Raw genomic sequence first — 72089 nt, 5'->3', positions numbered from 1 at the left:
GCATTTACCTCTGGTAGAATTTGCTTACAACAACAGTTATCACGCCAGTATTGTGATGCCACCTTATGAAGCTCTTTACGGACGCAAATGCAGATCTCCAGTGTATTGGGATGAGGTAGGAGAACGCAAAATACTTGGACCTGAATTAGTGCAGCAGACAAATGAAGTTGTTGAAGTTATCCAGAAGAGATTGATAGCAGCGCAAGATCGTCAAATGAAATATGCAGATCAATCAAGGAAAGACATGGAATTCGAAGAAGGAAACTTAGTATTACTGAAAGTATCACCGTGGAAGGGATTAACGAGGTTTGGAAAGAAAGGAAAGCTGAGCCCAAGATATGTCGGACCTTTTGAGATTCTAAAGCGCGTTGGCAAAGTAGCTGACGAGTTGGCGTTACCTCCGCACATGGAGCACATTCACAATGTTTTTCACGGGTCGATGCTTAAGAAGTATAATCCAGACTCCAGGCATGTAATAGAATATGAGCCAATAGAGCTTCAGGCAGACTTATCATATGTAGAGAGTCCGACAGAAATTCTAGAAGAAAGAGAGAAAGTACTGAGAAATAAAGTAGTAAAGTTAGTAAGAGTAATGTGGAGAAACCCAAAGGTTGAAGAGTCAACCTGGGAGTTAGAAAGTGATATGAAAGAAAAGTACCCTCATTTATTTTCTTAGGAGATTCTGAGGACAGAAACCTTGTAAGGGGGGAAGGATGTAATATCAGGGATATATCGTGTAATTATTTTTGCTAATAGCCAATTATTATATGTGTTCAGTATCTATTCTGTAAATTATTTGTTAAGTGTTAAATGTGTTTGGATGTTTAAAAATAATATTAATTGAGTATTTTAATTTTTATGTCTAAAATAAAATATAGATAATTGTCATATCTTCCTAATTATTTTTATGTTGATTTATGATTTTATAGGAAATATATGGATTTTATAAAATCTTTTTCCGAGTATTTAAAAACTATTTTATACAATCGGGAACCAACCGACGTCATCCGTTGTTACGTTTTTTATAACTCGAAACTTTTCCCAAAACTCCTTCATAACCTAATTGCAATATTTCGAGCATTTTCCATGTTTCGACTTTTTCGATCTGGCGTACGGTTTGTCCTGCACGGGTCTCGGCGCAACATTTTCGATACATTATTTGTTTCGGTAAATCAATAAAACTCGTATTTTTGATAAACGAGATCTTTTTATTAAACTATCACAATTATCACCTCGTAATACGTGTAACCAGGCGCTGAGACCAAGACCGCAGTACAAATTGTACTGGTTTGGATAATTATCCCAAAAACTGATACCGTTTGGATCAGTTTTTATAACTAAACGTACCATTTTGTATCTCGAATGATCTAACGGAATACTAATTTTCCGTAATTATAAATAGCCTTTATCGTATTTTATTCCATATCGAAAATCATTTGCAGACAGTAATTATATAATTTTCCAAAGAAAATGAATATATTCATAAACCTTTCTGAAAATCAAACTACTATTTGGAGGTGTTATTGGAATCTGCTCGGGAAGCTCTAGTAACCAAAACGGAGGTTTTGAAGAATACTATCAGATTATACAAGTTCCAGAACTGCAGAATAAAAGATTTATTTTCTGGAAATTTATTTATTTTCGAATTGTTTTTATTAAAAATATGAATTTTTGTTCGGATGATTATTTGTATGATTTGATGATTGCATGTTGTAGAGCTTGTTTTCCTGATGATTTTCATATATCATATGACTGATTTGGAGTTCAATAACATGTTCAAAATTGAGTTTAATCTTCGAATTTTAAAATTAGGGTTTATAACCCGTATGAATGTTTTGAATTGAATTTGGGCCTTTTTGATTTAAGGGTTATTAGATGTTGTATTATAGTGGGTTGTGTTCCTTATGAAATTTGCAGTCGATTGGTATATAGCTCGTTAACAGAGGATTAGTGAATCGAAGGGAGTTGTGTTTTGAAGTTTTCGTCGGTTCACAGGAAACCGGTGATGATCTTGGCCATTTTCCGGCCAGGTCAGGGGTTATTGATGTGATTTGATTGCATGGTTGTGTAACTGATGTTGTGTAGATCATATCTGGAGTAGATGGTGGGGTGAGGATGCCGGAATCATGTTCTCCGGCCATCCCCGAAATTTTCCGGCGACTAAACTGCAAAATTGCAGTTTAGTCCCTGTACTTTTGAAGATGGTGAAGTTCAATCCCTGAACTTTCCAGAATTTGCATATTTGGATTCCTGTTTTAAAAGTATTTAAAAATCACATTTTCTATTTATTTTAATTATAAAATCCGTTTTTAATTTCTGAAGATTCTAGAAATTATTATTTTAATTCCAAAAATTATTTTGAATTCAAAAATAAATCTGAATTAATTAGTTAATTAATTTCAGTTAATATTTAATTGATTAATTGGTCAGTTAATTCGAAAATTAATTGATTTAATTAATTATTAAATGATTTTTTTAATTATTTAATTAGATTTAATTATTTAAAAATGATTTAAAAATTCTGAAAAATAGTTTCGAGCTTTAAAATATTATTTTAACTTATTTTCAAGGCTCGATAATTATCATAAAATTATTTTGAAGCCAGATTTGGCCAACCGAACCTTGTTTATTACTCTGAAATTGATCCAATGACCCGTTTTAATTCCGAAAAATGTTTTAAAAATCATTTTAAATACCCGAAAGCCTGTTTATGACCCGAGACTTCTTTATAAATGATATATCATTGATGGTTTAACGTGTAATGTGCTATATGTAACTTGTTGGTTAACTCTCGGTCTATATGTTCGGTGTTTACTTGGTTATAGCGTAACTTTCAATCCGTTAATCGGATTTGGGTGAAACGAAGGGTAGATAGAAGTGTGTTTCGAATAAAATCGTATGAGTTAAATATTGATAGATGCTTATAATATATGAGCAGAAGTGATAAGGCATAGGAAAGGGAAACAGATAGTCGAGGAGTAGACGGTTGTGATTGGAAGTTAGTGCAGTATAGCAAGCTAGTACCAGGCAAGTGTTCTGAACTTCCTCGAGATATACTATAGTTGATTGATAATCCTGTTTTATATTGCAAGTGCCCTGAAGCACTGAGCCCTAAACCCTGATTCCAGATATTGATCTTGAGCCATAAACCTAATTCTTTCTAAACCATTGATTGTTGTATACCAAAATACGAACCTCAAATATACGATACTACTCCACAAATACATACAAACTAAATACAAAACACTGAACCAGATTACTTACATATTCAAACCATTGTATCTTATGCTTTGAAAGACCAAATCCTTGAAACCTTGAAACGTTGATTCCTTTGTTATCCAATTCTTTTATTACCTAACAACCAAGCTTTGAAAATGCCATATTGATCCTTATGAAGATTGAAACCATTTTATTATCGAACATCCACTGTTGTTTATGATTTTGTTTATTGCTTTACATTGTTTATTCTGTTATTATGTTGGAATTGGATTGTTTTTATAAAATTGTGGACCAGATTCGTGGTCAGACCATATAAATGGTCAAGTTAGGCCAATATGTGCCTTGGATCCAGTAGTTAAGAGCAATGATGTGTGCTTTGCTCGGGGTTAGTGCGTGACTGATTAGCAGCCTAACCTTGGTTTTTAAAATGAAAATATAATATCCAATTCTAAATCATAATTTATTGTTCACTTGATATCATAACCCTTTTCACTTGATGATCATTATTTTCTGTTTTGTCATTGTGACTTGCTGAGCTAGTTAGCTCATTTGTGCGATGTTGTTTATGTTCTTTTCCAGTTAAGAAGGAAGCTGTTGGTAATGCGGATCCCCAGTCCAGCGCGAGAGCTAGGGGTTCAGGTTGATCGAGTTAAGCTAGTAGGCACCTTTTGGAGTAATTAAGTTTGTAAAAGTTTGTAATAATGTTTAATACTCAGTTCTGAGTTTGGATAGTTGGGATTTGAACGGTTTGTAATATAAGTGTGTGTTTGGCTTGTGTGCATACTTTAACCTGTTGCGGTCCGTGGTAGTTGGTAAGTAGGGTCACTGAATATTATTATTATCTTTTTTATGGTTAAGCAGGATATAAATAAGGGGTGTGTGTATATGGACCCCAAACTTCTGACCCGGGTTTGGAGGGCGCCACACATCCGCTTCCCTGAAGGTGATATCCATGGATTCTCCCTGGAATACTTTGGATGGCCGAGTCTCCACCCTGTGGACATTAGTCAATGGCCTAAACCGAGCTTCCCTTGCATAGCTTTCCAAGGCTCTATTACTGCATTCCATCCTAGGATCTACTCCGTATAATGCTCGAATACTGTCAACCCTGACAAACTTATTTTCTTCCATAGTTTCGTTGTTAGATCCCCGAGGGGTACGACCTCCTTCTGCCTTTGCTTTATCAGTACCATTTTTATGCCTCTTTACTTCCTTCACCACCCATTCACCAAGATAACCTTCCTTGATTCGAGTCTCAATTTATTCTTTTAGCTGCCGACACTTATGGGTCTTATGTCCAGATGATTCATGAAATTCACAGTACTTATTCTTATCTTTGCTCTACCAAGACGACAGAGCCTCTGGATTTCTAAAAAGTTCTATGCTCTTGTTTACCATAAATATGTGCCCAATCCATATAGCCAAAGGAGTGTACCCGCTAGTTCTGTTGTCATAGCTTGAGGGAGGGCTCCAATTCCTCCTTACAGTTACAACATTTACACGATTCGGGCTTCGACTACTTTTTCGATATCATGGGCTCGGAGATCTGTCCCTCTTTCTTGCTCTACCCCTCTGGCTCATTTGCAAAGCCGGTTCGACCTCTGCTAAAGATGGTTCCATGGCCTGGAATGATTTCGCCAAAGTAAAGACATCTGCCAGAGTAGCTGGATCTTTCCTTGCAGATGTTTCCAGAAATCTGAGCCGATCCTTAATCCTGCAATCAAAAAACTTTTTAGAGCCTCATCTTAAGCACCTCTTATGCTGGTGTGAGTCTCTAAACACGCGCTAATATTACACGTAAGTATACGTGTTCGCAAGTAGTATAAGATATAAATCAGATTTGATCCCATAGAGACTGTATTGGTTAACTAATCAACTCATGCACTTAAGCAACAATGTATGATTATTATTCAATACTAAGACGATAACAAAGTGAGGTTGTTTATAACTAAGAATTAAACTAATTATTATAATCACTAGAATAAGATAGACTGAGTTAATATATATGACAAACATGGGATTCTAACTTCATTAAGTACTTCATTCAATAGCCTTACTATTCTTAACCTTAGCATGCAATGGTGATGACACCAATCAGATAACACGAAACTGATAAACGCCAACTTTCATTGCACGAGTACCATTCTACCAGACATCCACAAAAGAGATAGAAGCTGAATAGGCACCAATTATATTGAGACCCTATATGTCTATAGAATTTGACAACATAACGGTTTAAGCATAAGTTATCTATCTTGATTATACAGGGCAAGTAAGATGGTTAAAATAATGTACAAATCATGCATAACAATACATGAACCTATGCTAGCATGGCAAGTTCTAAATCCTTAAATTCACTTTCATTTTATTAAGAATTAACACACTCTCTTATAAGTTTGCGACGCTCACAAGATGAATATGCACAACCATAACTACGATATCATACAATCACCACATACTAAGGAAACAATTTAACTAAAGAAATTCATAAATAAATCCGCTAGAACCCCACGATAACGATTAGCTCATAATCGAAGTCATCGCCAACATTAGTTCCAATGAAAACATGATATAGCAAACGTAATATTTATACGAATAAATAAACCAAAGTACGGACAAGAGTAAAGGTTCGGCAAAATAAGAAACAAGCATCCAAATTACAACTTACAAGAAAGATTAAAAAGAATAAACTAGATCGTCTTCGTCTTTGTTGAATTGTGCCCAAAAGGTCTCTTGTTGTCTTCTTCTTGCTTAATGTCTCTGAAAAACGACCTAAGTTATGTTTATATAGCATTCCATGCATCCCAGGAGTCCAGCAAATTGAATTGTAGTTGAATCAGGATTTTAATATCCCGACCCAGCGCGGCTGCACGCTTCACAAGCAGGGGCGCGCGCAACACCAGCACGGGCGCGCATGCTGTAACACCCTCCAGATACAGGATATAAGTCTGGGGGTTACTATCTAATCACCAAACCTGTACAATCTGATTCACAATAATAAAGAAATAAAACTAAACCCCTTTAACATTAACCAAGATCTTTTTAGGTTGAAGTATGAAAACAAGAACTGCTAACTACTTTTATTACAAACCGAATTGAAAATTTCACAAACTCTCTTTATTACAAACAATTGTCTACTCAATTTTCAACTAAGTTCGTCTTTTATTCAAACACACATACTAACTATCTGTTAGGTCACACACACTGTAGAGGGGGGTAAATACAGTGTATAATACAATCAAATCGAACTTTAATATATTAAGTAACAGAAAACAAACTTTATTGAAATAATAAACTCTGTTACAACATGGAACTGTTACCTCTCAGTGGTGAACAAATATCACGAGAGCTGCTAGGGTTACAATAAATAATCTTCTCGAATATGATAACACCTATAGTGTAAACCCTATGTCTTTGTTTATATACTACACAGTTACAAGATAATCGTTAATTGATATAGAATATAATTCTGCTTCCTAAAATATATCAATCAGATATCTTTTCTTCCAAGTATTCCATTCTTCAAGGAACTCCTTCTTCATGCATATCTCTTCTTATGTTTATCTCGATCTTCTTTCCTTTAATCAGCTACTGTCCTTATCTGAACGTCCTTCAGCACTTAAGTTCTGATATCTAACTTCTGATGATTATCTCCTGATAATATAAGTACTGATATCCTTAAGTCCTGACTTCCAGTATAAGTACTGATTAATGGTTAAGTACTGACTTGTCCTGTTAAGTAAGATCTGAAATCTAAACATAAATCATATTAGCCATGACATTATCAAATATATCTAACAATCTCCCCCAACTTGTAAATTAGCATAATATACAAGTTTAACAGATATTTGATGATGTCAAAAATATTAAGTATATATTATGAGAATTAGACTAGATAACTGTAACTTACAGTCCTTAAATCTTTACCAATATTCAACTTCTGATAACAACTTCAGTCTGTACAAATATCAGAATTTAAGCATTTGTAAATCTTTGACTTGGCTTCATTATCTGATCTCTCTGATGTCAGGAGTTGTTCTGAGATAGTTCTTCAACAAACATCTCTCAGCATATCTAAGTTCATCAATCATTCTCCTTTTGGCATCTTTAAGCTCTGCAGTATCTTCACCAATTTGAAAAATTACAGCTCTGAGATCATTGATCTTTGCTTTTCTTATATCCTGATCCAGTCTGATCAAATAAACTTTATCAGACTCAAGATTGAATTCAACAGCCTTGTACCCCAGAAAGGTAGTTATAATCTTAGCAGTGTTGGGCTTCATTTCAACTATATCACCATTGTGATCTCTGTACTTTGGAACGTATGTGATGTCAGACTTAACAGAATAAAGCCTTTTCTGTCTTTGAATCTGTTCTTTCAAATAGTTTGCAGCAGTTCCTGTTATTCTGTCATCCACTTGAAGTAAGAATAGTACATGCTCCAATTCTTTAAAATACTTCAATGGAATGGCATTTTGTCTTATATGATAAACCCTACCATCTGTCATGAAGTACAACAAGATGTATTCTTTCAGGTAGGTATGGTAAACAATTTGTACAGATTCCAGTTGATTCAATCTCTCAGGAGTGGCTCCAATACCTGGTTCACTCAAGGAAGTTGGATCATTGGTAGTGTTATGTATTCTTCTTTCATCAACACTTCCCAATCCAGTTTTATCTCTTGCTTCCTTTCCAGTAACTACTCTAGCTTCAAAACCACTTGCAGTAGTCTTCAAAGGTTGAGTTTGTTTTGCTTTAGTGAATCCTGGTAGGAGTGTCTTTGGTCTATCTTCTGATATCAAGTTAACTTGAGCTATGTCAGAGGTTACTTGCTTTTTTTGAATATAAGAACTTACAATTTCTTGACTCTGAACAACTTGAGCCATGTCAGAGGTTGTTTTAAGAACTTTTCTTGAAGTCAGAGCAAGATCATCTTTTTCATCAGTAATTTTTTCATCCTCAGGAGGCACATAAACCTTGATAGGTTCACCAACCTTTTCTTTACCCTTGGATCTTGGATCTATCTGCGGTTGTGATCTAGCCAATGTTGCTTCAGTATGTGTCCTTTCTTTGATCACAATGCCTTTGAGTTTTGGAAGTGGCTTTTTACCAGAAGCTTCAGATTTAGATGTGACTTTCTCTGATATAAGCCTGGCTTCTTCTTTCATTAAACTCTCCAAGTCCATTCCTAGATTTTCCTGAAGAAATAACTGTCTTGACATTTCCTCATCAAGATCTATAAGTTCATCAGAACTTATCCTTTTACCAGTAGCAGAACTTATTCTTTTCCCAGTATCGGAACTTGTCCTGTGACTAGCTTGTCTTGATGTGAATCCTCTACCTTGACTATGACCTCTACCCATTTCAGAGCTTCCTCGATCATCTTTTCCATCATCCTTACCTTTCAGTGTCTTGTCAGTCTTGCATTTGGACTTAATTACTTTCTCCCCCTTTTTGGCATCAGCAGGTAATAGAAGAGACACAAGAAATTCCACTGAAGATTGGATTTCATTAAGTTGTGATTGCTGAGAAGCTTGATTTGTCAGAATATCATCAATCTGAGCTTGTTGATTATCTTGAGTCTTCTCAATATAAGCAATCCTGTCAATGGTAGGTTGTAAGAACTTTTTCTTATCAATTTTCCAAACTTGTTCCTGTTTGATAAATTCTTCCAGAATCTTGTGTAGCTCTGCATGAGTAGTTGAGTGAAGACCTTGTAGATGTTTAGTACTCAATGTAGTGACTCTAAGCTCGGTTTTAAAATCATCAAAATTTAACATTTCATCAGCTTTAGTCAAGTGCTCAGCAAGATGCTTTTCAGTTGGAACACATGAAACTGAGTTCCATTCCTTAGTCCACTCCTGACCTGCAGGAGTTTCACTCCAAGGTACTGGTGCTTCTCTGGTAACAAACTTCTTAACCAGTTCAGACTTTAGAATAGTCTGTTGAGGAGCATGTCCTAAAGGACCTGCTGTATCAGCATCTGCAATTGGAGCAGCATCACCAGTATCTCCAGCATTTGCAGCATCAGAACTTACAGAATCAGTATCCTCTGATAAAATAATAGTGTGAGTAGCAATGGAGGCTTCAGCATCCTCTAATTTTTGATCTTGTTCTAAGTTCTGATCAACAGCCATATCCTGATGCTCACCTAAAGTCTGATCATCAGCATCTTGATGCAGAGAAGGTGTTGTTGATAACAATGGAGTTTGAACAGCATCAGTAATAGGTGTTGTGGAAGGATTATTTGCTGTTGGAGCTTCTAAGAGAATTACTTCAGGCACAACCAAGTTTTGAACATCAATATCAGCACTTGTGCCTGGATCAACAGGAGACACAGATGGTGTGTTAGCCTTTTCAGAAACAGCTTCCTGAGATGGAGTTGATGGAGAAGAAGTGACTGGAGCAAATTCCTTGTCTTGTGAGATCAGAGATTCCTGATCCCCTTCCTTAGCTGCTTCCTCTTCATCATCTGAAACTGGCCTTTTTGCCCTCTATTTCTTGTATCTCTTTGTTGATTTGGATTCCTTGGGAGTTTCAGGAACTGTCATTCTTCTAAGCCTTTTGAGAAGCCTAGATCCCCCAATTCCAGAATCCTTCTGAGAAATCTCTTTCTCAGCTTCACCTACAACAGGTTCTGAAGAAGGAACCTGTTCCTCAGTATCAGATTCATCTCTCCAGGCAATCCTCCTTCTCTTTTGAGGTGTTTGAGGAACAGTCTTTGTCCTCTTTGGCTTGGAGGATGAAGGCTTCACAGTAGGTGCTGAGGATGAGGGTTGAACAGTCTGTGAAGTGGAGAGATAGGATTTGAGATATGTCCTGAGGGTAGGTTGAGTATAATGAGTGGTAGGTGCTGAGGATGATGGTTTTTGGGTGTTTGTTGTTGGTTGGACATCAGAGTAAACAGATCTATAAGTATCAGGATCAGCATTTACTAGGATCTGTTTTACAGACTGAGGAATCTGTAATAGTCTAACCACTGATTTCTTAGTGTCAGTATTTACCAGGTCATTAAAGTAGCATTTTGTAACTTTAAAAGGTGGGGTTGAGGAACTGACTAATTGAGGTTCATCAGTACAAAAAGTATAAATAAGTTGACAGAATCTAGCAAAATAGACAACATTCCTATCCTCTATCATCATATCCCCAATAAAACCAATTATACCAGTTGCAAAATCAAAATGAGTTTGATTGATAATAGCATACCCGATATGCTGACTCAGAATTGGGATAGCATCAAAATTCGAACATTTGTTCCCAAAAGCTTTGGTGATGCAGTCGAAAAAGAAGCTCCATTCTCTTCTGATATGAGCCCATTTCAACAGCCCAAGTTTTGCCAAACTCTGTTCATACCCCAAATTTGCCATTAACTCCTGAAGAGCTGATTCTTCTAGAATTGAAAAAGTACAACCTTCTGGAGTGCATAAGAAGAATCACCCACTTCGAAAATAATACTAGGAGTGCCATGTTTACCACCATCATCAAAGTGCCCAGTCCGCCAAAACGTCAGAACTTGTTGGCTCGAAAAGACTGAAGGCTGGGTTAATGCATACCCAATCTCACTGTGTGCAAGAAGATCTTGCATAAAATGCAATTCAGATGGAGTTTCAGTATGATCAAGAATTGAAGCATAGTTGTTTGGAACAAACTTAGCTCCATCAATGATTAAATCCTTAGGTGCCATGTGAAAAATTGAGATTCAAAAGTGCCTGTTAGGTGTTTGATAAAATGTCTGTATGAAAAACCAACGTGAGAAGAAAAGAGAAAGAGAGTAAAAGCAAGTAGAGAGAAAAAGTATGAAGGAAATAAAAGATTAAAGAAATCCTCTCTCTGTCGTACTTATACTCTGAAAAAAAAATGTTACCGTTGGACACCTGTCAGACATGCAGTAATAACGGATAGTTACTGGGCGCGAGAAAACAGTAATCATTACTTGCCCACTTGCCTATTTTCAAGGAAAAACCGTTCCATTTACCCAGATATTCCATTAATCAAGGTAAAACAGTTTTAATTCAAAATTGAAACCGTTCCCACTCATTTAATTAATTTTCACTGCAACATTAATATTCTGAAAAGAAATCAAGTGAAAGTGACTAAGATAAATTATATGAGTAAGTACTGATAAAGGAAAATCAGAACTTAAATTTAAACAGAATTTATATGGTCATCAGAATATGAATAATTATCAGGATTTATCAATACATTACAAAATAACTTAGAGACAAAATCTTGAAACAAAAATAAATTTCATTAATATATCAAGAGAATACATTCATGAAATGGAAATTACATCAGTACTTATACATGATTTCCCTAAGCTACTAAACCTAACATCAACAGCCTTAGTCCTAGCTCAAGAAGCAGGGCAAGGCTGATGATGAAGAAAAACAGGAAGAAGACGAGATTAAATCATTTCTTTTTCCTACTCTCGACAAACAGAATGGCGAGTCAAATGATACGCTCTTGCTGGCGGAGAGCTTCCAGCCTTTCCTCCTCCAATCGCTCCAGATGGCGATGGTAGTCCATATTGAAGAACAGGAGGTGGGTCAGTACCTCCTGTGGGACAGAGTCCCATATCTCCTCAGGAATGGCCGTGACGTGTCATTCCTGCTTCCAGTCGGCACAACTTAGCTCCATATTGAAGTTTTGGTAGTTCAAAAACATGTTGTATCTGACCATTGTGTTTTTGAAAGAAAAAGTATGAAGGTAAGTTTGTGAGAAAGAATTTGATGGGAAGGCTGATGTGAAGTGGTTGCTTATATAGGCAAGAGAATGCCAGGAGACGGAAAAGTATTTAATGCTGACAGGTAGAATTAATTCTACCTCGTCTCCCCAGACTTGGAAAAAGAATAACATTCATTGGAAGGAGAAAACATGGTTGAATGCGCACAAGAAACAAGTAAAAGTGGACTGTTCAAGTACGAATATCATTAACCCTAACCATAGTGACTATTAATCTTCCACTTCAACATATTCTAGTTTGAACCGAGACTGTTATCAAATTTTATCCACAGATAAGTCAAGTAAAGAATTAGACTGTAATATCAGAACTTAGACTTATATCAGAACTTAACAATCATCAGAACATAATTTCTTAACTCGAAAAAGGAATGCCTATCTGAGTAAATCATCATACAAGTTCTGAGTTATACTCTTCAGAACATAATCGTCAGAATATGCAACCAGAACTTGTCCTCAGAGTTAGTGCAAAATGACACAATGACTGTTTATCTAAAACAACATAGACCACCACAGTAATTTTCATCATTTAGATGGAGTGATTAGTGTGTGCATCAAGCTAAATAGCAGACAAAGAGTAAAGTCTGATTTACTTCAGTACATCTTAGAAATAAGGCATTACTAAAATTTTGCTAAGGAGCTGTCATTATCCTGAAACCTACTGATGAATGAGTACATGCTTGAGTCCACCTCAACTGATTTGTGCTAATTTTATGCATCTTTTTAAATTCTATTTTACAGTGGCTCCTCGGTGTAAGTGAGTCACGACTGTTTATCAGAATTTATGCTATTATCAGAGTATTTCTCCAGTAATCATAGAGTGTGAAAAGTCACCAAGAAAATATTTTGCTTTTCTAATGCATATTTACTTAATACCAGCAATGCACTTGGGTCGTCCCTTCCACATTTTTACTCTAGATCTCAAAGGAGTACCTGATTTTATTTTTTGATCTTTTTGCTTTTTCTTTTGATAATTGAGGTTTATCAGCACTTAGTACATTCAGCAGATTTACTAGTATCAGAACTTAACAGATGAGTAGCATTATTTTAATTTGTGACTTAGTAATAAGATAAACAAAGTAAACTCAACTAAGCTCAATTATCAGAATTTGCTTGTGTCATAAAATTTCCACAGAAATAATTACTTCTTACATGGGATCATTTGTTTATTGAAGACTACTAGGTCAGTATCTAACACAATTATCCTCATAGGATTGAATGGTTACTTAGACAGACATATCACTTATCAGAGTTTAGAAACATATATCAGACAACAGTCAGTACTTAAAAACATTTATCAATTAATCACAGAATACACAAAGAGAATAAATTCTGTAAATACTGATCATAAAGTCTGATAATACAGAACAAGACTAAGGAGATTTAGAGAAAGAACCTGAAAGCATTCCAAGTTCATTTACCAATCTTGTAAAAGTGGCTTCACACAGTGGTTTTGTGAAGATATCTGCTAGTTGTTGATCTGTTGGAACAAAGTGCAATTCCACTGTACCTTCATCCACATGTTCCCTTATGAAGTGGTACCTGATGCTGATGTGCTTTGTCATAGAGTGTTGAACTGGATTACCTGTCATAGCAATAGCACTTTGATTATCATAGTAAATAGGGATTTTGAAATATGTTAACCCATAATCCAGTAACTGATTCTTCATCCAAAGAATCTGTGCACAACAGCTTCCTGCAGCAATATACTCTGCTTCTGTAGTTGATGTTGAGATTGACTTTTGTTTCTTACTGAACCAAGAAACCAATCTGCCTCCAAGAAATTGGTAGCTTCCACTTGTGCTTTTCCTGTCAATTTTGCAACCTGCAAAATCTGCATCTGAGTAACCTAGTAGTTTAAAATCTGATTCTCTAGGATACCACAATCCCAGATCAGCTTTTCCTTTAAGATTCTTAAAGATTCTTTTCACAGCTGTTAAGTGAGGTTCTCTTGGATCTGCTTGAAATCTTGCACAAAGACAGGTAGCATACATGATATCAGGTCTACTAGTAGTTAGATAGAGTAGAGAGCCAATCATACCTCTGTAATCAGTAATATCTACTAATTTACCAGTATCCTTATCCAGTTTTGTTACAGTGGCCATGGGAGTGGATGCACTTGAACAATCTTGCATTCCGAATTTCTTTAGCAAGTTTCTGGTGTACTTAGTTTGACAAATAAAAGTGCCTTCTTCATTCTGCTTGACTTGAAGGCCCAGAAAATAGCTAAGTTCCCCCATCATACTCATCTGATATCTTGACTGCATTAGTTTGGCAAACTTCTTGCAAAGTTTGTCATTCGTAGACCCAAAAATGATATCATCAACATAAATCTGGACCAGAAGTAAGTCCTTTCCATGGTTGAGGAAGAACAGTATTTTGTCTATTATTCCTCTGTTGAATCCACTTTCCAGAAGAAACTGAGCTAAAGTCTCATACCATGCCCTAGGAGCTTGCTTAAGTCCATAAAGTGCTTTATCAAGCCTGTAGATATAATCTGGATGTTTGGAATCTACAAAGCCTGGAGGTTGTTCAACATATACCTCCTCCTCCAATTCTCCATTGAGAAAAGCACTTTTCACATCCATTTGAAAGACAGTAAACTTTTTATGAGCAGCATAAGCCAAAAATATCCTTATGGCTTCTAACCTAGCAACTGGTGCAAATGTTTCATCATAATCAATTCCCTCGTGTTGAGAATATCCTTTTGCAACCAGCCTTGCCTTATTCCTTGTAATTATGCCATCACAGTCAGTTTTGTTTCTGAATACCCACTTTGTACCAACAACAGATCTATTCTTTGGTCTTGGCACTAGGGTCCAGACTTTGTTTCTTTCAAATTCATTCAACTATTCCTGCATTGCTTGCACCCAATCAGCATCTTGAAGAGCTTCTTCCACTTTCTTTGGCTCAGTCTGAGAGAGAAAAGAATTGTAAAGACATTCATTTTAAGTACATGTTCTAGTTCTGACACCTGCATCAGGATTTCCAATTATCAAATCAGGTGTATGTGATTTTGTCCACTTCCTTGCAGATCGAAGGTTTTCTCTAGAACTGGATGCTCCCCCATGATCCATGCTGTCTTCATTTTCATTTTTTGATGCTCCCCCTGAAACTATGCTCTCTGAGTTGGATTCTTCAGAATTTAGATTTTCAGCACTGGCAGAATTTGGCTTATCAGAACTTGACGAATCAGAACTTGAAGAGCCAGATGTATGTTCTGATGTTTCTTGAGATGTGGTAAGATCTTGAGTATGCTCCCCCTGCATAGGTGCATCTTCCTTTGACGTAGTCACCACAGTTTCAATAACATCAGAGTTTAATCCATCAGAGTTTACAGTATCAGAACTTAGACTGTCAGGATTTTCAGTATCAGAATATGAGTCTTTATTTTCAAATCTCAGCTGATCATGGTCAATGAAATCTTCAAGACCAGTAATCTTTTTGTCATCAAAAGAGACATTGATAGATTCCATGACCACTTTTGTTCTCAAATTATAGACTCTGAAGGCTTTTGTGGAAAGTGGATATCCAACAAAGATTCCTTCATCAGCTTTTAGATCAAACTTGGATAGCTGTTCAGGATGAGTCTTGAGAACAAAACACTTGCATCCAAATACATGAAAGTATTTCAGATTGGGCTTCTTTTTCTTCACCATCTCGTATGGTGTTTTTCCATGCTTGTTAATGAGTGTTGCATTTTGAGTAAAACAAGCAGTCTGCACAGCTTCAGCCCAGAAATAGGTTGGAAGCTTTGCTTCTTCAAGCATTGTACGTGCAGCTTCAATGAGAGTTCTATTCTTCCTTTCAACAACTCCATTTTGCTGTGGAGTTCCAGGAGCAGAAAAATCCTGCTTTATTCCATGGTTTTTGCAGAACTCTTCCATTATCAAATTCTTGAACTCAGTGCCATTATCACTCCTTAAAATTTTCATAGAATCTTTGACCAATTTATCCAGATGTTAGACATGATCAATCAGGATAGATGCAGTATTACTTTTTATGTGCAAGAAATACACCCATGTGTATCTGGTGAACTCATCCACTATGACCAACACATATTTCTTCTTTGCAATAGACATGACATTCACTGGACCAAATAGATCAACATGTAGTAGATGATAAGGATCAAGAATTGATGATTCAGTCTTGCTCTTAAAAGAAAATTTTCTTTGTTTGGCTTTCTGACAGGAATCACAAAGGCCATCAGGAGCAAATACTGACTTTGGCAGTCCTCTCACAAGATTTTTCTTGACCAGTTCATTTATATTGTTGAAATTTAAATGAGAGAGTTTCTTGTGCCAATTCCAGCTTTCTTCAATTGATGCTCTACTCATCAGACAAATTGCAGAACCATCAGTACTTGTTGAAAGCTTAGCTTCATAAATGTTACCACGCCTGTATCCTTTCAGAACAACTTTGCCTTTAGATTTACTCACAATTTCACAGTGTTCTTCAAAGAAATCAACATGATAACCTCTGTCACAGATTTGACTTATACTTAGCAGATTGTGTTTAAGTCCTGAGACCAGAGCTACTTCTTTAATTATGATATTCCCAAGATTGATATTGCCATATCCCAATATTTTTCCAATATTGCCATCTCCATAAGAAACACTTGGGCCAGCTTTCTCCACAAAGTCTGATAGCAGGGCCTTATTTCCAGTCATATGTCCTGAACATCTACTGTCCAGAACTAGAATATTTTTCCTATTGCCCTGCAATCACAAAGACAACTAATTATTAGTTTTAAGGACCCAGACTTGCTTGGATCCTTTGGCCTTATTAAGTTTGTTAACATTTGCAGCGGATTTAGCATAAGAGTTTATGTTAACATTTTTTTTATCAGAACTTACACTATCAGACATTGGATCAGAATTTACACTAGAAGGAACAATGGAAACTTTCTTCAAAAAAGGTTTTATTTGATAATAATCATAGTACAAACTATGATATTCCTTACAAGTATAAATGGAATGCCATAAACTACCACAATGAAAACAAGGATTTTGTGGTTTGTATCTAACAGACTGACTTTTAACTCCTGATTTGGAAGGTAAGGGGTTAATATTTTTATTCTTCCTGCAAAAAGAAGCCAGATGGTTTGAACTTCCACAGTTATGACATGTTTTCCTAGGAGCATCAAGAACAGGTTTATAATCATTGCTTTTATTCACACCTTCCTTTCCATTCCTATTTTTCCTAGGTGATTTTACCTTGTTTGTATTCTTAACATCTTTCAGCTTATGCTTAAGCTGCTTCTTTGTCATTAAGCCTATGTTCACTTCAGCTGTCTTTTCCTGTTTTAGTTTGTCAGAAGTTAATTCCTCTTTAACTTCTGATTCTCATTTTTAAACTTTACAGTTACAAACTTAACAGGTTTTAACTTTGGCTTTTGCTTAACAACATGCTTAATTTCTTCAGTTCCTTTATCATTCTTATCTTCTCCATAACCTAAGCCCTCTTTCCAGTTTCCACTACTTAGTAAATTTTGAGTTATTTTGCCAGAGTTAGTCCAAGTCCTGATAATCGCTCTTTCCTTTTCTAACTCATTTTTTAGAGATTCATTCATTTTTAGCACTTCATCCCTAACATAAAAAGCATCATCTCTATCCTTCTGAGTTTGATGGAACATGACTAACTCTTTTTCTAAGAAATCATTTCTTTTCTTAAAAGTAAGATTTTCAGAAGTTAATCTTTCACATGTTAAAGTTTGATCTCTATAACTAACAAACATGGTTTTAAGATATCTTCTCAACTCATTAATATCATCAGTATGAAAAGCATAAGTAGTCTGAGGTACCTTTGTTTCAGCAGCTTCAGAACTGCTCTCAGCACTTTCTTTATCAGCATTTGCCATCAATGCATAGTTCTCCTCACTTTCAGAGTCTGAGGTGTCTTTCCAGCTTTTCTGCTTTGTGACAAGAGCCTTGCCTTTGTCACCCTTTGCCTTCTTACAATCAGGAGATATGTGGCCTTTCTCACCACAATTATAGCATTTAACATTGGTATAATCTCCTCTGTCAGACTTTCCTCCTCTGCTTTCAGATCTTCTGAAATTCTTCTTATCAGAACTTATGCCTTTCCTGGAAAACTTCTTTCCCTTCCTGAACTTCTTGTATGCAATCTTTGTGATTCCTTTCACCATAAGAGCACACAGCTTCATCATATCCTCATCAGCATCAGTCTCAGGCAAGCTTTCAGAATCTGAGTCATCATCACTTTCAGAACTTGATGACTCAGTTTCAGACTTTATGAAAAGAGCTTTACCCTTGTCTTTCCTTGAGGAAGCTGCTTTGGGGGATTCTTCTTCAGCCTTAAGAGCAACTGTCCTTGACTTTCCTCCTTTCCTCTTGCTTTTTTGTTCCATCTCAAGTTCATGAGTCTTGAGCATTCCATAGATTTCATCAAGAGTTGTTTCATCAAGATTGTAGTTGTCTCTTATTGTCGTTGCCTTCAAATCCCAGCATTCAGGAAGAGCTAACAGGAATTTAAGGTTTGAATCTTCAAGATCATACTCTTTATCAACCAATGACAAATCATTCAAAAGTTTGACAAATCTATCATATAAATTATTCAATGACTCATTAGTCTTTGAGTCAAAATGTTCATACTCTTGAGTGAGTATTGTCTTCCTGTTCTTCTTAATTGTGTCAGTTCCCTGACACCTTATTTCCAGAGCATCCCATATCTCCTTAGCAGTATTGCAGTTGATTACCCTGTTTGACATTACATTATCAATGGCACTATACAGTAAGTGTCGTACCTTAGCATCCTTAGCAATTGATGCTATATCTTCAGCAGTATAATCACTCTTCTCCTTTGGTACGATCTTTGCTGCTTCACCTGCAACTGCAACAACGAGCTTGGTTGGTTTGTGAGGCCCTTCCTTGATTCTATCAAGGTATTCTGGATCTGTTGCTTCCAGGAACATGGTCATCCTTACCTTCCATATGGGATATTCAGATGGTCTCAGTATGGGAACTCTGATAGTCTCATACCGACTTTGAATTTGTGTCTTTGGAGGTTCTTCAGTTTTGGTAGGCTTAGTTGGAGTTTCTGTGTCAGACATGATTGTGTTTGGATCTTTAACTGTATGTGTGTTAACAGATTAGCTCTGATACCACTTGTTAGGTCACACACACTGTAGAGGGGGGTGAATACAGTGTATAATATAATCAAATCGAAATTTAATATATTAAGTAACAGAAAACAAACTTTATTGAAACAATAAACTCTGTTACAGCATGGAACTTTTACCTCTCAGTGATGAACAAATATCACGAGAGCTGCTAGGGTTGCAATAAATAATCTTCTCGAATATGATAACACTTATAGTGTAAACCCTATGTCTGTGTTTATATACTACACAGTTACAAGATAATCGCTAATTGATATGGAATATAATTCTGCTTCCTAAAATATATCAATCAGATATCTTTTCTTCCAAGTATTCCATTCTTCACGGAACTCCTTCTTCATGCATATCTATTCTTATGTTTATCTCAATCTTCTTTCCTTTAATCAGCTACTGTCCTTATCTGAACATCCTTCAGCACTTAAGTTCTGATATCTAACTTCTGATGATTATCTCCTGATAATATAAGTACTGATATCCTTAAGTCCTGACTTCCAGTATAAGTACTGATTAATAGTTAAGTACTGACTTGTCTTGTTAAGTAAGATCTGAAATCTAAACATAAATCATATTAGCCATGACATTATCAAATATATCTAACACTATCTATACACCACCTGTTCGGGAAACTCAAAGCTTTCTTCCTGGATTGGGATCAACACCTTGGGTATGAGAGGATCCCGAGGCTTGACCCGCTTCTTTACCACTCGAGTTTTGATGGGTTTCATATTCATTCTTAACTGAAAACAATAAGGTGAATAACAACAAAAAGGGTGAGCCAAAAATTGCTCAACAAGTCCCCAAATTATAAACAGTGTTAAAGCAATATAAATGAATCCGTAACCCGGGTATATCTACAAAGATATCACCCTACGAGAATAGAAAGAAGACCATTACTGGCGAATACAACCGAACTAAACTGGACTCAAGTTCGCATCTATACCCTACTGATCAGCCATGATACATTGCAGATCTATACCTCACTATATAGATCCCGTCGGGCACCCAGGCACTACGGCCCATCTCAAGGATCCGGTTATGTCCCGGTCCTTAGGATTAAGTGAACTTAATCCCTAAAGTATTATTATACAGTCCCTCAAATAACAACCAGAACAATCGGTATGCTTTGACATGTTCTAATCACCAGAATATGTCAATAATTGTGAGTAACAATTGAAATATGAACAATAAAGTTAAATGAAAAGGATAAGCAATAATCGAAGTGAAGTATGAACAATAGAATTAAAAGAGTGCAAACGTGATAAGAATATGAAGAGAATATCACTATTCTAAAAATAGAATAGGGGAGAAACTTGCCTTCTGCGCGACTCACTGCAATTAAATCACCTTCGTCTATCACCTACTCAACTTGCCTTGCTGGCTTAGCTTCTGTTAGCACAATAGACTGATTAAGTCATTTTGTACTTCAATTGCATCATGAATCGACTTCATTTCATTCCTATTATCTACCCATACGCTTATGACTGACTCGTATATTACATATAAGCAAGTAAGACTCGATTAATCACATAATACTCATAAGTACATAAGCACATAATCATTTTTATAATTAAAATATTTTTTAGAATCAAAATCGACTCACTGATCTCTCCACTGATCGTCATCTGCCTTGTTTCCCATTTTTCCGGAATTTTCTGGACTCGTCTCGGCTCGCTCTTCGACTGATAATCAAGCAAGCAACAACGTCAACTAATTTCTAGAAGAAATTAGGCTTTAATATTATTTTTAATGAAAATGATTTATTTTTCTGAGTCAAATGGCTTTCGTTTTGCTCAAATCGGACTAACGGTCTAATTAATATCAATTAAACACTGATAATTCAATTTATTATTCAATATAAATAATTATTACTAATTTTTAAACCCTAAAATAATTATTTAAGAAAAATCAAAGTCAAAAATAAATTTTCTATAATTTTTGGAGTTAAAATGAATATGTTATGATTTATTGAAAGTTATTCGATTAATTATCAAAATAATTAATCATTTTTAAATAATTAATAAGTAATAAATAACTAATAAATATTTAATAAGTAATTATTTAATAATCTAAAATAATTAATCCCTAATTATTAGGATTAATTACAATTTATTACAAATATTTACAATTTATTACTACTTATTCGATTAGATCGATCATTTACAAATAAATAATCGATATCATTAGTTGATACATTAATTATTGAATAAATAAGTTATTATTCGAATCATATTTCAACTCAACGATCAACTACTCGTATTTCTACGAGTTACTCTCATAATTATTGAAATATTACGATTATTATTACAATTTTTACGATTTAAATCAACTATCTGTAAATTAATTATTTGTTACGAATAATTATTACGATACTATACGAATAATTAACTATCGCTCGAATAATAATCGAACTTATCGTTCAATTACCCGTATGAATACGAGTTACTCGCTTTATTTCCCTAATTATTAATTATTTACTTAACTATTAAATAATATTTAAATAGATAAATAATTAGATAAATAGTTACATAATTAATTAAATAACTGAATTCGAATTTATAAACTAATAAAATAATTTAGGAATTATTAATTATACTTTTCAGAATTTAAAATTGATTTTTATTTGATTTTTTTATAATTTACAAAAATTAAATTCTGTTTTATAAAAATAAAAGTAAATAAATTTAATTACAGAAACATATTTCAGATAAACAAATTGGGGGATTTTGGATCGAAACCGGGTCGAACACCTGGTCGACCACGGGTCCTGAAGAACAGCCCAGAATCCCGATGCCGGTGGCCGGTTCCGGCGAAACCACGGCGAGCTCCGATTGCAGCGAAAACACCACCGTTTCGATTTCTTTTCTGCCCAGATCATTTCCTGCCTGCAACCGTCGTTCCTCCGCCCCGTTCCTGATGTCCCATCGTCCTTCCCCGATGAACTCCGGCGGATTCCCGGAGCTACTCCAGCGGATTCCCGGAGCTACTCCGGCGAGCCTTGTCAGAAAACTTCCCCCATCGAAAATGTTAACCAAACTCGATGTTTAATATACGAAAATAAAGCTATTGACTTCTACAATCAAACCCATCCATCAACAACAATCACAACATTACCAAAATCATAGAAAAATGAATCAAAAATTTGGATAAACCCACGAACTCGAACCATACCCTCCTGGGGTTATACCAATCAATTGAATACTCAAAATCATTCCTAAGACTCAGGGAAAGCTATACGAACCATCAAAATCATCAAACAATTCAAGAATCAAAAACACCTAATTCGACTATAAACCCTAAAATACGAATTGAAAATTAAAGTAACAAAACACAAAATTGATGACAGAAATAAAAAGTAGAGATCAAGAGCTTTCGATTGACTACTCACATGCTTGATTTCGAGATCAGAATCACAATCAAATCGCTGGTGGAAGCCAAGAACACCAAACCCTAATTTCTGGAAATTGGGAATAATTGCAGAATTTTCTGATTTTTAATTAAATAAATTAAAAATAATTAGGGTATTTATAGCTGCAAAATTAATACTCCTAAATAAAATTAAGGGGCTAATTATACATCTAATAAAAATATTTGGCCCTAATTTTCATAATTTTTGGGTATTAAAATTTAATTTATAAATATTTTATATATACAATATATATGTCAAAATTTCCCAAAAATTGTGAATAATGCAAAAATACAAAGAAAGGATATAAATAAAAGTCCTATAATTTTATAAAAATAAAAATGTGATTTTTGTGGGGTTTTTAACACCCAATGGGGTTCGGAAAAGTCATTTTTCGCAAAACGAGAAAATTTATAAAATATCTAGATGTTCAGAATAATGCGATGGTAAAAGCCGTTTGATGAAAAAAAAGGCCCATTATTTTATTTGAAATACTGGCTTTAAAATCATGGTTTGGGTCGTAAAACGTTTGAAATGAAAGCGATAAATGCAAAATAAAATATTCGAAAACATATCTTAAAAATACGGAAATGACACGTAATACACGTAACACGTACAATTAGGATTTGACAGATAATTACACATAAATGACACATTAATACACATAATTTATTATAAACATGATATAATACAGACGTAAATTTCCCAGAAGTTACACCTGCCTTCTGCCAAAAATTCTTTTTTTCTTCTTCTTTATTCCTTGCAGCTTCCAGCCAGTCTTTCAAGCTTTTATTCCAGCACATCCTAAGCACTATATTAGCATCAAAACAATGATAATTCACCTGATTCATGAAGTAAAACTTGAAATGTAAAAACACTTGAAAACACGTTAAAACACAAATAACTTGAGTACAAATACACCAACTTAAAGCTTATTAGAGCATAAATAAATGTCATAAATGCCACTTAACACACCCCCAAACTTGAATCAATGATTGTCCTCAAGCATAAACAGACTCAAAGAACAAGAAATAAAAATGCATGAATGCAACTAATATGAATGCATCGATCCCCAAAGAATAACTAAACCAATCAACCAGCAACACCTCAGCAAATGCAATTATTTGCATAAAGATCCATCAAATCTCACAAATCAATCTACACACCAGAGACGTGCGTGTGTGCAAATGCTTACAGATATACTATCGCAACTAAATCGACAATCATAACTCACTACTTATCAAAACAATCGCAAGTTTATAAATAGAATAAAAGCTAGACTCAAAATAAGTTATAACAAATCAATTCTTATATCGGAGTTAACATGGATTTACACTTTTATTCACAACAAAACAACACAAATATGCTTATTTGATCGTGCAATGAGTGAGGTCCACAAAAGACTTATACAATAGCACCCATGTAGCGAGCGTTAGGTTAACGGATCCCAGACTATAGAAGCCTTAGGTCACTAGGCACAAAGTCCCCTAAGAACTTAATAACTCGAGTACTAAAGAGCCCATTCGTTATCAATTATACATAACACTTATTTTTTTTTCTTTTTTTTTCTACATTTTTTTCCTCTTTTTTTTCAACAATTTCTGAATGAGTGCGTTTCACTCCATCTCATTCAACCCTAGACTACTCATAAAAATATGAGCCAGCTACAAGCCAATTAACACCTAGCCATACAACTAGCAATGAAATCCAATTTCTCCAATTTTTAAATATCCATGTCTTTATTATTAAGAGCATATCCTAGATTCTAAATATAAACAAGTTATTAAACCTCGACAATCAAACAAATCATGACTATGATATATGTAACACCCCCAAATCCGGGGTCGGGGATCCGGGTTGTCACGAGTTCCATTTCCCTTAATAATACTCAATCTTAATAATCAACCAAATACTGCGTACTGTGACCCCACAATATACACACACACCACAAGTTATAGTCTCAGAGATGAATACCAAACAATAACACAAGTCATTTCATTCCACAATTATAAGTCATTACACCTCAAAAGGGGTTCTGAATAAATTTATATATTCTTTGCCATTATTACAATTCATAATTATACATAAGTCTGGTACATCAAAAGTTGAAAGCCTAGCCTATTGGTAGACCCTACCTCGGCTACAACGACATCAACGCCTACAGGAAACTGCGGAACGTTTCCTATCCGATCACGAATTGGGAGCTTGATCCTGTTCATCTTGTCTATCTGTTGTTGTGTGATGAAAAAAGAAAGCAAAGGTGAGCAACAAGCCCACCAAAATAATATGTATTATAGTTAACAATATATGAGCATTCTCATAGTACTCATGAAAGTCTTGGTCAAGAAGAAATGAACCAACTTTGATATCTTAACGCGACCAAGTCGCAAAATATTCAGTATATATGTATATATGTACTTTTAAAAATCTTGGAAGTCCTCTTCCATGCATAATATAAACAGAGTTCCAGTTCATAACTGTATAAAAATATCGTTGCAAGGTGATCTCATATATCTAACCTCGTCTCAATATTTTTGTAAAAATCTTTGTCATGCATAAGGTAATCATTAACCAGATATAAGTTAAAAGATGAAGTTACAAGATACTCCAATATACTAATATCTTTTCCGAATACTTCTTGAACTACCACCGTTCATGGTATAATCAGTTTCAAAAGTTCATCACATAGATGAGACTACAAGATAAGATTTGAATAGATTCAATCTTTGAAATATCATTCAAAAGAAATGAAGTTTCGAGATACTTCATTAAATCCTGATATATATATTCATATATATCTCTCATACATTTCCTGAAACCCTCTGTCATATAAAGTATGAACAGAGTTGTAATATCCAATGAATTTGGAAAGAAAAGAATTTTGGCATAAACCCGATATCTTGCTGATCAGGCAAAGATACCAATAAGTAACCTTTGCTACTGTAGATGGATGAATTCCTCGCCGGTCATCACCCTGGCCGCATTAGGACCTCGCGCTAGACCGTTACCCGGCCAGTCACGCGTCGATGGACTGTCACCCAGCCTCTTACACCTTCATAGACCGTACCCCGGCCTGTCGCTTATGCCGACTCAATTAGATGGACTTACTTCCCGAACGTTGGGCAAGTAATCAAATTGTTTTCTCAAAACAGCAACCTCGTTGTGAATATAAAATACACCACATAGCCGGATCTTTAAGATTTTTGAGCGAATATTCAAGTCTCCTTCGAAAGGAAGATCTTAAATCTGAAAACGAGTTTTGGGATCCGCTCTAACTTTTAAAATCATTTTGAAGACTCGAAAACATTTTTAAGAGTGTTTGGAATAATGCTGATTTAATGAAATAAATCAGTCCCGATATATTAGAAAATATCTGAATATTATTATTTAAATAATATTCCCATAAGGATAATCCTTATAAAAATAATTGAAGTAAAAGTTTTAAAACTTATACTTGAAATGAATAATAAATAACCAAAGGTATACTTATACGAAAGTATGATCTTTATTTGAATAATCGAAAATAAGTTTGATTATCGAAACATTATTCTTTAATAAAATAAAGAATATTATTTAATAAATAAGCGGAGTCATAAGTCCTCGAATGAATATTCAAAATAATATTCATTAAATAAAGTAAAGTTATCGAATAAACCTTATTCGATTAATAGTTTTGAAAACTATATCAATATATACATATATATAATACTCGGGAACATCGACTCCCGATTTAGAAAAATGTTCACCTTTGGGTCCCCTATACTAAGGGTATACGCAACTACTGTTTTCTCTAGCATAGGTATTATGCAACTTATAAGCAATTGAATCAACAATTAGATATCAAGATTATGAAACAAACATGCATATATACCATATCACATGCTCCAATATATCGCAAGATTTGCTAATAACAATCATGCACTTATCACAAGATAATGCATATACATATATTTACATCACAACAACAGTATAACGGGTAGAAAACTTGCCTGAGCGACTGGGGGTGATAAATGGCTTGGGACGAGTCTGGTAACCTATAAACAACATATAAGTTGGAATTAAACCAAAGTCACTTATGAATCTATACTTTAACCAATTAGACCCTAGCGTTCGCTTTTGCGCTTAACGATTCACTTAAGTCGATCGATTACCCTCGGCTCCACCATTTTTAATAAATTAACCATTAAGAGTTTTAAGGCGATTCTTTCGTGAGTACCCTACCAACTGCCTAATCCACTTTACATAATTGATTCATACTCCAATTAGTCATTTAAGGGCCTTAACCAAGGTTTTAAAGTAAGGCGAGGGGTAAGGGTTCGGTCGCGAAACGTCGTTACTTAAAATGGTCGTTTCTCCTAAACCGTGCATCGGATTCAAACGACCACATATCAAAACGAAGCTCGTAACATGAACTATCTAATCATGGTAATGGTCAGAACTTAACAGTGAGTTCATGGGTCCTGATGTTAAGAACAAAAACAGTCTAAAGTAAATCGGGCATTACGACGGCTATGTTTACGCGATTACCAAATTTTATCCTACTCCAAATCAATCCACAATCAACCACAATTCAACCATACAACCAAACTACATTCATACATTACTAAAACAGCCCCAACACCTCAAGTTCTCCAATTTATATTATTCTCAAACATGAACTAAAACTATTCTTAACTTCATTAACTAATAACCAAGATTTACAACTCCAAGATTATACCTTCCTTGGTGAGTAAGAGTAACAAAGGAGCTTGGAATCACCCTTGAAAGTCCTTACCAAAGCTTAATCTAACCAAAAACACAAGATCAAACAATTTAAATTTCTTGAAAACACTATTCACTCTCTTCTTAAATGATTTATTGAAAGAGATTGTGAAGGAATTTGGAGCTTAAACTCCTAGGATAGCCATAGCTAATCATAAGGAACCTTGGATAATTACCTTTCAATTTAACAATGGTTGGATCTTGGATTTTGAAATTTTCCTCTTTGAAAAACAAGAAAAGCCGAGAGCTTCTCTTGAATAATGAGAGTCAACTTTGTTTTTGTGTTTTTTGATTTGTTTGGCTTGGTTGATCCACTTTTGTTTTGATTTATTACCTTTTAACCATGGTGAATTTTATGTGGTTTATAATCAACCAACCTTCCTTCCTTTTTGGTCATGCTTAGGTCATCATTCTTATGTCATCTTCCCATGCTTGTCCTCTTCTTATTGGTTTGATGACATCATCCTTACTAACCTCTTTGATTAGCTCCTAATTACTTGGCTAATGACCGATGATCTGTTATACGGTTCGCTTAACTTTCGTTTTCGTTTATCATTTGAGGGATCATACCCGGGATCTTATTACTTAGGTTCCTTTAACCTTTCTCAATACATTATATTCCTTTTATGATCCTTTCTTATAATCCTTGAATTTAAATTCTTTTTATCTTGTTCCCTTATACTCAATTCTTTCGGTATCTGGTGGATTTTTGGGAAAAATCAAAGTGTTCGAATTTGGATTCTTACGATCTTTACATACACTTATATCCCATGTAAAGTACTAATAAGATCTCAGAATAACAATAGAAGAACCCCTACATAGTGTGGCATGAAAAGTTTTCTTATTCAGCATAATCAGCAAAACATTATTCATAAGGGTTACTAAAAGTTCAAAAAATTTGGGGTTATTACAATCTAGCACTCTAGCAACCTATAAGACTTAGTGAAATACAAGTGTCTCCAGCATGCAAATCAATCCAATAAGACTCAACATCACTAAATACAACGTCACTACACTAGCATCAATATCACCAATCAATCGGGAAAATTATTTAAGGGATCATATTATAATGCAAATGCATGAAACTACATGAACAAATTATCATAAAAACTACCGAATTAAAAAAATAACTACATGGAAAAATAAATACAACTATATGAAATAAAGCTATCATGAACATGCAAACTATATGAGACTCACACAAACTATATTCCTTCAACTACTACCCCCAAACTTAAAATATTCACTGTCCTCAGTGAAGGTAATAGTAAGGAATCACGCATACCTACTTTGAATCAGAATCCTCACCCTCAAAGGGTGGAGTGTCAGGTGTGTCTGGAGGTGGATACACAGAATCCTCACCAAAAATTGGCAACTGAATGTCAACTCCGGTGGCTCGAAATGCAATCCCAAGTGCCTGGGTGAGATCGCATGCAAAACGACTGGATGTCTTGCATCGCATCCATCCTCCTCGCAAGAGGCCTATACTGCGCCGAACTCAAACCAGCTCCCATGTCTGCACATGCTCCTTCCTGTTGCTGCTGTGATCCTAACGGTCCAGCCTCCGCTCCATACTGAGCTTTCCAAGCTGCTCTACGGGCATACTGAGAACCTTTTGTTGTAGCTGCTCCCATAGGCACACCACATGGCAAATGATCATATGAGTAACCAAGCCCCTTAGGATCGGGTTTCCCTGCATACCACTCAACAATGTTGTGCAGTGTAGAACTGTCAATAGGAGCACTGGGAATCTGAAGCTGCTCATGTGTGGGCCAACGAACACCAACTGCCACGCACAACTTCGTCACAATAGACGCATAAGGAATAGCCACAGTAGTACCTCCCCTCAAAACCCTCAAAATCTTCTGATATATCACCATCCCTAAATCAATGTAATCACCCTGCAGAATACCCCAAAGCAGATGAGCATGCTCCACCGTAATCTCATGCACATGCGAAGATGACATGATATTAGCATAAATAAATGAGTTCCAAGCCCGTGCATACCTGTTCATGCATGAAGCAGGGAATGTGGAGTAATCAGTAGTGCCCCTCTTGAACTTCCAATGAGTCTCAGGCACACAGAGAGTAACAATGATGAGATCCAAATCGAAGTCCTCAAGAGTCTTATCGTTCCAAGTGTCCTGGCCCACCTTCCTCGCAGGCTGCTCAATCACTGTCCTGATAGCCTCGGCACTGTACTCAACAGTCCTCCCTCTCACCACCGTGAAACCATTCTTCTATGCCTTAGCATTGACGTAGAACTCCCGTACAACACTCATGGGCACAGCAGCGGGAGCCTCACAAAAAGGAACCCAACCCATCTCCAAAATCATCTCCAAAAGCTTACCATCGTATCCTGATGGTAGAAACCTCTCTCATTAGCAATAGGCTTCGAGAGAAGCCTCGTGTACTCCTCCTCAGCCTCAGGAGTAGAGAACATGGGCCTCACACCACTCGTAGTAGAAGAATCGGTGGCGCTGCTTCCAACTTGAGTTCTCTGTCTTTTGGGTGCCAAACAGGATTGAAAAAGAAAGAATAAAAGCTTAAGTGTTTAGAGAGAATTTGTGTTTGAGAGTTTGTGGATTGGTGGAAAAGTTGTATTCAAGTATGTATTTATAGGTGGAGGGGTATGAATCTGATAAGGAACAGAAGTGGGAATTGATTATGGGAATGGTGGGAATAATGGAATTGATTAGGAGAGGGAATTATGGGATGTGGAAGAGTAAAAATCGGGTTAGAATTGATATTGGAATTAAAATCCCGATTTTCTTTAATAAACTGCTATCTTTATTTTTTTTTTCTCAACAGGGACCCTGACCTTCTTGACTTCAACTTTCCAGGATAAAGACGGAGATGAGAGTTGAATAAAAGAACTTGTTGCCCTAGCACAAATTTCTTGAGCACTAGACCCCGATCGTGCCACCTATTGACTTTCTCCTTATACATCTTGTTGTTCTCATAAGCTTGAAGTTGAAACTCGTCAAGTTCATTCAATTGAAGCATCCTCTTCTTTCCAGCCGCATCCAAATCCAGATTTAATTTCTTCAAAGCCCAATAAGCTTTATGCTCGAGCTCCACAGGCAAATGACACCCCTTACCATAAACCAACTGAAATGGCGACATTCCTAATGGAGTCTTATATGCTGTTCTATATGCCCAAACAGCTTCATCAAACTTCAAAGACCAATCCTTCCTTGATGGATATACCACTTTCTCCAAAATGCACTTGATCTCCCTGTTAGATACCTCAACTTGACCATTTGTCTAAGGATGATAAGCCGTAGTGATGCGATGATTCACATTATACCTTTTCATCGTGGCAGTGAACTTACGGTTGCAAATATGCGACCCCTCATCACTGATTATGACTCTTGGAGTCCCAAACCTTGTGAATATCTGCTTGTGAAGAAAATTAAGCACGACTTTCGCATCGTTTGTTGGCAACGCCTTCACTTCAACCCATTTCGACACATAATCAACTGCGAACAAGATATACTTATTGTTACAAGACGAGATAAATGGCCCCATGAAGTCAATTCCCCAAACATCGAAGACCTCAACCTCGAGAAGCACATTAAGAGGCATCTCATCCTTCTTAGACATATTACCCACCCGTTGATATCGATCACATTTCAAAATGAACTGATGAGCATCTTTAAACAATGTTGGCCAAAAGAACCCTGCTTGAAGAACACGAGCTGATGTCTTTTCTTCACCATAATATCCTCCATAAGCCGTTGAGTGGCAATCTCGCAAGAGCCCCCCCCCCCCCCGTTTCGCTGTAAGGAATACATCTCCTGATGATTTGGTCAGCTCCTTGGGAAAAAAGAAATGGCTCATCCCACATATACCACTTCACTTCATGAAGAAACTTCTTCCTTTGAGCATAAGATAAATCGGGAGGCATGATGTTACTCACAAGGTAGTTCACAATGTTTACAAACTACGGCTCTTCTTCTTGCACTCCAAACAGCTGCTCATCAGGAAAATACTCATTTCTTAAGGTCTTATCCAATGAGGTAGCATTAGAATTCTCTAAACGCGAGAGATGATCAACAACTTGATTTTCAGTTCCTTTTCTGTCCTTGATCTCTAGTTTAAATTCTTGGAGCAAAAGAACCCATATAATCAATCTAGGCTGCGAGTCCTTCTTCGAGACGAGATATTGAATTGCAGCGTGATCAGTGAAAACTGTCACCTTAGTCCCAAGTAGATAAGATCGAAATTTCTCAAAACCATAGACAATAGCCAAAAGTTCTTTCTCCGTAGTAGTATAATTCAGCTGAGCACCATTGAGTGTCTTACTAGCATAGTAGACCACATGAAATATGTTGTTCTTTCTCTTCCCAAGAACTGCTCCAACTGCATAATCACTTGTATCGCACATCATCTCAAAAGGCTCATTCTAATCAGGTGCGTTTATGATGGGTGCCATGATTAAACTCTTCTTCAATGTCTCAAAAGCTGCAAGGCACTCGTCATCAAATTTAAAAGGAACATCTTTCTCTAATAGACTGCTTAAAGGCTTTGAAATTTTCGAGAAGTCCTTGATGAAACGCCTGTAGAAACCCACATGACCAAGAAAACTGCGAATTCCCTTAACAGAATTAGGTGGAGGAAGATTATCAATGACCCACACCTTGGCCTTTTCCACCTCTAGACCATTATTAGAAACCTTGTGCCCGAGAATAATTCCCTGACACACCATAAAATGACATTTCTCCCAATTGAGAACCATATTGGTCTCAACACACCTCTTGAGAACATGTCCAAGATTTTGCAAGCATTCATCAAAAGAATCGCCAAAAACTGAGATGTCGTCCATGAACACCTCCACATTCTGACAAATCATGTCAGAAAAGATGACCATCATACATCTCTGAAATATGGCTGGTGTACCATACAGACCAAAAGAAACTCATCTGAAGGCGAAAGTACCAAATGGACAAATGAAGGTAGTCTTCTCCTGATCTTCTGGGGCGATACAAATCTCATTGTAACCCGAATAGCCATCCAGAAGACAATAATACTCATGACCAGCTAACATGTCAAACATCTAATCAATGAAGGGCAATGGAAAATAGTCCTTCCTAGTGGCTTTGTTCAGCTTCCGATAGTCCATGCAGACTCTCCACCCCGTGACTATCCGTGTAGGGATAAGCTCATTCTTCTCATTTGCCACCACAGTAACTCCACCTTTCTTTGGCACACATTGAACCGGGCTTACCCGTGAACTATCAGAGATTGGATAGATGATCCCTGCATCTAGCCACTTCAAAATTTCCTTCTTCACTACTTCCTTCATGATAGGATTAAGTCTTCTTTGGTGCTCGACCGTAGGCTTGCTACCTTCCTCTAGAAGAATTTTATGCATACAGTAAGAAGGGCTAATCTCCTTAATATCCGCTATAGTCCATCCAATTGCCGACTTGAACTCTCTCAGAATTCTCAAAAACTTTTCCTCATCGCTACCTGAAAGGTCAGATGCAATAATAAAAGGCAGAGTAGATGAATCACCTAAAAAATCATACCTCAAATGTTCAGGTAAAGGCTTAAGCTCAAGAGTATGAGCTTCCTCAATAGAGGGCTTGAGGCATTTAGGAGCTTTGCTCAATTCTTCCATTCCAAGAGATTCAAAAGGCATATTGATCTTCCTCTTCCAGGGAGAAGCATCAAATATTGCAATTGCACATCACCTTCGTCATCTTCACTGTCTGAATTTCCCAATAAGGCTTTTTCTAAGGTGTTAGACCTTAGCATTTGATCAAGTTCCGATGTGACCATCGAATCGACCAACTCGACTTTTAAGCACTCCTCATTATCAGTAGGAAATTTCATAGCATTGCACACATTGAATGTTACATCCTGATCCAACACTCGCATTGTAAGATCACCCTTTTGCACATCAATCAAGGTTCGGCCAGTTGCCAAGAAAGGCCTTCCCAAGATTATGGGAATCTTCTTATCCTCATCGAAATCAAGAATTACAAAATCAGCAGGAAAGATGAGTTTATCAACCTTGACCAAGACATCCTCCACAATACCTCGTAGATATGTAATAAAACAGTCAGCCAACTGCAAAGTCATATACGTCGGTTTAGGATCAGGTAGATCCAACTTCTTGAAGATTGATAAAGGCATTAGATTCATGGTAGTTCCCAAGTCACATAAGCATATGTCAAAAGACACTTTTCCAATAGTACATGGAATAATAAAGCTTCCTGGATCTTTAAGCTTCAGAGGAAACTTCTGCTGCAGCACAACACTTCATTCCTCCGTGAGAGCGACAGTCTCTAAATCATCTAGCTTCACTTTTCGAGAGAGAATACCTTTCATAAATTTTGTATAACTAGGCATCTGCTCGAGAGCCTTAGCAAAAGGTATGTTGATATGAAGTTTCTTTAACACCTCCAAAAACTTCTCAAACTGCTTGTCCAGCTTTTCTTCTACAGCCTCTTAGGAAAAGGCGATGGAGGGTAGATCTGTTTCTCCCCTGTATTACCCTCAGGAGGAGTGTGCTCAATAGTAGTCTTCCTTGGTTCCACTTCTTCATCCTGCTGCTTTGCTTCTTTCTCAGCCCCAGCTTCTTCAGTCAACTCTTGAGTTTGTTCGGGATTCGCAACCTTCCCAGACCTCAAAGTGATTGTCGTTACCTGCTCCTTAGCTTCCTTCTTTCGTGGCACTTCAGTGTCACTAGGCAATGTACCAGGTTGACGATTTAGCAAGGCATTGGCAATTTTCCCAATCTGATTTTCCAAGGTCTTGATAGAAACAGCTTGACTCTTGCTCATGAGCTTCAACTCCTCTAATTCAGATTTTTCATTAGCTTGTTGCAGCTAGAGTTATTGTTTTGGTGCATACCGCGGTTGCTGAAAACCAGGGGGTTGTACTGCTTAGCTGGATACTGCTGATAAGGTTGTTGAGCCGTATTATGAGTGTTGCTACAACTGAAATTAGGATGATTACGGTTGTTAAGATGATAGGTGGCTGGCACAGGTTGCTGCGATCGCTGGAAGTTGCTTACGAACTGAGCTGATTCACTAGAAATTGTGCACTGATCAGTCTCATGGGCACCAGCACAAAGCTCACAGACACTAGTGATTTGATTAACTCCATAATTAGCCAAAGTGTCCACCTTCATTGTTAAAGACTTAAGTTGGGCAGTTATAGTAGTTGTTGCGTCCAACTCCAGAATTTCTGCTTTTTTTCCATGAGTTAGTCTCTGGGAAGGATTCCTAGTACTCATTAGCAGCCATAAGTTCAATAAGTTCATAAGCTTCATCATAGCTCTTAGCCCATAAGGCTCCTCCTGATGCTGCATCAAGCATGGGTCAAGAAGTACCACCCAATCCATTGTAGAAACAGTTGATAATCATCCAATCAGGCATGCCATGGTGTGGGCACTTCCTTAGCATCTCCTTATATCGATTCTAAGCCTCACACATAGATTCTCCAGTTTCTTGAGAAAACTGAGTAAGAGCATTCCTGATTGCGGCAGTCTTCACCATGGGGAAAAATTTCGTGAGAAACTTTTGAGCGAGATCTTCCCAAATGGTGATAGACCCTGCTGGTAGAGAATGTAATCAACACTTAGCTTTGTCCCTCAGAGAGAATGGGAAGAGTCGTAGCTTGATAGCATCTTCAGTCACATCATTAAACTTGAAAGTGTCGCAGATCTCGATGAAATCCCTGATGTGCATGTTGGGGTCTTCGGTTGGAGAACCCTCAAACTGAACTGAGTTATGTATCATCTGGATCGTGCTTGACTTGATCTCAAAAGTCTTAACCCTGATGGCTGGTCTAATGATGCTAGACTGAATTTCATTAATCTTAGGCTTAGAATAGTCCATCAAAGCCTTCGAATTTTCTACTTGATCACCCATAGCTACTACAATTGGCTCTTCAACTTTCTCTTCTTTTTCTACCTTCTTTTCTTCATCAAAAACTTCCCTACGAACTACCACAAGTTCTTCCTCGGCTTTATCCAGTATTCTCTTACGGGTACGCGAACGCGTATGCATACACCCTTACTAGATCACCTGAAAGAAAACAAGGAAACAAGTAAGTAACAGTGTCTGAGACAATGAACTTTAACGACCACTGGTGGAAAGCACATAAACTAGTAATTAACACTGCAGTCCCCGACATCGCCGCCAAAAACTTGTTAGTCGCTAAACACGCGCTAATATTACACGCAAGTATACGCGTTCACAAGTAGTATAAGATATAAATCATATTCGATCCCACAGAGACTGTATTGGTTAACTAATCAACTCATGCACTTAAGCAACAATGTATGGTTATTATTCAATACTAAGACGATAACAAAGTGAGGCTGTTTATAACTAAGAATTAAACTAATTATTATAACCACTAGAAAAAGATAAACTGAGTTAATATATATGACAAACAAGGGATTCTAACTTCATTAAGTAATTTATTCAATAGCCATACTGTTCTTAACCTTAGCATGTAATGGTGATGACACTAATCAGACAACACGAAATTGATAAAGGCCAACTTTCGTTGCACGAGTACCATTCTACCAGACATCCACAAAAGAGATAAAAGCTGAATAGGCATCAATTATATTGAGACCATATATGTCTATAGAATTTGACAATATAACGGTTTAAGCACAAGTTATCTATCTTGATTACACAGGGCAAGTAAGATGGGTAAAATTATCTACAAATCATGCATAACAATACATGACCCTATGCTAGGATGGCAAGTTCTAAATCCTTAAATTAACTTTTACTTTATTAAGAATTAACACACTATCTTATAAGTTCGCGACGCTCACAAGACGAATACGCACAACCATAACTAGGATATCATACAATCACCACATACTAAGGCATCGAAACAATTTAACTAAAGAAATCCATAAATAAATCTGCTAGAACCCCACGATAACGACTAGCTCATAATCGAAGTCATCGCCAACGTGGGTTCCAATAAAAACATGATATAGCAAACGTAGTCATTATACGAATAAATAAACCAAAGTAAAAATAAGAGTAAAGGTTCAGCAAAACAAGAAACAAGCATCCAAATTACAACTTAAAACAAAGATTCACAAGAATAAACTAGATCGTCTTCGCCTTTGTTGAATTGTGCCTAAAAGGTCTCTTGTCGTCTTCTCATTGTTTGATGTCTCTGAAAAATGACCTAAGTTATGTTTATATAGTCCATGCATCCCAGGAGTCCATAAAATTGAATTGTAGTTGAATCAGGATTTTAATATCCCGACCCAGCGCGGTCACGCGCTTCACCAGCATGGCCGCGCCCTTCACCAGCGCAGGCGCACTGACTTTCTGTTCTCCCGGCGCGGCCACGGGCAACACCAACGCGGGCGCGCCTGCCTTTTACCAAAAATTCTTTTTTTCTTCTTCTTTATTCCTTGCAGCTTCGAGCCAGTCTTTCAAGCTTTTATTCCAGCACATCCTAAACACCATATTAGCATCAAAAAAATGCTAATTCACCTGATTCACGAAGTAAAGCCTGAAATTCAAAAACACTTGATAACACGTTAAAACACAAATAACTTGAGTACAAATGCACCAACTCAAAGCTTATTAGAGCATAAATAAGTGTTATAAATGCCACTTAATAGCTGGTAGATTCGATATTGAACCTTTTGAAGTAAGATGTCATACTTTCATTTTCCATTTGATATTAGCCAAAGTAGTGATAGATGGAGCGTATCTCACAGCTTCTTGGAACTTGGTCAAGAACAAGGTTTTTATTTGATCCCAAGAAGTGATCACTCCCGGTCCAAGCTTTTGGAACCATTATTGACCACTTTCCCTGAAGTTTGCTTCCAAGAATTGACATCGGGCCAAGTCTGGAACTTGATATACATCCATCTCTATATTAAACTGACCCAAGAATTCCACAGGGTTTGAACTCCCATAGAACTTAAGATCGCTAGTTGTGTTATGATACCCGGCTGGGAGCTGAGCTTCCCTTATAACTATAGAGAATGGCGAAGAAATCTTAGTCGTTGACATCACTCTTCCTTCCAAGTGATTGAGCAACCTCTTCAGATCATCTACATTAAAGGTTCCCACACCGGGGATAGTCTGCATATGAGGTTGTGGATCCTGGGGCTGAGGTGGAGGTAGCACTATCTGATTTCCACCTGGAAGAGCCTGTTGTTGATTAGTATTTTGGGCATAAGCTTGTCCTCCTCCAGGTATCACTACTACTTCTTGATTTCGCCTTCATCTCCTCCCAGATTTTCTTCTTGGTCTCGGCCACAACCTTGAGACATCTCGCGATCATTATTCAGGATATCCATATGACCATCATCTCCCGCATAGTTATCTCTGTCAGCTCGGTCATACGTGCGAGTATCCATATAGCCACGATAGTTGTTTCGGTCATAGCCGTCCAAGTATCTACCTCGGCCTCCGCCTCTTCCCCTCAACCGGGTCTTCTCCAACGGTCACTTCCATAATCTCAATCATACCGGTCCATCGATCCACGGAGAGGAGCTCTCTCATGGTCGCGGTGCCGTTCCTGATTCTCAGTGGGATTCAGGGGCACACACGTTGAACTACGGGGCACCATATCTCCGCGGTCGGCATCTCTCTGCCATTCAAAAAGTAATATCCTTAGATCATCATCTCCTAAATGGATCCCCAAGCGATCCTTCAAAGCAGCAAAACCTTGTTGTTCGTTTACTAGCATAGATTCCGCTTGCCGACGTTCCTCCGGAGTCGGCCCAGATTGGTGTGGGTGAGTGATTACTTGGTTGTATGCCCGCAGAACCTCTCACCCATCAATATCTTCGTCGACAAGTTCAACAATCAGGGTTGCAACGTTGGAGTAATTCAGATACCGCGACGTTATTACCATACGCTCGCCGTGACCAATTGGAGCATCAGTCATGGGAGCTTTCCCGGATGCATGAGCAGAGCAGTTATGGCGAAGGCCTCTTCTTATCTTACGCCGCTCCACCATACTCAACCTCGAGTCAAAGCCGTTTAAGGCATCGCCCATGCGATAGAGCTGTTCCAACAAATCCACGTTGCTAATCGGGACTGGTGGTTGGCCACCAACATTCGGGATGGGACAATTGACCGGAGTAGGAATGTAAGGTTCATCATAGGCCTGCTCAGAGCCTTCTTTCCTCCTAAATGCAGATCTTGATTAGCCCCTCCTTTTAGCGCCAATTTGTTGACGGAGGAATTTGGTAGCAACAAAATTCGAGGTTCGTAGCCGGAAACAAGATCTGTGACACTAGTTCTTCGTCAAAAAATATGAATAGTGTTCGTTGGGAAACGTGAACAGTGTTGAGTGGTGGTGATTATTGGTGGCTAATATTGCTTAGGGTTAGTGGTGGCTCCTTTGCGCTCTCGCTTCCGACCCCTTGCAATTTGCCTACATATCCTTATTTATACGGAATTAAGCCGACGTAGTTCTTGGTGTATAAGAAACCTAATGAGCTTAGATCTCTTGTCCCGAGGCCCAGTAGGAAACCTATTGGAAACCGTCTTCTACTAGCTTTAGGAATGTCTGCCGATGAGGCCCAACCACAAAGGCCCAAGGCATGTCCGCGGCTTTGAGACTTTATGAATAAGACATCTCTCTGGCCAAGGATAACCCTCCGCTACTAGCTATTTCTCTAACCCGTGGACGTAGGTATAGTCGTGGTTCACCCAAAATATTGGACGCATCCCTATCCCCCGGACAAGGAGCCCGTACCAGATTGTAAGACAAGTGATCCCAAGCTTTTGGGTGCAAAGTGCAGGATTCTCCGAAGTCTCCCAACGAGGGGTATGCCTGGAGGAAATAAAAAATTTATTATTTACTTTATGGTTATAGTTTAATTTTTCTAAAAAGAATAAAAAAGTAGGAATTTGGGATAGCTCTTTACATATTAATTTCAGTGATGTAATTTGGAATTTGGAGTAAGTATTTTGATGCAATTTTACTTTACCAGGAAATTTTAAACTCCATAACTTATTTTAAAATTTTATATTGAGGCATGTATTCTCCCTCGTAACCTCATATAACAACTCCTCACCGTAAATTCTCCTTTGGCATCGAGCGACCAAAAACATGCATCTTCCCTTCTTCTTTCTGATAATGGGACAAGTAGTATGAGATTTATATCTCTCTCATTAAACAAATCATTTTGAACATCCTCATCCCACCTATATTGATTTTCAGCAAAAGATTTTGAACTTCAGCATCTTTTAACTCAATTAGCATTTCAGTGCGTTTTAGTGAGCCAATAAGGACCATTTTTTCAATATGTGATATTTGAGATCGTATTTAATAAAAATGTATTTTGAGGACCAACACCACCATTTCATTGACTTCTTAATTGTTTGTTCCGGAAAATTATCATCTCAACATTTAGAAATTTAGAAATTTCTTTTATCAATGACAATGTGTAATCATCATGATTTATATGTAGGAATATATGATATCATATGAATAACATATAATATATTTTTATTTTTACTAATTAATCATTATATATAACCTAGAATCATATTCTATGATCATTAGGTTTGAATAATCATTTCTCATATGTAGTATCATATATTTCGAGATAACGATCACTTTAAAAAGTATTACATCATTAATTAAGTACGTGTTATGTTTTAGTTCATTTATCTTTTTTAAAAAATATTTTCTTTATCATGTTTTAAATATTGATTAATATTATTATTTAAATAATAACTTAAATTAATAAATATATATATATATATATATATATATTATTTTATAACCCTCACATGACAAAGTCATAATAGGTGTATGATTTAAAGCACAAATGACATGTTAGCATTGTGGTATTGAAGTGTGCATTCTAGAGGGTAGACTAAGGTTCAAATCTCATTAATAATTTTTTTTGAATATATTAATCACTGGCAAACATGTAAATTCACATGGATAAAAAGTCTTACTAATTTTAAACCTATGTTGGTGTATTATAATATGATTATAAATCTATTTTTTTAAAGTGAAATATTAATAAATAAATCGATTTAGTACATCTTCGTAGTTTTAAAGGATCTTATGACATCTCATGTCAAATTCCGAATATTTTTAAATATTGGGTCAAATTCTGAATATATTTAATATAAGATATTATAAAATTTATCCTTATTAATCATCGAGCTCGTAATTTAAATGTACTTAACCTAGACAGTGATGTTGTATTTTCGGTCGGGTTATGTAGTCAAATTTTGAGTATTTTGACAAAATGGGTAAAAAATTGTGATTTCGAAGTTAGTAATTTTGATAGATATTATCAATTGACTTGATTCTATAAAGAACTTAAAAAATATTGATTTTTATAAACATAAGATATCACAAAACTTCCCTTTATTGGTAAGATTTTCTCGTCGAAATCGTAATATAATTTAAACCTATATAGTGGCGTTGTATTTTCGGCCATGCCATGTAGTCATATTTTGAGTATTTTTTGAAAAATGGGTCAAGTTTTGATTTCGAATTCGAAATAAACCGAAATACACTAACTATTTATGACCCTAACAAATCTAAATGTGTAATACATATATATATATATTATTTACATAAGTGTATCTATTTTCAATATTTAAAAAAATATTTATGTTTACACTTTAATTTTTATTTGGAAATATATATTCAAAATATAAGAGACATCCTTTTGAAATTAAAAATTGTTTAATAAATTAGGTAATGATCAATTTATATGTTAAACTTAACTTTATATCTCAAATTCAATTATTTAAAACTAATTCTACAAATATTTTAGTAATTTTGTTTAAAGTTAAATAAATTTGTTATTTTGGACTCTTAACATATTATGAGTATGATAAAAAATTTAAGTAATAACGCGGTGTAGTAGCAACAAGGTGTACATGTCAATATAAAGACTTGGGTTCAAATCCCCCAAACAATATTTTTTATATAAATATTAAGCATAGGGGTAAGTTAATCATTTTACTGAGAATAAAATATCTCACTAATTTTTTCCCCTTGTTCTCCTATTATATATAGAAGAGATTACTGGAATAATTTCCAGTTAATCATTTTACCGAGAATAAAAAATCTCACTAATTTTATCCTTTTATTCTCGTATTATATATAAAAGAGAGTACGAGAGATTTTCTACAATAAAGAATGATTATATTCTGCAATCAAAGAAGATCTGAAATCAAAGAAGATCTGATATGTAAGATCATAACTTTAAGTATAAGTTCAAAAAACACTTGAAGCATATTAATTTGTTGAATGTAAAGTTCTTATACGCAACAGGCTCCAAATATAATGCTCTTAAGTATTATATAAAATATTAGACTATATATATATACAGAGTAAAGTTCTATGGAGTCCACATTTTAATTGGAGTCATCGGAGTCCATCTATATTCTGCAAATAAAATATCTTCTAAAACGTGTTATCTTGCAAAACATGTTTCACAAATATCATTACTTCAATAAAATCATGCAAATATCATATATTTGCAAGTATAATTTGTATGTTCTGCAACATGAACATTTATGTTCTGCAAACTAAGCATGTTTTGTAAAATAATATATTTTGCAACATTCGACTTGTCAAATCTATTCAATCCGCAAGATTTTCAATAAAATTGTGATATTTGTAGAATATCATTCAAAAAATAATACGTTTTGCACAATTTAAGCTATATTTTACTTGCAGAACATATATGGACTCCAAGAACTCTAATGAAATAGGGGACTCCATAGAAACTAACTCATATACATGTCTATTTTATTTTATATTTTATATTATAAATATATTATAATATATATAGAATTTTAATATATGAGATTAAGAAGACGTCAGTTTGTATCCATATGATTTCTCTGTCAAAAAGGTTGTTAAAAGACACGAGTTTATATCCGCTAACATTGCAGTGTAGTGGGTGGTTTAAGAGTGTCGATCATGTTTACGAGGATTAGAGTAAAATTTCCTATTTGCATTGTGAAAAAAGGAGAATGTAGATGGTTCTCTTTCCTGTTATATTGTATATATGTATGAAGCATTTTCTTTAAAGATTTTCTACCATGGCATGGTCTGCTATCCCTTTTTCAGTGGGGGCCTGAAATTATTGACTAAGGTTATCCATATTTTCATTACCCGACTCGACTATCGCAATAAACACACAGAAATAATCTATACATATACATACAAAACTTCTTGCCAAGAACTCGTAAAGAGGTCTTGAAACTATATATATTCGAAACACAAAGGACAAGAACGAGGAAGAAGCAGCAGTTTTGTTATTCTCTTCTACCAGTGACTTGCCTGTGAATCTGGTTTTTCTATAATTGGTTGAATGAAAAAGATTTTTATATCAATAAAAATGACACAGTTCGTGAAAAAGGATGATGTTCTCTACGATGAAGGCATTTTGGAGGATGTTATTAGAAGTTAGAACGACAAAAAGGGAAAAAACGGCCGGTTCAGTGAAGGATGTGGTTGATGAATTATTTTGCAATTTGAGTACATCGTCAACGTGTAGTAAAATAATTTTGTAGTCACGAGAAAAATGCATTTGAATTTCGGTAATTCCTATGTTAGCAACGCCATAGGTTAATGTTTGTCTTGACCTATATTTACTTTATACTATCAAATTTTAGTTTATTTAAAATTGTTACACTTTTTACATATTGTGCACATGCACATATAAGCTTGGGGTCTTTCGGCAAACGGCCTCTTCATTTTTTGAATGAGAGAAAAGTTACGTACATGTTACCCTCCTGCGATAAGCGGGATATACCGAATATATTTAATTTTATATAAAATTTTAATATTATATATTATTAAACGGGCCGGATTGCGAATGGACGGATCCAATTACCTAATTTATGTCCAATCTATTTAGTATTAGGATCGCTTTTATTAGATCACGATATAGATCAATTTTTTAAGCCAATTCATATCCAATCATGATAGATCACTCCGAATCGAATATCAAATCTAACAAGACAATTTTCGACCATCTGATACGAACATAACGGTATATAACGCATTTTCTCAAATAATATATGTAGGCCCATTGGATTTCACAATTGGAGCATAAGTTGAAACATAGTTTTTATTGTAGAAAGAAACAACACAAGTATTAGATAAATTTTCTCTGTTTTTATATATTTGAGGTATGATATTTTTGACACAAACATTTAAAAGTTCTACCCACATTTTGACACAAACCTTTAGTAGTTTTAACCTCATAATTAGAATTATTATATTTATCTTTTTAATGAATACATATATGAAATTAATATTTTTATTCCAATTATTTCTTTTTGAAAAATAATTATAAATTGGTGGTGAAATCTGTACTATACTATAATTACTGGAATGAGGTGTAATTTTCTATGTTTTTTATGTGATTTAGTTATCTCTATTTATGACCGCCAGATCTTTTTAATTAAGTGATCAGGACCGTAGGATGCAAATATTAAAAGTATATACACCACTCAAGTTTTTAGCTTCGAATCCGTCAACAACAAATATTTATATTATTATTTTACACTACTCAAACTCCCATGTTCGAACCGTGTTAACATCAAATATTTATATTTATTATTTACACGCTATCCAAATTTCAGGTTCGAATGCCGCCAACAACAAATATTAATATTATTATTTATAAATATACTAATTTATACTAAATTATAATAACTGGAATAGGCTATAATTTGGTTAAACGGTTATTCACTATTTTGATTATTATTTTGGTTATTATAAATAAAAAGTAGTGTTATTATACATCTAACAAATTACTAAATTCCTAAATTACTACCGGAGTCTCCTTATTCTCCTAAACTACCTACATAATTAGATAAATAAAATTTTAAAAATATTTAAATATTTACTAGAACCGTGCACAAGATTTGAGTTAGCATGTTGTAAAAAAGTAAGTGTCAGATTAACAAAGGCTACCTCACATTAACAAACAATTAAACAACTACTGCATCTTATTAACAAACAACGAACCAGTCACCGATCAATCAAAGCACTGATCAGGAGATAGGAGGTGATTATAGAAACAGAGAAAGGGAGGAACAACACAAAATAATCAAAATAGAAAACTTCAGCATCTTATTTTCGCACAGTCACACTAGGATACTACTGTATCCTGGAAACAATACTAGCTAGCTACTAGGTATTAGATAAACTTTATTTATGAAATTGTTACATGATTTCATATGCAGCAGCCCGCTACTCAATGCATAGGAATTAAGTCGCTGTTACGGCTATCTTCATTTGAGCTTCACAGTGTCCAGGAAAGTTGCAAATGAAGAAGTTGCGGCCTCTGGCAAGTGTGATTCTGTCGTTTCCGGTTTGATATACTTTTGATCCTCGTGGGGTGTGACAACTTCGATAGCCTCGTTTGTTTACTTTCACCACATTGTGGAGCGATGGGTCGTACTTGAACACTACAAAAACAAATAACAGTCACAAATATATGGTTATTAATTGTAAGTAGTGTTGTGAAAATTGTCAGACGATACTATTAGAGCTAGTTGCCCCTAGCATTTAAGCAAAGTAATAAAAGTCATAATTTCCAAACAAAAATGGGATGATATAGACCTAGTACATCACCGGCTTTGAAGCGCTTAGCGTCAGGCCAACTAGTCATTTTAAAGGTCCAACCACTGGCGCCTCCGACATTGTAGACAGTAGCTTGAGCCACTTCATAGTGCAGCAGCACCAAGCAAAGCACCAATGCTGTTGCAGCGCCTGCTCTGCCTCTTCCCTTGGACATATTATTTTCAACTGCAATAGTGTCTTCTTTGCAATTCTATAATTTTAATTAGTTGCATACCTTAACAGATGATTAGTTTACCTATTTATATCGATCTAAATTAGTTTGGACTTTGGCAACTTGATAGTACACTAGTCAAATTTAACAAATCATACTTTATTTTTCGATATTCATACTTTCCCACTTGGTGGAAAGTTATGGACTAGTATAAGAAATATAGGTCAAAATGTGTGACTTCCAAGTGTGAAAAGTATGGACACAATGTGTTGTGTTATTGGTGGTGCTGCTATTTTGTGGTGCTGGGCATGGCCATGAGTATTACTGGGCTAGAAGTCTTCAGGATGATCATCAAATCAAACTTCTTATAATCCACCAAATTAGAATTTTTGGGTTCAAATCTCACTTTTCCTTTGTAAAGTAATTCAGTTGGTTAAGAGAAAAATACTGCCTTCTAGACTTGTATTAAATTATTGTATGATTTATTTGATCAGAATATTAATTGTAGCAGGATTTTTATTTATTTATCTAAAATAGGGGTGCAATCGAGCTGTCAGGGTTAGCTCGAGCCCGGACTCGACCGAGTCTTTAATTTCAAGCGGTAGGCTCGAGTTCGACTCGAAAGTTCAAATTAATTTCACTAAATATTAACAAAAACTCGAAATATGATCGGTTCTGCTCAAATTCGATTAAAAAAATATACTATATGTAAAAACTATTAAATATTTATATAAAATTTATTTATAATAAAAAAATTAAAATATAATATAAACTCGATAAGGCTCGCGAACCTTATAAGCCGAGTAACTTGAAGCTCGACGTCGGCTCGGTTAAAAGTTCGAAAAGCTCGAGCTCGGGCTCAACTCAAATATTTCCGAGACGAATTCAAATTTTTAATAAATCGAGTTCGAGTAGCTCACGAATTGTTTGGCTCTTTTACACCCAAATCTAAAATATCACTCATCTATCATCATAAACAAATAGTTCTGTTCGGTATAAATCAATGAAATGTTGGAACTCAAACCACATCGATGTGTTGAATATATTTATTATGCACTATGTAATACAATACTAACTTTTATATGTATACATTATAGGTACTAACTTACATTTTATCACATTAGTTTTAGTTTTAAATTTTAACTTTTTTTTTACCTATAATCGATTTTATTTCATTTTATAATTGTTTTTCAAAATTTAGATAGTTGTATGATTTTTGAAAAAGGATATAGTTTTTAAATTAATTATATCGGTTGGAAAAGTTTTTAAATTGAGTAGTGTTAGATGTATCAAATTGGGAACTAAATTTTGGCCTATTTGCCATTATTTATGTGACATTGCTTACTGACAATTTGGTATGTTATTTGGTGGGATTTTAATGAATGTAGGAGATCCACTATTATTAATTAATTTATAGACATTCAATGTGTGACATGTGAGATTTGAGATTCATTTTGGGTATCAATTTGATACATTTAGCATTATTATTTTAAATAAGTAGATTTTAAAAATGTATTTAACTGGAATACTAATATGGGTTCTAGTTAGAATGTGTTGAGTAATAAACCCCGAGCGCGATGAGATGTGAAGGGCTTATTTCTTATCGTCCCAGGTGTTGTGTTCAATTCTCGCTCACCCCTGGAATTTGTTAAAAAATATACTCAATTGTATGACAAATAAACCTAATTCGTAAAAGAAAAGACTCGTTAATTTAGATCTCCGACAACAAGGTCTATTATTATAGGTAGGCGTGAAATAAGTTAAAATGCATAGATGTGGGGCATGCTCAACCATGACTATACGATATAAATAGTATTAATAATATAATATTGCCTGCTTTCTACCGATATTTGCACAAATTTGTTTTTGCCAGATCGCAAAAGGCCTCATATCAATGAAGTTTAAGGGCCTTATACTACTAAAATTTAAGTAACAACTTATAGACTAGTAATCTGATCTCCAACAAATGATGTTGGACAACTCTCAAACTATTTATCGGTCCAACTACGAATCGTATGACTAACCAAAACTTTTAAAATTTCTTTTTTAGAATTATAAAATTTATGAACTGATATTATTAAATTATTACATTATGAACAGATGATCACCGACTCAAGATCCACTAAAATGTCAACTTAATTTTCAATATTTCGTGTTCAACACGATAGAATAGATAAATTATACTTCCACCCTACAACATCGTTCTAAGAAACGTAAAATTTCTATTTTTCTTTAAATTATCATGGTCGAGATGAAATTATTCTACAACTCATATTTATTGTACTGCAATTTTCTGATTGTTATACTATAATTTTTGATAAAATTGCACAAGTTACAAATACATTGTTCCATATTACTAAAATGGTCCAACATGCCTAACAATTTTTTTTACACATATCAAGAGCGCTTATATCTTACATACATATTTATCGGAAAGAATATTAGTTACTAAATCATACTTTACACCACTTCTCAATTCGAAAGCTTTTCGATGATACACATATCTATGGAATAATTGACGGGAAGTGGGAATCAATAAATCATTCTGAAAGAGGAAGGATAAATAAAGAATTTTGATATGAATGGAAGCAACCATATTAGTACTTAAGATGTCCAGTCTAAGTACTATACGCTTTAACAACCCATAATTAGGTGGCGTCCCACTGAACGTTTTATCGCAAAGACAAATAGTCACTATATGCATAGTTTCTCTCAGTCGGATGATACAACTTGGAGGAAAATGAAAGAGAGAAAGTAGTATAAAATAGATTCATACTACTTTAGAAGTCAATAAAATTTACACTTTTTGAATTACGTAAAAGGATTTATCCACTAGTTGCTTTTCATAGGTTTCTCATGCACGTACTCAGATAATATTCATAACTTGGATTCCCTACATATTTAAAAATGAATTATATATCAATATCAATACAAGCTTCGTTATTAGATACCTAATTTATTATGCTCGCATAATAACTGATATGACACAACTCTATTAACGGAGGATGATACCCAATACCTTTATCATTCTTTTGACTCATTGTCTTATCACCAGTCAAACTATCCTTTTCCTAAAGCATGAAATGCTTTTGTCATTTTTTCATCATCTCCAACAAGTTTGCTTGAAAAGTCATCGCATAAACCCTCAGATACTAACTTGGGGATCCGTACCCTTATCTCCAACTTTTTAAGCTCCATAATCAACTCTTTGCCCGACGTTAACATATTCAATCTTCCTTTTTAATTTAAGGCGTGTGCCATGACATTCACTTTTTCGATATAATAGTTGATAGTACAATCATATTCCTATATCAATTTTAACCATATTCTTTATATCATAATTATCTCCTTCTAGGTATAGATTTATTTAAAGCTCTATGGTCCATATAACTCTTACACTTTTCTTCAAACAATTAGTGTCTCTAAATTTTAAGGCAAACTCAATTTCCGCTAGCTCTAAATCGTGTATTAGATACTTGTGTTAATGAGATTTTAGCTGTCTCACAACATAAACAATTAAATTACCTTGCTTCATTAAAACACATCTTTATTCTTTGTGAGAGGCGTCACTATAGATCACGAAATTGCCTTGGCCATCAGAGAGAACCAATACGGGTGCAGACACTAACCTTCTCTTAAATTCTTGGAAACTTTCATCACACTTGTCCTCTATAAAAACTTCTTATTTTTCTTGGTTAATGGTGTGTCCTTCTTCGAGAAATCTTGAACTTCACATATAACTTCTATTTCCTTAGAATTTAAAGTGCCATCCTTAAGTGCTCTTCGTGCTCTTCTTCCATCTTTGAGTAAATCGGGCGACACTCGTCGTGATAATCAATATTGTGTCGCGCTTTTTTAGATCAACTAATAATAATAACCTACACAATAAGAAATACTCGAGTATTAAACTAAAATACATTTCTTGTCTTGTCATTTATTTGAATATATATTTAAGATTGAAAGAATACTCGTATTTAGTTTGTACTCTATATGATTTGTTTGAATTCAGTTGGATTTATCTAACCAAAAAATTTTAATTTGTATATGTTTTTTTGTACTTAATCTGATCAATTATAATTCAATTAGATTTTATCTAACCAAGAATACTGGATTTGAATTATTTTTAATCTGAAAGAGATTGATTTGGATTTACGTTTAAATAAGTTATAAATATTTATAACGTATTTTTAGATATTTATCTTTAATTTAAAAGAATATTAAGATGGTAAGTTAAATTAAAAAAAGTGAAGAAAATTTAGGAACCGTAAGTTGAAATAAGTAGACAGTGGAGAAAGATTTGGAGAGCAATTTAGAAGGATATTAAGAGTTTTAAGATCCTAAGTTAAATAATGAATAAAGTGGAGAAAGTTTAGGCAAGCTAAGTTCAATTAAGAATAAATTGGAGAAAGTTTAGTACAGTACAACATAATTGTATTTTTGAGTTTTATTAACTAAAAATATTGAGATAAATAGAAAAATAGAGCGAGACTTTTTGAGAGTCGACACTTCACCGTATTCATCTTCTCCTTTATATAAGTATTTATGATTTCTACCTGTAAATCGATAGTACAATATAAGAACATGTAAATTATATAAGATCATTGCATCATCTTAAACCATTTCCTCCGAAACGATTTTTATGACCATTTTCTCATTTGACATTATTTGGGTTTTATATCAAAGTGCCCACTATTCTTGTCAAAAACTATTAAAAGGCTACCTGATATTCACGTGACTCATTTTGGCAACATTATATCACTATTATAAATCTTTAAAAAAGATTGACCTAAAATTTAATGAACCGATGATGGGTTTGTTAGAAAATATTAATAATAGAGAAGTATAACGTTCTTTTCTATAAACTTATGTGGCCCCACACATCATTTTCTAATTAGGATTTAGTTAATTTTCAGTTAAGTTTTTTTTCAAGATTTAACATATATATATATATATATATATATATATATATGTGTGTGTGAGTGTGTTTGTGTGTATGTGTGTATTTGTGTGTGGATTTTAGTGGCCAAACGAGTCCCCGAGAAAAATGGGTAGCCACTTGATTGTTTTTGACAAGAACAATGAAAGTTATGCGCGACTTTGTCGTGCTTGAGAAGTTAGGAATGAGTTAATCTTGTCCTTGTACTTAATATATCATTTATTAGTTCTCAAGTGTTATAGTCTCATTGCAAATATGAATTAGAGGATGGGACTCAGGGATTTGTTTGAGGTATCTTATGTTGAACAACCATTAGAAATTCTAGATAGAAAGGAGGAAAATTATGGGAAATAAGTTCGTCGCGCTTTTAAGAGTGTTGTGGAGGAATCCCAAGGTTGAAGAGTCAACCTGGGAGATTGAGAGAAAAGTGCTCGAAAAATATCCTCACTTGTTTTATTAGGCCTGGGGCAGATCTTTTAAGGGGGAAAGTGTGTAATATTCAGGAATTTCTTGTATTATATTACAAGTTTTTTTGTGAATAAATGTGAAGTTATGAGGCTTATATAAAAATTTATGTGAATTAAAGAATAATTATATGGATACATATTACTCCAGTAGACGAGTCATTAGTATATAATAGATTGATAAAGATATTGAAATTGGTCGATATGTGTTTTGAGATCATATCGTATTATTTGTAAGTGGTTATATTTGAAATAGCTAGAAAATAAGAAATGATACTTCAAAAATAATGTGTTTTAAATGTGAATTATATGCTTATGTGTCGTATACGTGTTCATAGTATAAGCGGTAGTTTTTAATTTATTTTCAAATAAATATTTTTGTAAAATTATTACTTTCATTACATTTATAATTTTTTATAAATTCAGAAAAGTATTTTAAAATTATAATTCTTATTTTATAATTCCTATAATTAGTTTTAAAACTTTACAAAATTTTGTGTTCAATTTATTTTGGCGATTAAGTATTTAAATTTGATTTTAAAAGCTTTATTGCATTTACCGAATGTATATCTCGCAAAAATCATATAAAATAATCTATACAATCAAAAATTATTTGAAAGATATGGGCATAAAGAAAATTTTATTTTCTAGATTTTAAAAGTAATTATGTGATTATTCCAGAAATTTTTGATTTATTATATATTTTATAATTGAAAATTCGTGGATGTTTTTGTCCTAAATAAAAAAATCAAAAGGGAAATGTTTTAAATTATGAAACCGTTTTACCATTGTGTTTTTATTCTCTCAATAGCCCAGCCCCTTCCATTCTTTTCCATTTCTCTAGAACTCTCCACATCTCTCTCTCACTCCCGGCTATCTCTGTTTTCTCTCGACTTCTCTCACCCTCTGTCTATTTTCTTCCGAATTTTTCTCCTCTAATCCGTTAAACATAAAAATTATCTCTCAAAAGTCTCAATTCTTTAGTTTAAGATTTCATAGAAGTTTTTATATGTATGTATATATAATTGAAGAGGTTTTTGAAGTTTATCACAATTGGGGGATTAATTCTTATTTAATCGGAGGGATAAAGGTGAAATTGGAGTTCAAGGGCTTGAAACCCCGAGTTGAGCCGAGTTGGCCTCTTAGTGGTGAAGGCACAACCGACAATGACCTCTGGAGAGCCGATGGCTTACTTTCTTGATGGATTATGATGAATTATTGATGATTAATTGATTAAATGATATTTCATGGTAATAATCTTGCTTGCATGAGAATCTTGTGTTTATAATTTATGTTTATTACTCTTGGTTTGATTTTAGGTTCGAGTTTTGTGTTTAAATTTGAGGTATTTATATTCCGGAGATTGAACTTTTATGTCAAATTGGGCTGGTATTCAGGAATAAGCCTGCAAAATTTTGAGGCAATTTGATTATTTTTGAATTTATGAAAAATGTTTGAGTAAAGTGTGCGCGAAGTCGTGAAACTTTTGAGATTATTTAAGTAATTGATGATTAATGTGTGAATGTCTTTAAGTTAAATTAGTATTATTGGTTAGAAATATGATATATACTTTATAGGTTATTAAATTTCAGATTTATGTGATTACATCTGGTAGCGTAATTGATATGTGACAAAGTGTATTGATGACTAGTTTGAATATGTGTATGTCTATTTAATAAATGTTTTAGTCATTAGTTGGTACAAGCTGACATGACTATATGTTAGTTATGTTCAAGGTTATGTAAGCTGCTTGTTTGAATATAGTTTAGATATTGATTGATGGACTGGTTTGGTGTCGGCTCGCAACCGATAGTGTGTATGTATAGAGGAAGTGCTGTCGAATTTTTGTTAGGATCTTAACTGATTCTAACGGGAGTTTAATAGTCATTTCATGTACCTATTTTGTATAATTACTAAACTAAGTGATACGTGCTATGTGCTATATGTTAGTGTATTATGGTTATGTATATAAGAATCAAATGGGCAGACTAAAGTTAGACGTTCAGGGTGAATGTCAGATTGATATAAAAGATGCTAAAATAGTGTATTTTACACGTAAAGATATTCGAAGGGTGAAAGCATGGACTTAGGGAAATGAAAGGCTAATCTAGAAGAACTATGAAGTAGGATCCCCGAGTTGTAAGGAAAGTATAGTTAAGGCGCGTAGCATTTTTTCAACCTTGAATACCTTGCTCTTGATATGATTACCTACTCCCACATTTTGATATCTTGTCTTAAATACTATTTAATCAAATTTAATAGCCTAATCCCTTTCAAATTTTTCAGTTCATGAATTACTTTGAAATGCAAGTGTACAAACCCATCAGTTTATTTACTTCCTTACATTTGAATCATAGAACTTATAATGTGTTAGATATTGAATGTATAGAAATATAACACATGGGGGGGTGAGTGTATTTCTTGAATTCTATTTGGCTTTTTAAACTTATTTGGATTATTGGCGAACAAAGCAGTTTAATATTGTAGAGATAAAATGCTTGACAGTAAAACACAAGACACAATATCAAAAACCCACTTAATTATACTAATTAAGTTTGTCTTGCAACAAATCTGTGTTCTTAAGAAAATAAAAACTCAATTTCCATATTGAGAGAATACAAGATTTTCTAGATCTTTTTGTTATATCTAAACAAAGGACACGTGCATGCTTTATACACAAGCAACACGGGTTTACAAAACTTGCACTAAAATATACTAAACCAATTTCTAAAGCAACCTTGTTTAATTCCTTTTCTGGTATTAGCAAATCTGTGCAGAATCTTGCAGGTCTGTGACCATCCTTTATCCAGTGAATCTTGGCCCTTGATCTTGTATTCTTCAAGCTTTTTTTGTAGACTTTCTAATTTAGTGAATGAATTATTTGTTGACTGATAATCTTGAATCTTGTGTTAGATATATTTGTGATGTTATGACTAATCTGTTGTGTTTAGTTTCAGAACTTAATATCAGGACAAACTGGAAATCAGAACTTACTGAAGTCATAACTTATATCAGAACTTAAGGTCATCAGGATTTAAATCAGGACTTCAGTGCGGGTACTTCAGATAAGGAATGCAGCTGATTTACAGGAGATAAGATGCCAGGGAACTGATGCAATAAAAAAGAATAGGAAGACTATACTCACATAAGAGTATGAGCACTTTGATTCAAAAGTTGATGAATCATTAACTGATTTATATGACAGGTTTGCCAAACTCTTGAATGATCTGTCACTGTTGGACAAGGAATATGATCTTGAAGATTCAAATCTAAAATTCCTTTTAGCTCTTCCTGAAAATTGGGATTTGAAGTCTACTACCATTAGAGACAACTATGACCTTGTTGAAACTACTCTTGATGAAATTTATGGTATGCTCAAGTCTCATGAACTTGAGATGAATCAAAGGAGCAAAAGGCATGGAAGAAAGTCAAACACAGTTGACCTTAAAGCTGAGGAGAAATCTCCTAAAGTGGTTGTCTCAAAGAGGGGCAAATGAAAGGCTCTCATCATACAGTCTGATTTAGAGTCATCATATTTTGATGATGATGATTCAGAATCTGAAAATTTATCTGAAGTGGATGTTGATGCAGAGATGATGCAACTGTGTGCTCTTATGGTGAATGGTATCACAAAGATAGGCTACAAGAAATTCAGAAAGGGAAAGAAGTTTTCAAGGAAAGATGGAAGTTCTGAAAAAAAAGGGTTCAGAAAGTCTGAAGGCAAAAGAGGAAAGTCTGACAGAGGAGACAACTCAAATGTCAAATGCTACAATTATGGTGAAATAGGCCACATCTCTCCTGACTACAAGAAAAGAAAAGGTGATAAAGGCCAGGCACTTATCATAAAGAAGAAAAATTGGGCAGACACTTCACATTCTGAAGATGAGGTGAACTATGCCTTAATGGCAAATGCTGATAGCAGTTCTGATGTTGTTGAATTAAAGGTACCTCAATCAACTCTTGCTTTTCATACTGAAGATATTTCTGAGCTAAGATTATATTTGAAAACCATGTTCATTAGTTTTAGAGATCAGACTTTAACAAATGAAAGACTAACATCTGAAAGTCTTGCTCTTAGAAACAGAAATGACTACTTAGAAAAAGAGTTAGTTATGTTCCATCAAACTCAGAAAGAAAGAGATGAGGCTTTGTATGTTAGAGATGAAGTGCTAAAATTGAATAAATCTCTTAAATCCGAACTGGAAAAGAAAAAGGAGATAATCAAAACTTGGACTAACTCTGGAAGAACAACTCAAAAAATCTTAGAAAATGGAAATTGGAAAGAAGGACTAGGTTACCAAGATGATAAAGAAGAAAATGAAACTGTGTCATCTAAACCAAACTTTACCAAGAAAGCTGAAAAGCCTAAAGTTAATCCTGTCAAGTTTGTGTCAAATTCTGATGTGTCAAAATCTGAAAAGATGAATGATTCTAAAACAGAAGTCAAAGAAAAGTAAACTTCTGACAAATTAAAATAGGACAAACTAGCTTCAGTAAACATAGGTTTAATGAAAAAGAAGCAGCTTAAACATAAGCTGAAAGAGATTTGAAATGTGAAAAAGGTAAAGGAAGCTAGGAAAAATATGAATGGAAAGGAAGGTGTGAATAAAAGCAATAATTATATGCCTGTTCCTAATGTTCCTAGAAAAAAATGCTATAACTATGGAAAATCTAACCATCTTGCTTCTTTTCAAAGGAAAAATAAAGATATAAACTCTTTACCTCCTATATTAGGAGTTAAGAGTCAGTCTGTTAAGTTTAAACCACAAAATCCTTGTTTTCATTGTGGTAATTTATGGCATTCTATTTATACTTGTAAGGAATATAATAGTCTGTACTATGATTATTATCAAATAAAAACTTCTTTGAACAAAATTAGTGTAATTCCTTCTAGTGTAAATTCTGATGCAAAGTCTGATATAAAGTCTGATAAGAAGCATGTTAGCATAAACTCTGAAACTAAATCCGCTGCAAATGCTAATAAACTTAAAAAGGCAAAAGGATCCAAGCAAGTCTGGGTCCTTAAAACTAACCAATAGTGGTCTTTATGATTGCAGGGCAACAGGAAAAACATCCTAGTTTTGGACAGTGGATGTTCAGGACATGTGACTGAAAATAAAGCCCTGCTATCAGGCTTTGTGGAGAAAGCTGGCCCAGGAGTTTCTTATGGAGATGGCAACATGGGAAAAAATCTGGGATATGGCAATATCAATCTTGGGAATGTCATAATTAAATCAGTAGCTCTTGTCTCAGGACTTAAACACAATCTGTTACGTGTGAGTCAAATCTGTGACAAAGTTTATCATGTGATTTCTTTGAAGAACACTGTGAAGTTATAGATAATTCTACAGGCAAAGTGGTTCTAGAAGGTTACAGACATGGTAACATATATGAAGCCAGACTTTCAAGAAATTTTGATGGTTCTGCAATTTGTCTGTTAAGCAGAGCATTAATTGAAAAAAGCTGGAATTGGCACAAGAGACTCTCTTATTAAAATTTCAACAACATAAATGAGCTAATAAAGAAAAATCTTGTGAGAGGACTACCAAAATCAGTATTTGCTCCTAATGGTCTCTGCGATTCATGTCAAAAGGCAAAACAAAGAAAATTTTCATTCAAGAGCAAAACTGAATCCTCAATTCTTGAGCCTTATCACTTACTGCATGTTGATCTATTTGGTCCAGTCAATGTCATGTCCATTGCAAAGAAGAAATATGCTATGGTTATAGTGGATGAGTTCACAAGATACACTTGGGTGTATTTCTTGCACAAGAAGAATGAAACTGCATATACTCTGAAAGGCATATGTCACAAGATACACTTGGGCCTATTTATTTATTCGAGAAATTAACTCAACTCAAATAAGAATGTAACAAGTAAATAGTGGTTCTATCGTCAGAAAGATCTCTCAAAGTAACATATGTCAAAGGATTAAGTAAAATTGTTCATCTACAGACTTGATGACTTAATTCACTGGAAGAATCTCAAGAAATTAATCACGCCTCATTGATATAAATCAAGATTGTGGATTTAATCAAGTGACAGAGATCTCGTCAGGGTATCAATTAATTACAAGGATTTAGTCTGAAGAAAATCAAGAGTATTAAAGTCAAGGCATGAAGAAATGTCACGAAAGTTAGTCACTCATGAACCAGACAGTACATCGAGTGTCAACATTGAAGTGGTGGAATTGATTCAAAATTAACAGTGATTTTCAGAAGATTTTCAGAAGAATGGTTGTTGTTCAAGAGTAGTATTAATTCTCTATTAATTAATTAAGTCGTATAATTTAATTAAGAAAATAAATTATATCTGCAAAGATTAATTTATTGATTAATTGAATTAATTGATTAATTAATTCTAAATTAATATTATGTATTTTCAGAATTGATTTTGAATTAATATTCTATATTAATTCAGCAAGACTATCTTTTGTATTAGCAAGACAATCGGTATGACAATCAATAGTCATACCGAAAGTCATGCCAGTTCAAATGAATTGTCTTGCCAGTTCAAATGGATTATCTTGCCGAAAGTCTTTCTAGTTCATATGGATTGTCTTGCCGAAAGTCTTTCTAGTTCAAATGGATAGTCTTGCCGAAAGTCTTTCTGGATCAATTGGATTCTTTTGTTTACTTAACAACAACAGTTGATTTTACAAGACATAGAATTGAATACAGCTAACTACTCAAGAACACAGAAAGAAAAACAGAAAGCAGTGAACTTATTATTCTCAACTGCAATATCTCAGGACATTCATTTCTAGTATTTATTGTTAAATCTTAACCACTAGAAATCCTTTTTCTTGTTCTTGTGTAACTATCTAACGGATCAAAATCCCTAGAACTTAATCTCAAATTGCAGTTAACATTTGATCCTTTTATTACAAAAATAGAAAAAGTTCATGTCGAATTTATTCTAGATTTGAAATAATTTATTTGAGATTAATCCCTTGTAAAGATACCGTTGTTGTAACACCTTTCAAGTTTAATAATAGTTTTATTTAACTTGAATTTTGTTTCACTTTTTTATTCCACATTTTATTCGATTAAACAGTATTGTTTGTATTCGACCCCCCTTCTACAAACATATTGGGACCTAACAATTGGTATCAGAGCCTTCTGATTAACGAACAAATCCTAGACTTTTATGATTCTTTCACTCCTTGAATTTTTATTTACTCAAAAATTTATAATGACTACACAAAAAGTTGGAACCGTTAAAATTCCACTATTCGATAAAGAAAATTATGTTATGTGGAAGAAGAAGATGCTATTGTTTTTACAAGTTGCAAATTCCAAATATCTGGAAGTGTTAAAGAAGGGTCCTAAAATTCCGATGGTTATTGAACCAGAGGTAATAGAAAATGATGTGGTGATTACCAAAGCAAGAACTTATATGAAAGATCCTGAGGATTTTTCTCCTGCTGAAAAAGAAGAAGCCTCCCTGGATGCTAGCCTTCAATTAATTTTAGTAGATTCCCTTGATCCCTTGATGAATAGACATGTGATGAACTGTAAAGATTCCAAACACATCTGGGAAACTATTGAGGTTATTAATGAAGGCACATAGGAAGTTAGGGAGAACAAGTTAGAAATCATAACCTCTGAGTATGAATACTTTAAATCCAATCCAGGAGAAGGAATCACTGAAGTGTTTGAGAGGTACAATGCATTGATCACCAACCTGAACATTAATGGTAAATACTATTCCATCAGGGAGGTCAAAAAAAGTTCCTTTTAACACTGCCAACTCATCTCGAACATAGAATCACTGCCATAAGAGAAGCAAGAGATCTGAGTGAGATTTCTTTGAAAAGCTCTATGGTGTGTTAAAGACTTATGAGTTGGAGCATATTCAGCAGAAGGAAGTCTACGGAAAAGGAAGAGTGGTCAGCACGTCTACTGCTCTAGTAGCTGAAGAACATCAACAACAACAATCTCAACAGTCAGAAAGAATGGTACAGTCTTCCAAGGTTGAAGAAAATATGATAGTAGCAGAATTTGATCCTCCTACTACAAATCAATCAGGAGATGATTTTTATTCCTTGGAAGAATTGGAGCAATTGGAAGATGAGTCAATGGCCCTGATTGTCAAGAGATTCTCCAGTGTCAGATTCAAGAGGAATCCCAAGTTCAAGTACAAGTCCAACTAAAACAGATTCCAGAAAGGTGGATCTTCATCCTCTAACACCAGCAGTGGTGGGTAGAAAACAGGGATGGTTGATCGAAGCACCATTCAATGCTTCAACTGCAATGAATTAGGACACTTTGCCACAGAATGCAGGAAGCCAAAACAAGTTAGGAAGAACTCTTATGATTCTAATCAGAAGAGTAAATCTGAAAGGGCTTACCTGGCAAAGGGAAGAAGCTGGGATGATACTGACAGTGAAGATGAAGAAGTTGGGAATCTTGCTCTCATGGCTAGTGATGCAAACACCTCATCGTCAAGAAAAGAGGTAAAATTTACTGATGCTGAATTAGTTTATCATCTAGGAGGTTCCTTAGATTGTGCTCGTCGTGATAATGAAATGTTAAATCAACAAATCAAAGACCTTGAGAAAGAGGTCAATGAATTAAGACTTGTGCACATTAATCAAGATAAATTAAAAGAACAAGTATCTTTTCTAGAGAATAGAGTTGACTGTTATAGACAACTCGAAACTATTCTCAAAGGCAAGATCACCGGTCTTGAGGCTAAGGTTAAAGCTTACTTTAATTCTTGTTCGAAGTCCAAAGAGTTTTACAATAAGCAAGCTGTTAATCAAACATCTGGAATAGGTTATGATTACAATGTTGCTATTAGAAAATTAGGCATAAACTCCCCTCCTCATGTCTGTGCTAAAGGTAGGGAAGTACCACATGTGCTTAAGGGTGTTGATGAACCCCTCTATAAAGAATCAATTGTTGAACCATTTGATGAGACCTCATTTATTATTCAAGAAGAAATCCGTGTTGAAAATCTTGCTAATGAGAAAGCTGTTTCCAAGTCAAGTGTGTCAAAGGTTTCAGGAAAAGTTGTGAAAGCAACTGAGACTAACTCAGACACACATGAGTTGGATAACACAAATGCCATGTCTACCATGCATAAGTTGCCTATTGTTAATCCCTCTCATAAAGCATGTGGTGTTCCTGATTGTATGTCTTGTGCTTTTAATTTGATGTATGCTTATTTTAATTGTAAGCATGTTTCTAATGATAAGACTACTCCTCGTCAGCATGTGAATAATAAGAAGCATGATAGGTCTAAGACTGCTAGTCCTCCTAAAGCTAGAAAGGACACATTTATGCCTAAGCCTAAACAGAAATTTGTCAAGGCTGTTCACAAGGTCAAATGTCCAGTCATTGATAAAGTTGAGAACATTAAAGTTAAGGATGTTGTTTTGCCTGATAAAGGCCAATTTTACAAGTATGCCGGACCCAACCAAGCTTGGGTTCCAAAGAAGGTCTAATCCATTTGTATTGAAGGGCATTAAACAGGTACAACCGGTAGTGTGGATTCTTGACAGCGGATCGTCAAGACATATGACCGAAGATAGAGCCCTACTATCAAATGTAATTGAGAAAGCTGGCCCAGTGGTTACCTTTGGAGATAACAGCAAAAGTTTAACTGAGGGATATGGCTGTTTGCTAGCTGGAAATGTTATCATTAAAAATGTGTATGTTGTGCAAGGACTTGAACACAATCTGCTTAGCATTAGTCAGTTCTGTGACAACGGCTACAATGTTTTATTCGATAAGCTGAAGTGTCAGATTCTGCACAAGAAAAATGAAAAACCCTCCTTGATGGGAATCCGGAAAGGAAATCTGTTCGTAGCTGACATGAACTCTGGAAGCAATCCTGAAGTCAATTGTTTCTATGCAAAGGCATCGTCTGATGAGAGTTGGCTATGGCACAAGAGACTTTCTCATCTCAATTTCAAAACAATGAATTCTCTTGTCAAAAGAGAATTGGTCAGAGGTCTGCCTCGGCTGGAATTCTCCCCAGAAGGACTATGTGAGGCTTGCCAGAAAGGAAAGTCAAAGAAAGCAAGTCACAGAGGCACTGACATATCCTCCATAACTGGTGTTCTGCAATTATTGCACATGGATTTATTTGGACCAGTTAATGTTCTTTCGATGTCAAAGAAGTGTTACTGTCTTGTGATAGTTGATGACTATTCCAAGTATACGTGGGTTTTATTCCTTCACTCTAAGGATGAAACACCACAAGTTTTGATTGATCATATCAAGTTAGATTCTAATGTCCCTGTTAGAACAATAAGGTCAGATAATGGAACAAAATTCAAGAATTCACTTCTCAATGGATTCTGTATAGACAAAGGGATTAGCAGACAATTTTCAGCTCCTAGAACCCCTCAGCAAAATGGAGTGGTAGAAAGGAAGAATCATACATTGATTGAAGCTGCAAGAACGATGTTAAGTGAATCAGGTCTTGCAATGTACTTTTGGGCTGAAGCTGTCAATACTGCATGTTATACTCAGAATCGAACTCTAATCATCAAAGACTTCATGAAAACTCCTTATGAGATTTTGAATGAACATAAACCTTCTATCAAATACTTTCATGTATTTGGTGCCAGATGTTTCGTTCTCAAGGATGTTGATGATCGTCGTGGTAAATTCGAGGCAAAAGCATATGAGGGTATTTTTGTTGGATATGGAAGAAGATCATACAGGGTGTATATCATTGATCAACACAAAGTAACTGAAAGTGTCAATGTTATATTTGATGACACTAAACTCCCTAGTATCCAAACTGAAGATCCTTCTGAGAAACTGAAGTTTGATGATGTGTCAGATTCAGAAACAGAACATGATCAAGAACCTGAGGTTGTTGCTGGTGAAGAACCTGTTAATCATGATGATACTCGAGGTAATGGTGATGGAAACTTTGGCATCAATGGAGATACCACTACTACTGACGGAGAATCTTCAAGTAAACATGGCAACAACTCAGGGGGAGATGCTGAAGGATCAACTAGTAGGACACAACATCCCAATGAATTTCAAGGTGAATCATCAAGATCAAATCTTCCAAGACAGACTGTCTGGAATAAAGCTCATCCTTTTGAGTTGATTATTGGTGATCCAGATGTTGGAGTCAAAACTAGACGTGCTACTCAAAATGAGTGTATGTTCTCAAGATTTCTTTCTGAGATGGAACCTAAGAAGATTGAGGAAGCACTGACTGATCCAGATTGGGTGATTGCTATGCAAGATGAACTCAATCAGTTTGAACATCAACAAGTCTGGAAACTGGTACCTAGACCTACACACAAGAAAGCTGTTGGTACTCGGTGGGTATTCAGGAATAAACTAGATGAAGATGGTGTGGTTACAAGAAACAAAGCAAGACTGGTAGCTAAAGGGTATTCTCAAGCTGAAGGCATTGATTATGATGAAACCTATGCTCCAGTGGCTAGACGAGAGGCCATCAGGATATTTCTAGCATTTGCAGCATTCTCTAACTTTAAAGTTTATCAAATGGATGTCAAGAGTGCCTTTCTGAATGGAAAGCTGGATGAAGAGGTATATGTAGAGCAACCTCCTGGTTTTGAAGATCCAGATCATTTGGATTTTGTCTCCTTTATTTTCAAGGCTATCTATGGACTCAAACAGTCTCTGAGAAAATGGTATGACACTCTCTCTGAATTTCTTATTGAAAATAGCTTTATTAGAGGTGTCATAGACAAAACTCTCTTTTCTAAAAAGCATAAGAATGATACTATATTAGTCCAAGTCTATGTGGATGATATAATATTTGGGTCTACTAATGATAATCTCTGTAAGAGATTTGCTAAGTTAATGCACATCAAATTTGAAATGAGCATGATGGGAGAGCTGAAGTTCTTTCTTGGATTACAAGTAAATCAAAGGTTAGATGGAACTTTTATTTGTCAATCCAAGTATCTCAAGGAACTCCTCAAAAAGTACAATCTATAGGATTCTGCATCAGCAAGGACTCCGTCAACTACAGCTGTCAAGCTTGGACCATGTGAAAACTCCATTAAGGAAGATGTCACAAGCTACAGAGGTATAATTGGCTCGTTACTCTATCTTACTGTAAGTAGACCAGATATTATGTATGCTACATGCTTATGTGCAAGGTTCCAAGCGGATCCGAGAGATATTCATCTCGTTGCTGTTAAACGAATCTTAAGATATCTTAAGGGAACACCAAATCTAGGTATTTGGTACCCTAAAGAATCTGGTTTTAACCTTGTTGGATATACAGATTCAGATTACACAGGCAGTGTTGTTGATAGGAAAAGCACCTCAGGGAGTTGTCAATTCCTAGGTAGCAGACTAGTCTCATGGTACAGCAAGAAACAACAAACAGTTTCAAATTCAACGGCCGAGGCTAAATATATTGCTGCTGTGCTCAGATCTTGTGGATTAGGAATCAGCTACGGGACTATGGCTCTGTATTGAACAAAATACCTATTCTATGTAACAATACAAGTGGAATAGCCATCACCAACAACCCTGTGCAGCATACAAGGACCAAGCACATTGACAACAGGTATCATTTTATTAGAGAGCACGTCATGAACGGTACTGTTGAACTACTGTTTGTTCCAAAAGAAGAACAAATAGCAGATATTTTCACTAAACCTCTTGATGAATCCACATTTACCAAATTAGTTGGTAAATTGGGTATGTTGAATAGCTTTAGTGATTAAACTTGTGAATATTTGAAATCTATTCTTGAGCGAATTTACAAATGAATTTTTCATAAATGAAAAATTCATTTACAAATTTATTTTATCATATTTTCCATAATACTTGCTTATTTCTATGTAATTTTTATTATCATATCTTATTTATGTATTCAACTTGTTAATTTTAATGTCTCAGAATATTTTATTTTCTCTAAAAATATTTTTCAATGAATTTTATTTGCTAAAATTCAAAAGAAATTTATTTTTGAACTGAAAGTATAATTATCTCTGAAATATTTTATTTGGGTAAATATTTTCTGCCATATCTATATTAGTATTTATTGTAGTTTTTTTTGTAATTTTCTTTAATATGTTTTGCATTTGTTAAAAACTGTTAATATTTGTTTTATATAATATTTATATATATTTGTTTGTTTTCATTTGATATTTGAATGACAATCGGCAAGACAATTAAAATTGTCTTGCTGAAAGTCATTTCAGTATATTTATATAAATATTTAATTTATTTTATACTAGAATGACAATCGACAAGACAATTGAAATTGTCTTGCTGAAAGTCATTCCAGTACATATAAGTGTTTATCTTTTAAGTCAGTTTAATTTTATAACTGGCAAGACAATCGGTATGACTATTGATTGTCATGCCAGTAATAAAATTTATACCAGTTAATATTTGTTTTTATTTTATACTGGTATGATAATCGGTATGACTATGAGATTGTCATACCAGTTATATTATTACTATGTTTTTTTGTGTTTTGTTTTCTCAATTTGCCTGGTATGACAATCGGGAAGACAATCGGTATGACTTTCCTCGATTGTCATACAAGTTGTTCTACTTAGTGTTTTTTTGTTGTGTTTTGTAATTCATTCAGTTCTCTTTCAAAAAAAACCAACAGTCTTTTTCTCTCTTATTTGTCTCTCTCATTTCGAACAGATCTTAATCAAACCTCCATTGTCTTCTTGCTCGAGTGTTTACTCAGCTTCTCAAAACTTCACTCATGTGATATATACATACACGTATATACATACAGAAGTGCTGCCCATTTTTTTTGTTTTTAAATTTTCACTTCATTTTGTTCCCCTCAAAATCGTTTTGTGTTTGTTTATTTTTGTGTGTGTTATTTAATTAATTTTGTTTTGTGTCGTGTGCGTTTTTCAGATCTTGTGTTGAGAGTTAAGAACTTTAACAAGATACATTACTTTCTAAATTTTTCGGATATAATTGATTTAATTCGAATTATTAAATTAATTTAATTAATTCGAATTTTCTTAATATTACTCTTAAAATTCTGAAAGTGTATGTCTTATTATTTTTTTTAAATGGCTCTCAATTTCCAAATTGTTTCGCATAATCTTGTTGGTTATTTTAATCCAGATAAATGTGATATTGAAAAATTTAAGCCGTGGATTAGATTTTTAAATGACCATTCGATTGTTAGCTCTACTATTAAATCAAATGTGATTTTAAATGTTCATCTGCTCATACTGATTTGCACAACCTCTACTGTGGCCGATGATTTTAAATATTTTTTCATTCACCGTGGCAAACACACAATATGTGGTTGATGTAATAGTCGTCAATCGAGCGTTAAATTTTCCATTGGACAATTTCTGTAATTTGCCCTCTGAAAATGATATTTCAAACTTTCTCCATGCTATTCACTATCAGGGGGTGATTATTTTAACCAAGTTGTCTAAATCCAATTTGGTTTCTAAATGGGACATTTTCTTCGATACACTTTCTAAAGTGTTTTCCAACTGCACTAAATCCAACTTTCACAACATCACTTCCACTCTACAGTATATTGCTCTTGCGGTTGTTTTCAATCAAAGGATCAATTTTGGAAAACTACCTTTACCCATTCTTCTGAGACGTCTCACTACTGCTTTATATGATCATTCTACAAATCATAGGGTTTCTTGCTACTACGCTCGTTTTCTCATGCTCATAGCAGAATATCTTCTCTCACTTGAGCATAAAGCTCTTTTTGCTAACTCTTCAGTAACCGAACCCCCTCCAGTAAGCAAAAATATTTACACTCGCCAAGACAAAACCTTCAAATTCATGCATGTTCCAGTACTTGTATCTGCTTTCATGGCCACTTATATTCCTATACCTATCTTCAATCTTCCCGGTCATGAACAACAAGCTCAACCTCCAGTGGTTCAAACCACCCAGGCTCAAACATCAGATGCTCTTCCTCTACAGGTAATAATTCCTCAAACTCAAACTATTCCTCCTTCTGTTAAAAGACCCCCAGTGGTTGATAGGACTGACCATGAAGTTGTAGAACCACAACTTCAATCCCTGGTCATAGAGCCAAACACAGAGTCATAAATTATCTCAACCTCTCCCTCACTGTCTAAAATGTTGCCTAGAAGGTTAGTAAGAAGTAGTATGTTAGTGGATGTGAATGAACCCTCAGCTCTGCCTCCATCCAAGAAAAGAAGAACATTTACTGAGGCATCTGAAAGCCCATCCTTGTCCTCCCAACAGGACATGGACTTTAAAATGGCCACTGAACAATTACTAGAGACATTCTCTCAACAGGATGAATCTATTGAAATTCGCCATAGGGCCATGGTATCATGTACTGAGTCAAGCACAATTCCATTACTCACAATGGAAGCATACAGACCAATAGATGATACTCAGGACACAGAGCGAGGAGTGCACATTGAGTTGATTACAGTGCCTGCCATAGTTACGGCAGAAGAGCAGTCACGTGCTTCTGAGGGAAAATCTGACTCTCAGCCACCTTTAATAGAGTCATTTTCTCCCCTCCCAGATCCAACACCTCTGGCTACCTCACGGGAATCTCCACTCGCAGATTTATCTGGAGAAAGTGGAGGGCAACTCGGTCAATCTATCCCTGAAGTAATTCAGACATCTATTTTACATGAAAAGATAGGTTTGACTGAGGATCGGGACTCGCGAATTCCCATTGTACCACCACTGACCTCTCTTGAAGAGGCTATGGTGATTTTAAATGTAGGTACAGAAGATCAGCATCAGGAAGACTCCTCACGAGCAATTATATTGAGAGATACACAAGCACGTGAGTTGAGTGAATCAAACAGGAGAGATATTCAGGTGAGCGCACACACAGACACAAACACCAAAAATCTGTTAGCTCAAATTGCTGATCTCAAGGAACAACTTACAAAAAGTCAGGTTGAAGCTAAATCATTCAAAGCACAAGTGGTTGAACGGTCTTCTTCTTCCACCTCTGTCAATAATCAGCTGGCTCTCATCAGAACTGAAATATCAGATTTGAAGACATCTGTTGTACCAAAGCTTAACTCAATCCAGGCATCTCCAACGTTATCAACTGAAGACATTTTAAACTTCTGCTCTCTCCATACAAGAATGACTTCTCTTGAAGACTTGGTTGAAATGAATCATTCACTGGATTCCTCCAGATTTCTGAAGATAGAGACGGGTATGGAACATCTGAATGAAGGGATGAAGCACTTGTACTTCATGATCAAAAATTCTCACAACCCTAATGAAGAACAAAAGACTTTCTTTGAAGGGCCGTCTGGTGGAGGCTCAGGCTCTGGAGGTGATGGAGGTCATGGAGGATCTAAGGGAAAGTCTGTAGAGGATTCCTCAACTAAGGGGAGAAGAAATGGAGAAGTGAAAAGGGAAAAGAAAAAGATTCTTCTGCTGGAGGCACAAGCAAGGCTGATGATGTCTACTATAGTGGATAACAGGATGACTTTGATATTTTTGACATTCCCACTGAACCAGTCTTGGAAGATAAAGATGGTGTCTTTGAAGCTGAGGAGGTAAGTGATTTTGGAGAATGGGACGAGGAAGCTCCAGTGGATCCTGTGTTTGAGAAAGAGTTTCAGCAGCAGCAGTCAGAGTTGAAAAGAAAAGAAGCTGAACAAAAAAAGGTATCCCAGATCATTGACATGAGGAAAGACATCCAAAGAACAGAAATTCTTCAAAAGCAATGTCTTCATGACATTAAAGCTAAAGAAAGGAGAAGAGATGTCAGACTAAAGATTGGTGAGAAATGGGATGAAGCTAGGAGAGTACTTGATATGCCTCAGCTAAGCACAAATAATGATAGACAGTTTCTACATCTTCTGGACAAGCTAGAGATCTCTAATCCAAACAATGACGTGTACATGAATGCTATAAAGACTGAAGTCTCAAGGATCACAGCTGCCTTTGACAGATCTCTAAATGAAATGAGCATATTTGTATATTGTCAGAGCATCAAAGTCAAAGTCAAGGCATGAAGAAATGTCACGGAAGTTAGTCACTCATGAACCAGACAGTACATCGAGTGTCAACATTGAAGTGGTGGAATTGATTCATAATTAACAGTGATTTTTAGAAGATTTTCAGAAGAATGGTTGATGTTCAAGAGTAGCATTAATTCTCTATTAATTAATTAAGTCATATAATTTAATTAAGAAAATAAATTATATCTGCAAAGATTAATTTATTGATTAATTGAATTAATTGATTAATTAATTCTGAATTAATATTATGTATTTTCAGAATTGATTTTGAATTAATGTTCTATATTAATTCAACAAGACTATCTTTTGTATTAGCAAGACAATCGGTATGACAATCAATAGTCATACCGAAAGTCATGCCAGTTCAAATGAATTGTCTTGCCAGTTCAAATGGATTGTCTTGACGAAAGTCTTTCTAGTTCAAATGGATTGTCTTGCCGAAAGTCTTTCTAGTTCAAATGGATTGTCTTGCCGAAAGTCTTTCTGGATCAATTGGATTGTTTTGTTTACTTAACGACAGCAGCTGATTTTACAAGACATAAATTGAATACAGCCAACTACTTAAGAACACAGAAAGAAAAACAGAAAGTAGTGAACTTATTATTCTCAACTGCAATATCTCAGGACATTCATTTCTAGTATTTATTGTTAAATTTTAACCACTAGAAATCCTTTTTCTTGTTCTTGTGTAACTATCTAGTGGATCAAAATCCCTAGAACTTAATCTCAAATTGCAGTTAGCATTTGATCCTTTTATTACAAAAATAGAAAAAGTTCATGTCGAATTTATTCTAGATTTGGAATAATTTATTTGAGATTAATCCCTTGTAAACGATATCGTTGTTGTAACACCTTTCAAGTTTAATAATAGTTTTATTTAACTTGAATTTTATTTCACTTTTTTATTCCGCATTTTATTCGATTAAATGGTATTGTTTGTATTCAACCCCCCTTCTACAAACATATTGAGACCTAACATACTCTAATTGATCATGTCAGACAGCTGGATAAGTTGGTCAACGATTCTGTTAAAATATCAAGAAGTTATAATGGCACTGAGTTCAAGAATTCAATCATGGAAGAGTTCTGCAAAGAGCATGGAATAAAGCAGGTATTTTCTGTACCTGGAACTCCACAGTAGAATTGAGTTGTAGAAAGAAAGAACATGACTCTTATTGAAGCTGCACGAACTATGCTTGATGAAGCAAAGCTACCAACCTAATTTTAGGCTGAAGCAGTGTAGACTGCTTATTTTACACAGAATGCTACACTCATAAACAAGACTGGAAAAACACCATATGAGATGGTGAAGAAAAGAAAGCCAAATCTGAAATACTTTCATGTATTTGGATGCAAGTGTTTTGTTCTTAAGACTCATCCTGGACAGCTGTCAAAATTTTATCTAAAAGCTGATGAAGGATTTTTTGTTGGATATCCACTTTCCACAAAAGCCTTCAAAGTCTACAATTTAAGAACAACGGTTGTCATGGAATCTATTAATATATCTTTTGATGATAAAAAGATTACCGGACTTGAAGATTTCAATGATCATGTTCAGCTGAGATTTGAAAATGAAGATATAAATTCTAATACTGTAAATTCTGATGACCTAAATCCCGATCCTGTAAGTTATGACGGGTTAAATTTTGATGTCATTGAAACTGTGGTAACTGCTCCAAAGGAAAATGCACCTATTTAGGGGGAGCAAGCTAATGATCCTACCATATCTCAAGACTCTCAAGAAGCATCAGAACTTGTCACTGGCTCTTCAAGTTCTGATTCATCAAGTTCTGATGAACCAAATTCTGATAATTCTGGAAACTCTAATTCTTCAATTCCCCAAGGATCCAACTCAAATTCTAAAATTTCAGGGAGCATAACTTCAGGGGGAGCATCATAAAATGCTGATCGAGATAGCATGGATCATGGGGGATGACCCAGTTCTAGAGATCAACTTCCATCTGCATGGAAGTGGACTAAATCACATACACCTGACTTAATAATTGGAGATCCTGAAGCAGGTGTCAGAACTAGAACAGCAACATCAAATGAATGTCTCTATCATTCCTTTCTATCTCAGACTAAACCAAAAAAAGTGGAAGAAGCTCTTCAAGATGCTGATAGGGTGCAAGCAATGCAGGAAGAATTAAATGAATTTGAAAGAAATAAAGTCTGAACCCTAGTGCCAAGACCAAAGAACATATCCATTGTTGGTACAAAATGGGTGTTTAGAAACAAAACTGACAGTGATGATATAATTACAAGAAACAAAGAAAGGTTGGTTGCTAAAGGTTACTCTCAACATGAGGGTATTGACTATGATGAAACATTTGCTCCAGTTGCTAGATTGGAAGCCATAAGGATCTTTTTGGCTTATGCTACTCACAAGAAGTTTAAAGTCTTTCAAATGGATGTGAAAAGTGGTTTTCTCAATGGAAAATTGGAAGAAGAGGTATATGTTGAACAACTTCCAGGCTTTGTAGATCCAAAATTTCCAAATCATGTCTACAGGCTTGACAAAGCACTTTATGGCCTTAAGCAAGCTCCAAGAGCATGGTATGAGACTTTAGATCATTTCCTTCTGGAAAGTGGATTTACCAGAGGCACAATTGATAAAACTTTGTTCTACCTCAACCATGGAAAGGACTCACTTTTGGTACAGATATATGTTGATGATATCATCTTTGGTTCTACAAATATAAAACTGTTAGATATATTTGATAATGTCATGTCTAATATAATTTGTGTTTAGTTTTCAGATCTTACTTAAACAGGACAAATCAGTACTTAACTGAAATCAGCACTTATACTGAAGTCAGAACTTAAGTTATCAGTACTTAAGGTTCAGGAGATATTTATCAGGAGATAATATCAGGACTTAAAGGAAACTTTCAGATAAGGAAGGCGGCTAATTGAAAGGAAAGAAGATCAAGACAAACGTAAGAAGAGAAATGCATGAAGAAGGAATTCTGTGAAGAATGGAATACTTGGAAGAAAAGATAACTGATTGATATATTTTAGGAAGCAGAATTATATTCCATATCAATTAGCGATTATCTTGTAACTGTGTAGTATATAAACACAGACATAGGGTTTACACTATAAGTGTTATCATTATCGAGAATATTATTCATTGTAACCCTAGCAGCTCTCGTGATGTTTGTTCATCACTGAGAGAGGACAATTCTACATTGTAACAGAGTTTAATAAAGTTTGTTTTCTTTTACTTGTGTTCTTTGAATTCGATTTGATTGTGCTATACATTCTATTCAACCCCCTTCTACACTGTGTGTGACCTAACAAGTGGTATCAGAGCCTATCTGTTAACACACAAACAGTTTAAGATCCAAAAATAATCATGTCTGAAGCAGAAACTCCAACCAAGCCCATCAAAACTGAAGAACCCCCAAAGACTCAAATCTATAGTCGATATGAGGCTATTAGAGTTCCCATACTGAAACCATCTGAATATCCCATATGGAAGGTGAGGATGACTATGTTTCTGGAAGCTACAGATCCAAATTATCTTGACAGAATCAATGAAGGACCTCACAAGCCAACGAAACTCGATGTTGTAGTTACAGGTAAAGCAGCAAAGTCTGTACCAAAGTAGAAGAGTGATTACACTGCTGAAGATATCGCATCAATTGCTAAGGATGCCAAGGTACGACACTTGCTGCATAGTGCCATTGATAATGTAATGTCAAACAGGGTAATTAACTGTAAGACTACAAAGGAGATATGGGATGTCTTGGAGACAAGATGCCAGGGAACTGATTCGATTAAAAAGAACAGAAAGACTATACTCACTCAAGAGTATGAACACTTTGACTCAAAGCCTAATGAGTCATTGACTGATTTATATGACAGATTTGTCAAACTCTTGAATGATTTGTCACTAGTTGATAAGGAGTATGATCTTGAAGATTCAAACCATAAATTCCTGTTAGCTCTTCCTAAAAGTTGGGATTTGAAGGCCACAATTATAAGAGACAAATATAATCTTGAAGAAACAACTCTTGATGAAATTTATGGGATGCTCAAGACTCAGGAACTTGAGATGGAACAAAGAAGCAAGAGGAAAGGAGGAAAGACAAGGACAATTGCTCTTAAGTCTGAAGAAGAATCCCCCATGGCAGCTACCTCAAGAAAAGGCAAGGAAAAAGCGCTCATCACAAAGTGTGATACTGAGTCATCAAGTTCTGATAGTGATGATGACTCAGAAACTAAAAGATTGCCTGAGATGGATGATGATGAAGAGATGATGAAGCTGTGTGCCCTTATGGTGAAAGGAATCACAAGTATTGCATACAGAAAGTTTAGGAAGGGAAAGAAGTTTTCCAGGACAGGTGCAAGTTCTGATAAGAAGAGTTTTAGAAAATCTGAAGGCAAAGGAGGGAAGTCTGACAGAGGAGATTACATAAATGTCAAATGCTACAACTGTGGTGAGAAAGGCCACATATCTCCTGATTGCAAGAAATGGAAGAGTGACAAAGGCAAGGCTCTTGTCACAAAGAAGAAAAGATGGACAGACACTTCAGATTCTGAAAGTGAGGTGAACTATGCCTTGATGGCAAATGCTGATAGCAGTTCTGAAGCTGCTGAGTTAAAGGTACCTCAAACTACTTATGCCTTTCATACTGATGATATTAATGAGTTGAGAAGATATCTTAAAACCATGTTCATTAGTTATAGAGATCAAACTTTAACATGTGAAAGATTA

At 35.1% G+C, this 72089-nt stretch overlaps 1 protein-coding gene and 1 non-coding gene across 2 annotated transcripts; one reads left to right on the top strand and one right to left on the bottom strand.

Annotated features, from left to right (window-relative positions):
- Nucleotides 1-34652: 34652 nt before the first annotated feature.
- On the top strand, nucleotides 34653-34759 carry LOC141715309 (small nucleolar RNA R71). Its single transcript, XR_012572076.1, has one exon. It is a non-coding gene; the product is annotated as a small nucleolar RNA R71 (small nucleolar RNA).
- Nucleotides 34760-44201: 9442 nt separating this feature from the next.
- LOC141712017 (basic blue protein-like) lies at nucleotides 44202-45118 on the bottom strand. Its single transcript, XM_074514773.1, has 2 exons — nucleotides 44847-45118; nucleotides 44202-44692 (listed from the first exon to the last, which is right to left on the bottom strand). The coding sequence occupies exons 1-2, from the start codon at nucleotides 45019-45021 to the stop codon at nucleotides 44493-44495; spliced, it is 375 nt and encodes a 124-aa protein (XP_074370874.1). The 5' UTR covers nucleotides 45022-45118; the 3' UTR covers nucleotides 44202-44492.
- Nucleotides 45119-72089: the final 26971 nt, after the last annotated feature.

This window comes from Apium graveolens, chromosome 3 (assembly GCF_009905375.1).
Source record: "Apium graveolens cultivar Ventura chromosome 3, ASM990537v1, whole genome shotgun sequence".
Taxonomy (NCBI): Eukaryota; Viridiplantae; Streptophyta; class Magnoliopsida; order Apiales; family Apiaceae; genus Apium; species Apium graveolens.
The sequence above is the reverse complement of the archived record's forward strand: the minus strand, read 5'-3'. Positions and strand labels throughout refer to the sequence as shown.

What these genes read in the sequence shown, in the direction of transcription:
- LOC141712017 (XM_074514773.1), bottom strand. Translation starts at nt 45,021, where the DNA reads ATGTCCAAGGGAAGAGGCAGAGCAGGCGCTGCAACAGCATTGGTGCTT. An exon ending in CAAAGCCGGTGATGTACTAG is followed by an intron (nt 44,693 to 44,846) that starts GTCTATATCATC and finishes TTGTTTTTGTAG; the next exon opens with TGTTCAAGTACGACCCATCG.